Source organism: Capsicum annuum, chromosome 9, assembly GCF_002878395.1.
Source record: "Capsicum annuum cultivar UCD-10X-F1 chromosome 9, UCD10Xv1.1, whole genome shotgun sequence".
Taxonomy (NCBI): domain Eukaryota; kingdom Viridiplantae; phylum Streptophyta; class Magnoliopsida; order Solanales; family Solanaceae; genus Capsicum; species Capsicum annuum.
The window spans coordinates 152,903,501-152,975,589 of record NC_061119.1 but is presented as its reverse complement, the minus strand read 5'-3'; the positions used below and the strand labels follow the sequence as shown (position 1 = coordinate 152,975,589).

The 72,089-nt window shown below is 34.5% G+C and overlaps 1 protein-coding gene across 2 annotated transcripts; it reads right to left on the bottom strand.

The window, feature by feature from the left end:
* Nucleotides 1-36,791: 36,791 nt before the first annotated feature.
* LOC107842504 (probable glutathione peroxidase 4) lies at nucleotides 36,792-50,315 on the bottom strand. Of its 2 annotated transcripts, none has more exons than XM_016686388.2 (6): nucleotides 49,976-50,315; nucleotides 49,814-49,890; nucleotides 49,281-49,342; nucleotides 49,018-49,136; nucleotides 38,422-38,589; nucleotides 36,792-37,163 (listed from the first exon to the last, which is right to left on the bottom strand). In XM_016686388.2, exons 1-6 carry the CDS (start codon nucleotides 50,027-50,029, stop codon nucleotides 37,131-37,133), a joined length of 513 nt encoding a protein of 170 aa, XP_016541874.2. In that variant the 5' UTR covers nucleotides 50,030-50,315; the 3' UTR covers nucleotides 36,792-37,130. The 2 variants fall into 2 exon arrangements, with proteins under 2 accessions (XP_016541874.2, XP_016541875.2); XM_016686389.2 differs by having other exon boundaries at nucleotides 36,792-37,159; nucleotides 49,976-50,212.
* Nucleotides 50,316-72,089: the final 21,774 nt, after the last annotated feature.

The window sequence follows — 72,089 nt, the reverse complement described above, 5'->3', positions numbered from 1 at the left end:
GATTACAATGACTATAGTGAATCGAAAGAGACCCACACGGCTTCACTATATCAACATATAAACAATAAGATACAAGATAAATAGTTAGACCAAATGAAGGGACAATCTTAAGAACCCAAGAATTGTGAGACTCTTGGACCCTTAACACTATCCACGACACAAACCTAACTCTAACGTTGACATAAGAGGGACTTTACCTCCTCTAAACACCAACGTATCAAGCCAACGATGCAACACAAGTGATATCCACACTTGGGCAGCCCTAGTTACGGATTGATGGCTTTTCCAAGCCCTACAACTAAGGGGTGTTACACTGCTCATACTAGAGAGAGATTTTGTCTTACATCCATAAACAACTAAGTCCTAAAAACCCTATCTTGTTCTATTTATATTACATTACAAAAGAAGAAAAATGACTACACTACCCTTAATGAGAGGGGTGGTCTGGAGTGCATTTGAGGCAAAGTGAAGTAACCAAATGCCCTCAATAAAGATGGCCCAAAATCGTGAGCTATTAAGTCTCCAAAATCGTGAATCCTCGAGTCTTCAATGCTCTAAGAAATCTTCCACTCATGGCCTTGATGAATGGTAGGCTCAATGGTAGGCTCAAAATGGGTATTCCTCGTATATTCTTATGCACTCGGGGTGAACAAGTCTTGATCCTTTAAGTGATAGTCTCCAATCATGTCTTCAAAAATTAGGGTGGCCATTTGACTTGTATCATCCTCCCCTTCTTGAAAAGGATTCGACCTCGAATTCAAACCTTGCAAAAATGAAGAGAAGATCAACAAGTACCACATCCTCATAATATGAGGGTTAGATTTAGTATAATAAATAACATCAACATGCCAAGAAGGTACATACTTGAGATATAGCCACACATCCTTGCCTTTAATCATGAAGGGCTTAGCAAAAATATTACAAAGGGGTGGTGCCCTAATTAAAACTAAATTCCACATAAAACATATAGAAATATCACTCAAACAAGTGGACCGACCAATAACTATCCGTCCTTCACACCTTAAGAAGTTACCAGGATCAAATGGAACACATAACCAAGGGCTTAGATCTTATCCACTCTCACTTTCCCCTAGGGTGTCATCCTCAAAATTAAGCAAGCCCTCTTTATCACCATTGGAAATGTCATGAACAAAAAGAGGGTTGAGAAAGGTGTTCCGTAAATCAACTTCAAATAAAAGGTTCTCATGCATGCACTTACTACTAGTTTCAAAATCTCCACTAGGAATATGTACAACATAAGAAACACATAAAGAAGAAGTAGATGGTATTTCTAAGCACATATCACCTTTTCTTTCACAATAGTAGTCCTCACATACATACAAACCATCACGGGCAGCCAAAGGACCATAATCAAAATCGTCTTCACAAGGACAATTACAACTCGGGTTTTCTAAACATTCAAGTAAATCAAGATCATCTACGCCCGGTTGATCATTTTGATCATCCTTACTAGTTGTTGTCAATTCACATACCAACGTAGACTCACCTTGTTTTTCACAAAGATCAACTACTGTTTGAATACTCTCGTCACTTGGTAATAGAACCTTAGCCAAGTTGTAAGTGCTAGCACGAGATGGACACAAATCATTCTCACGAAGAGAATCAATTTCATCATCTAAAGAATCATCTAGTGCTTGCATACCTATAATAAGAGCTTGGTCCTTATGTAACCTAACAATATCAAAAGTATCACAAAATGAAGACTCAGGCACTCCTATACTAGGTAAAATCGCAACTATATTCATAGGAGTGTAGGGGATAGCATTTTTACCTTGTAGCTCACATGATTTACGGTCTTCATCTTGACGTGTGTCCGGGCAGCCCACTTGCTCCCTTGGAACTCCCATATGATCCAACCTTTTATTTATCACTTTCCATTAATGGGTAATGGCTTCAAGTTTAGTGAAAATAGCACTTGCAGCCACTGGTTCCATTGTAATTGCACCTAAAAAAAGAAAATAAAAGAACAAGCCTACAAAGCAAAACACAAGTTAGTTTGAAACAACCTTACTATACTCTCACGTACTTGATTGTCTCACACTTAGATTCACAAGTGCTGCAAGTTGGCTTATAGTTCATGATGAGTCAAGAGGTGAGTCTACTCCTTGATCATTCTTTGTTTGAAGACTCAAGGAAATGATGTTCAAACTTGAACCAAGAAGTACTATGATTAATAAAAATGACAAAAGCACAAAAGAAACGTAGACATGAATAATGGATGCAAAGGACTAATTGACAATTTAGTAGGAGTTTACTAGTTTGTTAATTAGATTCTAGGATCAACTAATGAAACCAAGAATCAAAAATTAAAAACTAGGAAAATCCAAATTTGAGCTTAATATTGATGGTGACTAGTAATTAGGGTGATGTGGCAGCATGTAATTGGTCTCGGGCCCACACAACTTTAATCACAAATTTGAAATTTCAATTTTCACACAATTTAGAATGGAAGACAATTGTATTTGAAGGGAAAGTATAAGTCATGAGTCCTTTGTAAGTTTAATCTCAAAAAGATTATCTTGACTTGTACTAGTTTCACCAAACAAGGCTCCTTGATTTAAGGATAGCAGTTGAAAAAGTTGATGGCAAGTCTAGCAAGTAATGGCTCAAGTCTTCTCACAAACACACTTTACAACTTTTATCTTCACTCCTTTTGAATCTTTTTGCACTTTTTGTTGGTTTAAGTTTGAGAAGAAATGAAGAACAATATGAACACAACAACAACCTTTCAATAACACATTAACAACACACCAAAAACGTCCTTTAATCTTCAATAACAAGGCATAACACACAGCCAACTTCAAATCACAACACATGGCCACTTCAAGTTCACAACAATAAGGTCAATATTATAAGCTCAATTTTAGATCTAGAGACCTTTTGTGTTGGTGAGAAATAAACCAACACAAAAAACACACTATACAAACAAAAATCTACTATATCTAGTACAAATCTCGGCCAAGACAACTTCACAAAAACAAGAACTTTCAGCCAAGGACAAAAAAATGGACAGATTTCACCCTTTTTCTAGAATTTTTAGTTTTTTTTTCAATTTTTTTTATTTTCAAGTTTATGAGCCTGAGATTGATCTTGTGGGAACAAGATCAAGCCATTCTTTGATACCAAATGATACGAGAATGACAACAGAAACATAAAACACCTTTAGTTATAGGGCTTGGAATAGCCAGCACACCAAAATGAGGGCAACAAGTGTGGATACCACTTGTGTTGCAATGTTGACTTAATACGTTGGTGCTTAGAGAAGGTAAATTTCCTCTTGTGTCAACGTAAGATTTAGATTAACCTTTGTGTGTAGTATTAAGGTTCCAAGAGTATCACATGTTCTTAGGTTCTTAAGATTATACCAACCAAGGTCTAAATATCTATACATTTTTTTCTTGTTGTTGTTTGTTGAATCTGAGAGGGGTCATCCAAAGGGTCCATGATTTCCTTGACTAATGGACTATTTTGGGCATTTATTTTATATTTTCATTATCATTCTCATATTAAGGGGAGTTCTGGTTCTTTCTCCACAGTTAGTGCTCATTACCCAAAATCATCGAGTAATCATCCATCTTAGAATGATGGTGGGTCCCGGGCACAAAGTGCCCAATCGCAGGATAGTGGGACACAATCGGCTCCTTCCCACCCTCTTTGTAGATTTTTTAGGCTTTTGTACAGTGGGTTTTGTGAGAAAAGAAAGAACGTGTGCTTTTATTGTGGTCACATTGGTCACATACAGCGTGACTGTCCTTTTAGGATGTCTTCTAGGACAAGTAAGGCTCAGGTTGCCTCTTCATCTGCTCCTATACCAAAGGGTGTTGCTTCTATATTTTTTCTTCTTCTGATACTAGCACTGACCGAAATTAGTTATATGCTCTTGTGTCCCGCTAGGATTTTGAGGTATCTCCCGATGTAGCGATAGGTATGTTAAAACTTTTGTCTAGTGATATGTATTGTTTACTTGATCCAGGGTCCACTCTTTCTTATGTGACACTATTTATGGTTGTACATTTTGGATTTGGTCCTAAACTAATTTCTGATCCTTTTTTCTGTATCTACTCTAGTTGGTGACTTAATGATTGCTAAAAGGGTCTATAGAGGGGTGTGGTTTTTGTTAGTGGTAGGAAAACTCTTATGGATTTGATAGAGTTAGATATGGTTGACTTTGATGTTATTTTTAGGATGGATTATTTGCATTCGTATTATGCTTCATTACATTGTCGGACCCATAAGGTCATGTTTAATTTCCCTAATGAGCCAGTCATTGTATGGGAAAGGGCTTCTTTGGTGCCTAAGGGGAGGTCCATCTCATACATTAGAGCCCGAAAAATGATTTCCAAAGGGTGTTTGTATCATTTGGTCCAAGTTAAAGGTTCTAACTTGGAAGTTCCTTTTCTAGATTTGTTACTGTGGCTAATATGTATCTCGATGTTTTCCCTGATGATTTTCCTGGTATCCTTCCTGGAAGGGAAATTGATTTTAGGATTGATCTTATTCTGGACAATCATCCTATTTCTATCCCTCTGTATAGAATGGCTTTGGATCAGTTGAAAGAGCTTAAGGAGCAATTAAAAGATCTCTTAGATAAAGGTTTTATCCATCCTAGTGTATCTCCTTAGGGTGCTCTGGTGTTTTTGGGCACAAGAAAAATGGTTCCCTTCGGATGTGCATTGATTATTGTCAATTGAATAAGGTGACTATAAAGAATAAGTATCCTCTTCTTAGGATCGATGAATTATTTTATTAGCTTCAAGGTGCAAAGTATTTCTCAAAGATTGATCTTAGGTTAATGTATCATTAGCTTAAGATTAGGGAGGTAGATATCCCTAAGACTATTTTTTGAACCTGATATGGTCACTATGAGTTCTTAGTTATGTGTTTTGGGTTGACCAATGCCCCTACGATATTCATGGATTTGATTAATAGGGTCTTACATCAGTTTTTGGATTTGTTTGTCATTTTCTTCATTGATTACATCTCGGTCTACTCTAAAAGTGAGGCAAATCATGTCGATCACCTCTGTTTTATGTTACAGACCTTGAAAAATTAGCGTTTGTATGTCAAGTTCTCCAAGTGTGAGTTTTGGTTGAAGGATACAACTTTTCTTAGTCATGTTATCTCTAGTGAAGAGATCATGGTGGATCCACAAAAGGTTGCGATGGTTAAAGGTAGCCTAGACCTGTGACTCCAATCGATATTTAAAGTTTCTTGGGTTTAGCTGGTTACTATAGGAGATTTGTGGAAATTTATTTTTACTATAGCTGCCCCATTGACTAAGTTAACCCAGAAGAAGGTCAAGTTCTTATGGTCAGATGCGTGTGAAGGTAGTTTTGAAAAGTTGAAGTATTAGTTGACTTCAGCTCTAGTTTTGACCCTGCTCGAGGGTAATGATGACTTTGTAGTGTATTATGATTCTTCTCGTGTTGGGCTAGATTGTGTGTTTATGCAACATAGTAAGGTGGTGGCTTATGCTTCTAGGCAATTAAAAGTTCATCAGAAGAACTACCCAACTCATGACTTGGAGTTGTTAGTTGTGTTATTTGTGCTGAAGATTTGGTGTCACTATCTCTGTGACGTTTATATTGATATCTTTTCTGACCATAACAGCCTGCAGTATGTGTTCACTCAGAAAAATTTAAATCTCAGGCAAAGAAGATGGTTTGAGTTACTGTAGGACTATAATATGAGTCTTCACTACCATACAGGTAAAGCTAAAGTAGTTGTTTATGCTCTTAGTAGGTTATCTATGGGGATTCTAGCTCATGTCGATGAGGATAAGGGAGTTAGTGAAGTACATTCACCGTTTGGCTAGTCTTGGAGTTTGTCTCACAGATTTCAAAGGTGCTGGTGTGTTTGTGCATCAGGTGTCATAGTCATCTCTTATTGTTGAGATAAAGGAAAATTAGATATTGGATCCTAAATTTATGAAGATTAAGAGTAATGTGGGTCAGTAAAAGATTATTGACTTTGCGATTGGCAGTGATGGTATCCTGAGGTACCAAGGTAGGTTATGTATTCACAACATTGATGGATTAAGGAAAAGGATTTTGGCCAAAGCTCATAAATTTCATTATGCTATTCATCCTATCTCTACTAAGATGTACCATGATATTAAGGAGTTCTATTGGTGGAACATTATAAGGCAAGATATGGCTAGCTTTGTGGCTAAGTGCATGATGTGTCAATAAGTGAAAGTTGAGCATATGAGACCTGGTGGTTTGTACCAAGAGATTGAGTTTCCTGAATGGAAGTGGGAAGTGATTAAAATAGATTGCATTATTAGTCTTCCTCGGTCTCAAAATAAATGTGATTCAATTTGGATAATTATGGATAGGATGACTAAGTCTATTCACTTCTTACCAGTGAGGATTAGTTATTCGATAGAGGATTATGCTAAGTTATATCTTGAAGAGATCTTGAAGTTACATGGTTCTCTAGTTTCTATCATTATGGATCATGGTACTCCATTTTTATCATATTTTTAGAAGTTATTTTAGAAAGGTTTGGGGACTAAAATATGCCTTAGTATCATTTTCCACCCGCAATCGGATGGACAAGTAAAGAGGACCATTCAGACATTAGAAGATATGCTTCGTACTTGCGTGATTGACTATGGTGGTAATTTGTTCTGCCATTTTCCTTTGATTGAGTATGCTTATAATAATAGTTATCACTCTAGGAATGGTATGACTCCTTTTGGGGCACTGTATGATAAGAGACATCATTCTCCTATTGGGTGGTATGAAGTTGGTAAGGGTAAGTTATTTGGCCCTGATTTTGTTCACCAGGACTTGGAGAAGGTGAAAGTGATTTGGGATAGATTTAAAGCCACTCAAAGTCACCAAAAGTCATATGTGGATGTAAGGCGTAGAGATTTTGAGTTCAACATTAGTGATTGGGTAATCTTAAAGGTATCTCCCATAAAGAGAATGATGTAGTTTAGTAAAAAGGGTAAGTTAATTCCTCCGTATGTTGGTCCTTACTTGGTTTTGAAGAGGATTGGCAATGTTGCCTATGAATTGGAGGGGCCTCTTAGTTTGAGCTCCATTCGTTCGGTTTTCCATGTCTCTATGTTGAGAAAGTGTGTGGGTGAACATTCTTTGGTTGTTCTTTTAGAAAGGTTAGGTATTTTGAATTTCTTATCTTATGAGGTAGTCCTGGTGGAGATCTTGGATCGTCAAGTTCATCGGTTGCGGACAAAGGATGTCGCTTTAGTGAAGGTTCTTTAGAAGAATCATAAGGTTGAAAAAGATACTTGGGAAGCAGAAGAGGACATGAAGTCCAAGTATCCATTCCTGTTTTCTGCTCCTAGAATTCGTGCGGAAGGTATGTATTCTTCATCATACTTTTGTTTTCAAACTTTGTTAAAGAAATGGTTGATTTCCTTACATCTTTGTTTTTTAACTTAGTTAAAGGTTAGAATTAAGGTATTGATGTGTTAACTTGTGCTTGTGCTTGCCTTACCCGTCATTCAAGGATGAATGATCCAAGTGGATAAGAATTGAAACACCTTGGCTTTGAATCTTAGAAAAAATTCTAGAAATTTGAGTTCTGGACAACATCGACTTAGGGTACAAGTCATAAGATAGGATATGGGTTGGGGGTCTTTAAGTCGTATGTAAATCAGTGTGTTCTATGTCACTTTCTTTCCAAAATACGAATGGAATCCTTACTCAAAGTATGTTAAGGTACGAGTCGTATGTGGTTAAGTCGTATGATGCCCCTAAGTTAGTCTAGAGGATTCTGCTTGGGGTACGGGTAATGGGTACTTCTTGTATGCTAGGATACGATTTAAACCTTGGTGGTCGTATTTTGGTCAGTATAGGGGTCCAAGGTAAGGTCTAGGGTACAAGAAAAGGGTACCACTTATACCCTAGGGTACGATTTAAGGGGGTATGCTCATACCCTCCTGTGAGTTAGTTTTATGATTTTAAGCTGAGGGTATTCTAGATATATCCCACCCTAAAAACCCTTAAGTCCCCATATTTTTAAACGTGTTGTGGCCTCTCATAACACACTATTGGAAGATTAAACTCTCCAAAAACACTATCCAAACTCTCTCTTAAAGATTGGGTCTAGGGTTCTTCAAATGTGGTCATCTTGAGGCTTAAGAGTCAAATATCTTCTGTGAATCTTCTTGAACAAGGCATGAGACTCTTACCTCATTGTTTGTTCACAAATATCATGTGTTTTAAAGTGTGATTATGATTCTTAAATTGTGGTTATGAAAACCAAATTGAGGGTTTTGTTGCATATGGTTGAGTATTATTTACTCTTGGTTTAACTTGTGTTATACATGTTTTGATCATGGATTGCACATGTGGGTGCTTGTTAATTGTGGTTTAACAAATGGGTCATGGGTAACGCTAAAATTGATGGTTTTTACTTTGATCTTGATCTTGCTAATAACATCCCCTCAAAATATTTGTGAAAATGTATAAGAAAATGAAATAGTCACATGAGAATAGTGTATTGAACTAAGGTATTGTCTTCGTGAATATGAATGGTTGATAAATGATTTTGTGAAAGCCTTGTTGGCCATGTAATGGTCAAAATGGTAACCTTGGTGGTTTAAATTGTTAAATGGGTTTGAATACCTAAATATTAACTTTATTTATGTCTTTGTTAGACAATGGGTTCGAGTCCCGAAACTTTAAATTGAACAAGTGCCTTTGTTAGATGATGGGTTCGAGTCTCAATCAAATGAATGGTTGGTTGATTGATAATGGTAATGGCATGTGGTATACTTTCAAGTAGTATTGGTATGACGATACCAAGAAAATGCCCTTGGTAAGTAATTGGCTTAATGGAGGTGTATATGGAATGACAGTTTTAAATTAGGTTTAATAGCGGGATGTGTAGTCAGGCCGTGAAAGTGGAGTCTGAAGGTCTAATGCTAGAAACCACACTAACCGGTGTGGGTGTCTTATGACTGGGTGGTTTGAGTCCCCCGAATAAATATATGAATGGGAGTTTCAAGTCTCCCATAACATATGTAATGGTGCTTAAGTCACCATTATTATGTTGGGAGGTTAGAGACACCCATACAGGTATATACAATTATGGATATTCTTTGGTTCATGTGGCTACACGCACTAGGCCCTTCCAGCTAGGGGAGAGCTAGGCCCATATAGCCCGTAGGTGCCTTGTTCAATAATGGCCATGCTACACACCCTAGGTTTATGATTTCAAAGTTCATGCTAATCTTGATCCCTATTCCGGAATCGTATGTATATATATATGTGTGTGTGTATTCAATTGGTTATGTGCATTGATTGATTAGTTTTGAACTATTTTCACTATTTTATCCTTATCATTGAGTTACATGATAGCGCTCCAACCGCTAACCATCTTTGATGTTGTATCCCCATGCGATACAGGTGTTGGTTATACTACACCTCCTACTCAGTGATTGGACTCAGGATTAGCTTGTGTTGACTTGAAGTGGTGAGCTTTCATACTTCGAAAGGCTCCATTTCTTGTTTTAGATTCTTATATTTTCATTTTGTTTAGTCTTGGACACCTATTTTGGCTATGGCCCGGGGCATGTCCCGACCGGACATTGTTTACTTTTGGATAGAGGCTTTGTGGAACTACTATGGGTTATTATTGGAGGTGTCGACATTGTGTTAGCCTTGGCATTGGTATTGGTATTATGGTCGATACCATTTAACTGTATTTATGATTGTTTCAACTTATTATGTTATGGACATGGACTTGGTTACTAATTTGGGTTGGTTGTGGTTGTTTATTTAGCATTGGATGGCTAGACTTGTTTGAGTTGGTCACGGTCATGAACTTATCCCAAAGTATTTAATTTTCAAATACTCTATCTTGTTATATTTTTGAAATTCATCCGACGCAAGTTATGTGCATGGTTGATCGATTTGGGAAATGGGGTGGTCTCCGGTCCTTGTTGGGCCTGAGATGCCCATTACAATAAGGCCCAAGTTTGGTTCGTGTCAGTTTTACTCAAAAAAAAAGGTATTAATTATTATGAAACCTTCTCTCCTATGTCAAAGAAGGATTCATTAAGAATAGTCATAGAACTAGTAGCTCATTTTGATTTATAGTTATATCAAATGGATGTGAAAGTGGTCTTTTTGAATGGAGATCTTAAAGTGGTGGTATACATTTGTCAGCATGAAGGATTTAGTGATAAGGATGAAAGTTACCTTGTTTGCATGCTGAATAAATATATTTAAGGACTAAAACAGGCTTTCCGTAAATGGTATATAAAATTTCATAGTATTATTTATTCATTCAAATTTATGGAGAACATCATTGATCAATGTATATAACTTAAGATAAGTGGGAGTAAATATATTTTCCTAGTCCTATATGTGGATGACATTTTACTTGCTAGTAATGATTTGGGATAACTCATATGCCATTAGCATAGAGATTCACACAAATAAATCTCAACGATTGCTTGGACTATCTCAAAGAGCCTACATTAAAAGAATATTGGAAATGATACCGAATGAAAAACTGTTCACCTATACCAGCACCTATTATTAAAGGTGAAAATTCTCATTGAATCAATGCCCGCAAAATGCATTAGAATAAGAGCAGATGAAAAACATTCCATATGTTTCACTTGTTGGGAGCCTTATGTGTGCACAGGTCTGCACTAGACCTGATATTATCTTTATAGTAGGAATGTCTGACAGATATCAAAATAACCCAAATCTTGATCATTGAAAACCTGGTAAAAGGGTTTTGAGATATTTACAAGGAACCAAGGATCTTAAGTCAACATATAGATATTCTGACTCATTGGAAGTCATTGGGTATTCAGAATCCAATTTAGATGGATGCAAAGACAGTGGTAAATCTACTTCTGGATACATTTTCCTTCTTGTTGGAGGTGTTGTGTCTTGGAGATGTTCTAAGCAAATCATTGTTGCAACAACCACAACAGAAGCTGGATTTATAGCATGCTATGAAGCTATATCACAGGCATTATGGTTGAAAAACTTTACGTCAGGGCTTAAAGTTGTCGATTCTATTGCAAGACCATTGAGATTGTTTTGTGATAATTTAGTTGCAATATTCTTTTTGAAGAATAAAAAGAGTGGCAGTCAAAGTAAGCACATTGACATAAAGTATTTGATAGTTAGAGATCATGTCAAGAAGCAAGATGTGAGTTTTGAACATGTTAGTAATACTATGATGATTATTGATCCTCTGACTAAAGGTTCACCAACTAATGTTTTCAAGGATCATGTGACCCATACGGAACTTAGTAACTCATTGTAATCTTGTTATATTCTCTAACAATTTATCTAGACATTATCATTTTGTTATACATGAACGTGTACATTTTGATTTTCATGTATTATAAAGTGATCATTTGATTCAATAAATTTAGACTGTGAAGGACTTATATTAAGCTCATTTATAAAGTTTTTGGACACTTTATTTAAAAAATATTGTACATTGTAATACATGATAAGAAGTGTTTGATTAAGAGCACGACGGCCATGATTTTTGTATTAATATATTCTTTATAAAAGTGCTTTTTTGAAACACCCTAGGTTTTGGCCATTGGAAATTTGCTGAGCTTTAAGCTCACTGTCCTTGTAACGACTCATCATATAAGTCATCTGATATGGGTATGGGTCAGGTGACCTAACTCGTAAGGTGTCCAGTGATGGTGGTTGGGTTTCTGTTGTGGTTATGATTTGATGGTACAGGTCATTAGGTTTGGTGATAGGTTGTTAAGATGAACCTTCATTAAATCATAAACTTAGTAACTTGACTTGTCTCTAACTACGAGTGGCTCACTAATATCTGTGAGGATATGTTACGAGTCATTGTGAAAAGTCGAATATTATATACAAGTTGAATAGTCTAGACATGAGTAGGGATCAGGGAGTCGTATGATGGATAGTGCATGGATGTCCAACTCACTATATTGGTGATGACTCAATGGTATGAGTCATATGTTGTGGTCACGAGTCACGGGGTCGACTCATAATCACCTGTGATATTTTTATAGTTTTAAGTTGGGGGCATTCTAGACATTTTTCCTTTTTAACTCCCTTTGATACCACAACATAAAACACCTTTGGGGATTTCATTAACCTATGATTCCCAATCAAACACTCTTAAAAATCTCTCAATACTCTCTATCAAGCAAAAGGCTGGGGTTTCTTCAAGACAATCAATTAAGGGATTTCAAGAGTGATTCCTTCCATCTTCCTTGGTGTCTAAGGCATGTTACTCCTCCCTCATTATTATTTTACAAAGAGCATATGTTTAATATTTGGTTTTCATACTATTGTTATGGTTTTGACATAATGGTTGGGGCTTTGAATGTTCATGGTTGAATAATGTTTCTCACAGATTAATTATGGATTTTCTTTATTTTAATATGATTTTGAACATTGTGGGATGCATGGTGATGGTAATTAAATTTTAGGGTATTATGAATTCCCCCAATTACTTGGTTATGGTTTTGAAACTTATGTGCCCCCAACCTGTTTGTTAAAATGCCAATGAGAATGATTTTGTGACATAGTTTGACTACTCTTGAAATTTTTACATTGGATAAATGGTAATGAAAACCTGAATTGGTCTGGTTGATTTTAAGTGGTATGGAAAGGCCTTGGTGGCCATGGTTTTGGTTTAATTAGAAACTTTGGAGTTAACTTGGTTTAATGGTTTTGGTATGGCATGAAAGGATAGACTTGAAGGCTCTAGTTTTGGTATGACGATACCAATGGTTAATGCCTAGCAAAATACCTCTTGGTAAATAGTTGTAATGTGTAAATGGCATTAATATGGGCTTAATGAGCGGTGTAGCAAATCCGTGGAAGGTGGAGGTCCCAGGAGGACCAATACTGGAAACTTATATTTTCCGATATGAGGTTTGATCATGATGACCATGTGCATGATATCACACTTTATATTTTGGGAGATATACTATTCATCTCACACTCTTTCTTCTATCGTGCGGCTAACACGCACTGGGCCCTTTCAACAGAGAGAGCTGAACCCATATAGCCCGTGGGTGATTTTAGGACGACAAAGCTACACAATCCAGGTAAAGGTTTTAAATGCATGCTAAACCCGGTTCTCTATTCCGGCATGATATATATATGTGTGTGTGTGATTGTATATGGTTAATTAATTTGGTATTTAATTATTGGCATTATTTTATATTGTCCCTGAGTACATGCTAACGTTCACTCTGCTAACCATCTTCAGGTGTTGTATCCTCAAGCGATGTAGGAATTAGACATACTACCATTCCTTCTACTCAGTAACTTGGATTTGAGGACAGCTTTGAGTCAGAGTAAAGTGGTTAAATTTCATACTTTGGAAGACTCTATTTCATACATGGACTTCTTTATATTCTTATTATCTCTTAGATTTTGGTTTTGTCTATGATCAAGGGCATGTCCCAACCGGATCTTATTTGATTCTGGTTAGAGACTTTCTATGGCTACTACGTCCATGGGAGGTGTTTGTATTAGTGTCAGCCTTGGTATTACTATTGGCATTGGGGTTATAACCGGTTGATATTTGGTTGAGGTTGTTGGATCACGATTATAGTGTTTATTTAATGTCATTTAATTATTATTATTCTATCTTGTTATATGTTCAAAATCAATCCAACATGGGGTGTAGAGTGGTCAACGATAAGGTATTGGAGGTAGTCTTTGGTCCTGATTAGACTTAAGATACCTAACCCGACTAGGCCCTAGTTTGGGTCATGTTAGATTGGTATTAGAGACCTAGGTTCATGGTCAATTAGGTGTCCGACAAAGCCGTGTCAAGTAGAGCCTCTTTTAAGGATGTGTAGCATGCCATACTCATAAGGGAGAGGCTACGAGGACTTTAGAAATGTTTCTCTTTCCTGTGTTCTATTTTCAAGATGTAGAGTCTAAGGTCCTGAAATTTTCTCTAATACCTATTTATTTGCTTTTCAGATCATGTCTCCTAGACGATCTGAAGTTCACAAAAAATCTTTTTTCCCACCCAAGGACAATATTGATAGGACCCATCCTACTTACGAGGTCCAGACCCAATCTAGGGGTCCAATTCCTTATTTCCCTCCTGGAGTTCCACCAGTCCCCTCAAGTCTTTCTCGAGCCCCTCTGGTTAATGTGATGAATGATGAGTTTCGTCAGTCTATCTATATATTGGCACAGTTGGCAGCTTCTCAGGCTAAAAAAGGTGCTTCAGTACTCTATCTTCTGAGGCCACAAGGGTTGGCTAGTTTGTGAGGTTGAATTCTTCAACCTTTATTGGTGTTAAGGTAAAGAAGGATATCAAGGCTTTATGGATGGGATGGAAAAGATCTTTCGTGTTATGCATTCCACAAATGTGAAGGCCGTGGAGTTTTTCGCCTAGCAGCTGAAAGATGTGGCATACTAGTGGTACGAGGAATAGGATCAGTCAAGGGGTGACGATGTTGAATCTCCCTATGGGAGGATTTTTCTAATGCTTTCTTGGACCGCTTCTTTTCTCAAGAGTTAAGAAAAACAAAGATAGAAGAGTATGTTAATCTAAAGCAAGGTAATATGTCAATCAAGGAGTATGACTTGAAGTTTCACCAGTTATCTCGGTATGCTCCAGAGTTGGTTTCTAACATAACGGATAGAATGAGAAATTTTGCTTCTGAGTTATCTCAAGTCTTGATCTTAGAAAGTAAGGTTGCCTTGTTGAATAAGGACATGGATATCTCCAGGTTGGTTATGTACATACAGCAGGTAGAGGAAGAGAAGAAAAAGTAGGTTGAGATAGTAAAGAATAAAAGCAAAAATTTTAGATTTTTTTAGCAGGGTTGTGGCCAACAGCAGAGTGGTAGGGATGACAAGAAGTGTCCCAAGAAAAATTAGGGCAATTCTGGGTATTAATCGATGGCTAGTGCTCCCTACCCAAAGCTGTTAGGTGATAGATGTTTCCAAGAAGGCAACAAATTTAGTGCACAGAGTGACCAATCTCAGGCTAGTGGGTCATAGTCGGCTCTATCAAATCCTTCCTATAGATTTTATGGATGATTGCATTGGGGTTACTATGATGAAAGAAAGGACAAGTGCTTCAACTGTGGTCATCCAGGGCACATGGTTAGATGTTGTCCAGTGTCAAAGGTTGCTTTGGAGGCAAATAAGGTTCCTATTTTCTCTTTTTCAGGTTTTATACCAAAAGGTACACCATCTGGCTCCGACACTGGTAGGAATTAACTCTATGCTCTCACTACCCACCAAGAGTCTTAGGCATTGCTTAATATCGTGACTGGTATGTTGAAACTCTTTTCCCATTATATGTACTATTTACTTGATCCGGGGTCCACTCTCTCGTATGTTCCCCCATTTGTGTCTATGTATTTTGGTTTCAAACTCGAGTGTGTTTTGGACCTTTTTTTATTTCTACCCTGGAGGTAACTCTGTGGTGTCTAGAAGAGTCTATAGGGGTTATGTGGTATCTTTGGGTGGTCGGGAGACTCTGGTGGATCTGTTTGAATTAGACGTAGCTGATTTCGATGTCATATTGAGGATGGATTGGTTACACTCGTGCTATGCTTCTCTAGACAATCAAACCCATAATATTGTCCTTAAATTCCCTAATGAGCCAGTTACTGAGTGAGAGAGTGGTTTCCTAGCTCCTAAGGGGAATTTCATATCATATCTTAGAGCTCGGAGATTAATCTCCAAGGGGTGTCTCTATCAACTGGTTTGGGTTAAAGATTCTAACTCGGAGGGTCCTTCTTTCCATTTCGTCCGGTGGTGAAAAAATTTCCTGATGTCTTCCCTAATGACCTTCCTCATGTCCCTCCTGATAGAAAGATTGATTTTGGGATTGATCTTGTTTCGGACACTAATCCAATTTCTATTCCTCTATATAGAATGGCTTTGCTAAGTTAAAGGAGCTTAAGAAGCAATTAAAGGATCTTTTAGACAAGGGTTTCATCTATCCTAGTGTGTCCCCATGGGCTGCACCTGTTTTGTTTGTGTGAAACAAGAATGTTTCCTTTTGGATGTGTATTGATTATCGGTAGTTGAATAAGGTGACGGTGAATAATAAGTACCCTCTTCCAAGGATAGATAATTTGTTTGATTAGTTGAAAGGTGCTAATTTTTTCTCCAAGATTGATCTTCGGTCCAAGTATCATCAGTTAAATATTATGGAGGTGGATATCCCTAAGACTGCCTTCTATAGTTGGTATGGGTATTTTGAGTTTCTGATTATGTCTTTTGGGTTGACTAATGCCCCAGCGGCATTCATGGATTTGATGAATAGAGTCTTCCAGAAGTTTTAGGATTTGTTCGTCATTGTGTTTATAGACGATATTTTGGTGTACGTAAAGAGAGGTGGATTATGTTGATCACCTCCATATTGTATTTCAGACCCTGAAGGAGCAGTAGTTGTATGCCAAATTTTCGACATGTGAATTTTGGTTGAACGTTGTCATCCTTTGGATCATGTTATTTCTAGTGAAGGGATCATGGTGGATATACAGAAAGTTGTAGTGATTAAGAGGTGTCCTAGACCTATAACTGCAACCGATATTCAGAGCTTCTTGGGTTTAGCTAGTTAATATGAAAGGTTTATAGAAAAAGAGGAGCGGGATTTGGTGAAGGTTATTCATCGTTTTGTTAACCTTGGAGCTATCCTTTTGGACTCTGAGAATGGTGGTGTATTTGTACAGGAGGTGGCGCAGTCATCTCTTGGTGCTAAAATCAAAGAGAAGAATGTTAGATCCTATCTTGATGAGGATCAAGGGTGATGTGGGTGGGCAGAAGGTGATGGCCTTCAAGATTAGTAGTGATGGTACCTTGTGGTACCAATAGAGGTTATGTTTACCCGATATAGATGGTTTACAAGAGAGGATCTTATTTGAGGCACCTGAATCACGCTTTGCTATTCATCCTGGTTTGACAAAAATGTATCATGACTGTAAGAAAGAGTATTGGTGGAACAATATAAAGGGGAATGTGGCTAGTTTTATGGATAAGTGCATGGTGTGCCAACAAGTGAAAGTTGAACACATAAGGCTCGGATAATTGTATTAAGAAATCTAGCTGCCTGGAGGGAAATGGGAAGTGATAAACATGTATTTTATTATCGATCTTTCTCAGTCTCGGAATCATCTTGATTCGGTTTTGGTCATCATGGATAGAATGACAAAGTTTTCTCACTTTTTGCCAGTGAGGGATAATTCTTTGGTAGAGGATTATGCACGGTTGTACCTCTAAGAGATTGTGAAGTTTCATGGGGTGCCTGTTTCTATCATTTTGGATTATGGTACGCAATTTTCATCTCACTTTTAGTGGATGTTTTAGAAAGGTTTGGGGAGCAAGGTGAGTCTTAGTACTTCTTTTCACCCGTGGTCGGATGGGAAATCAGAAAAAACTATTCAGATATTGGAGGATATATTTTGATCTTGCATGATTGACTATGGTGGTAGTTGGGTTGAGCATTTGCCTCTTATAAAGTTTTCCTATAATAACAACTACTACTCTAGCATTTGAATGGCTCTGCTTGAGGTGTTGTATGGTAGGAGGTGTAGATCTTCTATTGGGTAGTTTGAGGTTCGTAAGGTGGAGATGTTTGCTCGGATTTGGTTTACCAAGCCATTCAGAAGGTGAAAGTGGTTAGGGATAGACTTAAGGTTGCTCAAAGTCGCCAAAAGTCCTATGGGGATGTGAGGCGAAGGAAGTTGGAGCTTGAGGTTAGGGATAGGATATTCTTGAAGGTGTCTCCCATGAAGGGAGTGATGCAGTTTGGGAAGAAGGGAAAGCTTAATCCCCGATATATTAGTCCATACTTGATTTTGAGAAGGGTTGGTATATTTGTGTATGAGTTGGAGTTGTTTTCTATTTTGAGCTTCATTCACCTGGTATTCCATGTTTCTATGTTTAGGAAGTGTATGGGTGATCCGTTGTAAATTCTGCCTATCAAAGATATTGTATTTTGGATTCCCTATCTTATGAGGAGATCCCAGTTGAGATCTTAGATCGGCAAGTTCGTCGGTTGCAGACCAAGGACGTGGCCTCGGTAAAGGTTCTGTAGAGAAACCACAAGGTCGAAGAGGCTACTTGGGAAGCTAAAGAGGACATGAAGTCAAAATATCCATTCCTATTTTCCGCTCTGGAAATTTGTGCATAAGGTATGTGTTGTTCTTAACATCTTTTTATCTTAGTTAAAGGAAAGATTGATTTTCTCGGCATCTTTGTTTTCTAACTTAGTTAAAGATAAGAGTAGAGGCATGTGGAGTCTAAATCATGCTTATACTGCCTTGTCCCATCATTCGAGGATGAATGATCCAAGTGGAGGAGAATTAAAACACCCTGGGTTTTAACCCTTGGAAATTTCCTGAGATTTGAGATCATTGTACTTGTAACAACTTATCATACGAGTCGCATGATGTGGGTATAGGTCAGGTGACCTAACTCCTAAGGTGTCCAGTGATGGTGGTCAGGTTTTTGTTATGGTTACGGTTTGGTGGTACGGGTAGTTATGTATGGTGACGGGTTGTTAAGATGATCCTTCATTTAATCAGAAACTTAGTAACTTGACTTGGCTCTGAGTATGAGTGGGCCACTAAGATCCATGAGGATAGATCATGAGTCATTGTAGGAAGTCGTATGTTATCCAGTTTTAAACCCTTTGGATTCTGTCTTGGGTACGGCTGGACCATATGAGTCGTATGGTCTGGTAACGAGTTGCGGTAAAGAGGTCATATAGTAGACAGTGCATATATGTCCAACTCACTGTATTGGTGATGACTCAATGGTATGAGACGTATGTTGTGGTCATGAGTCATGGGGTCGACTCATAACCACTTGTGGTATTTTTCAGTTTTAAGTTGGGGGCATTCTGGATATTTCCCCTTTTTAACTCCCTTTGATACCACGACATAAAATACTTTTGGGGTCTTCATTAACCTATTATTCCCAATCAAACACTCTTAAATATCTCTCAAAACTCTCTATTCAAGCAATAGGCTAGGGTTTCTTCAAGACAATCAATTAGGGGCTTTCAAGAGTGATTCTCTCCTTCTTTCTAGGTGTCTAAGGCATGGTACTCCTCCCCCATTGTTATTTTACAAAGTGCATGTGTTTAATGTTTGATTTTCATACTATTGTTATGGTTTTGACATAATGGTTGGAGGTTTTGGATGTTCATGGTTGAATAATGTTTCTCACGGATTAATTATGATTTTTCTTTGTTTTAATATGATTTTGAACATTGTGGGATACATGGTCATGGTAATTGGATTTCAGGGTATTATGGTGTCACACCCCAATACTAGATGAGGCGGACAACAACTATAGAAACATATACTATAAAAATAATTTAAATGAGAAAATGAATCACTATACAAATGGAATTACTGATAAGAAGTTGTATATACAATACCAACCAGCTAACCAAACAGATACCGATGACGTGTGAATCTATGAATACATATGACGGCTTTACAATGTCTACGAAGTCTCTAATAGAATCCATGACTACAAAACCATCAAAATATATATACTAAAGACTCGGCAAGGCCCCGAATCAACTAAGAGCTCACAAACTGCCACTAATTATCCTGTGCTTCTATTGGGGAGATCTACTAGCTAAGAACCTGTGCCTGCAACATGGAACATTGGTCCCCCATGAGGAACAATAGTACAAAGTAATGTAATAAATATGTAAGGCACGATATAACCATAAATGAAATAAGAAATCAATGAAATCAAGGATCAATAGATAAATACATAGATAAGGAAGAACGGCCACCATTACTTACAACTATGGAAGCCTGTATGTTACATGTTTTTCTTTACTTTAATTTTCTTTGCTTTATAAGTTTGTAAGCCATGTGATATATGTAACCAGCTGATCAGTGTCAAAAGAGGATGACCCATGCTAGGCATTATACCCCTAGGATACGTTCCTCTTCAATACATAAATCGGGATAGACCCTTGCTAGGCTTTCCTTTCACCATTGGGATACCACCCGATAATAGGATCAACCCATGCTAGGTATTTCTTCCACCCCTGGGATACCACCCATAAGTCGGTATTGGCCCATTTTAGGCTTTTTCCCCTGATCTACCACCCAAATATAAGTATATTTACTTTACAAAACTTCTTTAATCTTTGAGATTGTTATTTTAGTGGTTATAGTGTTAGCTTTGGGACAACCAACCATAGTAGGAGACAATTTATTATGGACTTGAGGTAGTAAAAATGACATGGAAATCAACTTTAACACCAATGTAACACCAATGTCAACATATCTTCCCAGATTAGACACATAACCATTAGGAAATCTCAACTCTTGCAACCATTTATAGAGAAATTCTTTAGCCTTATCATCTAGCATATAACAAGCCTTTGGATACTTTTTGGTACTTTCATTTTGATGTAACTATGGATGATGGCAAAAGAGTTTTAAGTCTTCTCTAGATTTTGCATTGTCCTTTGTTTTTCCCTTGACATTCATCACAGTGTTGAAGCTATTATCAAAAAAAAAAATTCAATATGCATCAGAGCAAGTTTATGCCTAATAGGATTTGTTGGCCAATAAGACAAGTCCCAAAAAATATTTCTTTTCTTCCAACCACATGCATTATTCTTTGAAATTTTGGCATTTATCGCATCTGAATCAAGTTCTATCACTTTCATGAGTCCCAAGTCTTCAATCTCCCTAAGTATTTGTACACCCGATTTTTCAGTAAATGCGATCTTCTATACAATTTGACCTCTCTAGAATCACTTTTTATTTCTTCGCCACGGATGATTTGGTGGTAAGAACTTTCTGTGATTATCAAACCATGAGATCTTTCTACCATTAGGTAGTGAAAAAACATCAGAATCTTTCATGCAATAAGGACAAGCTAATTTTCCTACTGTACTCCAACCCGATAACATTAAATATGTAGGAAAATCACCTATTGTCCATATCAATGCAACTTTCATTTGAAAATTATTCTTACTTGAAACATCATATGTTTGAATTCCCTCCTCGTATAATTCGTTTAACTCTTGAATGAGAGGTCGCAAAAAGACATCGATTTTCTGTTTTGGATTTTTTGGACCAGGTATAATCACAGACAAAAATATGTATTCATCATTCATGCACATCCAAGGTGGCAAATTATATGGTGTAACTATCACAGGCCATGAAGAGTATTGTTGGCCAAATTGACCAAAAGGTTGAAAACCATCAGTTGACAAACCCAATCTAACATTTCTCACTTCAGATGCAAAAGAAGGGTATGCCTGATCAAACTGTTTCCAAGAAGGAGAGTCAGAGGGATGACGCATCACACCATCCCTTTCATGCTCAGAATGTCATCTCATATGTTTTGCTGTAGCATCGGATGCATACAATCTTTGTAAACGCGGAGCTAAAGGAAAATAATACATCTTCTTATAAGAAATATTAGTTTTCTTCTTGGAGCGTTGATGTTTTGATCTCTTAAATCGAGGGTGAGAACAAAACTTGCAATGGACAAGTTCACTATCGTCCCGCCAATAAAGCATACAACCATTTTTGCAACAGTCAATCTTTTCAACCGGCAAGCCCAATGTGGCATCAATTCTGATATAAATTCACACAACTCATCATACAATCTTTCAAAAAAATGATGGTCTGCCTTTAGATCCAATAGACGAGCAACGACAGACAATTATGTGTGTCCATGTGGATTTTCTGGCCAAATTTCTTGTTTCGATGCTTTGAGAAAATTATAAATATTTTGTGTTATGGGATTTGGATCCTCTTCTATGTTACCATCAAAAGAAGGCCCATCAACATCAAAAACCATAGCTCAAAATTTATTATGAGACTGACAATTCACGGTTTCACCTGAAGCTGAAGCTTCTTCTTGATTATTATCACACACACTTGGACCTGGAATATAACTTTCTCCATGATGATGCCAATGATAATAATTTGGTACAAAGCCATTATTTTCAAGATGTGTCATAACTGTAAACTCATCCAAAATATTTCTATTTCGACACTTACGATGATTATAAGGACATCTTAATTTTTCACCGTCCATACATTTTGGATGAATTTTAGCAAATTCAACAAAGCTCTCAACCCCATCAATAAACCTAGGATTCATAAATCCATTTTTCAACAATCTATCATACATCCACTCACGGTCAGAATTATTCATATCGTGCACTCTGAAATTGAATAAATATGTTAAACTTACGTGTTGACAAGTAATCTTCATATAACAGTAGAATATATATAAACAGGAGACTATACCAAAAAAACGAGAATTTATAGAAAGTTGTAATTCTATGCAAAAGACACCCATGCTCTACTTAAATAGAAACATCACAGATGAACCAAAAAGACAATAAATAAGAGACTATTCCTCAGATATACAAAATTCAGCTCTTGTACTTCAAAAGCTCTCATAGTTCTTTCACGTGCAGTCATTAATGATTGATCAATGCATTGATAGAATTGAAGATGGTAGAAAGGCATTAGAAAGCTATTAACATAAAGACAAATAGCGAGCACATTTGTTGCCAAAACATGCATTATTGTAGTCCGTTTGTATTTACCTTGGTGTCAACTAATTAATGACAAACGCAACCAACTTAAATTTAGGTATAGTCAATCATGTAAAACACCACTAGCTAGCAGTATCTAGACATTTTACTCTTAAGTTAATCTTGTTTTAGGTTTGAGAGATATATTCGTTCTCAAAAACAAACAAAATGTTTTAATCGGATCAAGTTGAAAGAGAATCATTTAGTTGAATTCTAATTTTAGACAGTCCAAGCCGTTTCTCTTGCTCTATTCCAAATGCCATCACTAAAACTAAGTACATGTGTTTGAGCTATATAAGCTGATCAACTTAAACACATATCCAAGTATTGTTTTCAACATACGGATTTCTGAACCACACAACCATAAGCTTCAATTCATAAACACTCGACAGCAAGTCCTAATGCTTTTAGAACACGCGATAAGAAACTACACAATTATGAGTCAAATTGCAATCTTACTAGAACACAAAAAGACGCATATAGAAAATATGCATTCAACAAAATTACAGTCATATATTATCAAAATTTTCAACGAATCAATGACAAACGCGAAAAAACTTAAACTCTTGTAATAGTCATTCATGTGAAATAGTACTAACAGTAACTACACTCGACTCTTCAAGTTAATCTATTTCGGTATTTTGAGTTATATTGATTTTCGTCAAAAACAAACGATTACGTGTTAATAGGAAACAAACATTTTGATTGAAGAATTTTGAAACGTGTACGAACCAGAAGGGATCATCAGTCCCATTACACCTTCAAAAGAGGCCCATAGAAATATGCATTCGATGATATTACAGACAGGTACCTTCAAAAGAAGCGCATAGAAAATACGCATTCGACAATATTACAGGCAAATGTTATCAAAATTTTCCATGAATCAATGACAAACGTGCTTCTCAAAAATTCTGACCTTTATAACCTCAAAACTGACCTTAAATACCATATGAAATACGTGACAAAAATTCTGACCTTAAACTGACCTTAAATATCATGTTAAATATCATGTGAAATACATGTCAAAACTGACCTTAAACTGACCTTAATCTCAAAATGTGACAGAAATTCTGACCTTTATCATCTCAAAACTTAAACTTTTCTTTCAATAAATTTCTTTCAACAAATTATCATGTGAAATACTACTAACAGTAACTTCAAAGACCTAAGTTCTAACAAATTTCTTTCAAATTATCAAAAGGAACTTTTCTGCAATTTGTTATCTAGTGACTTAATTAATAGACTAAAGAGATACCAGACCCCAAGGAAAGACAAAAATTCAGATTCAAACAAAATAAAAATGAGGCAGAACGCTCACCTGTTCGATGAAGACAACAAAATCTGACCTAGCTTTAGCAAGTTTTCTGTTCGATGAAGCCAAATCTTGAACACCCACCTTCTAACAATTTTCTATTCGAAGAAGCCAAAATCTTGAACACCCAAAGGTTCTATGAAGTTTTCTGTTCGATGAAGCCAAATGTTGTGCACAAGGAGAGTAAAGTGAAGGGTATTCTTTATATTTTGAGGGAAAACAAAAAAATGCCAAATTTTTTTAGGGAAAATGAAAAGATGTAAAAAAGTTTAGAGGGAAAATGAAAGGGTATGCAAATTTCTACCTTTGTTACGGAACAAAATCAGTCACAAATATTTTAAAATTAATTAAATTTTTAGAAATTTTATTGTGACGGAATAAATTTGTCACAATTTTTTATTATATTAGTTATTTCTAAAAAAAATGTGATGGACTACTCAATCTGTCAAAAATTTAATAACGGATTTGTGACAGAACTTTTTTTTTATCAATTTTAACTTGTGACAAAAATATGTCCGTCACAAAATTTATATTAAAAATCTGTCACAAATTTATCACAAATCTTTTACTCTTTGAATTTTTATGTGAAAATAAAATATTTTAAAATTATTATATTTATGCAATAATGATCCATCACAAATTCATCAAAAATCTGTCACAATTTGTAACTGAAGTGTTCCATCACAAATTTTTCCGTCACAATTTAACCATTTTCTTGTAGTGAATTTTAGTATGACGATACCAATGATTAATGCCTAATAAAAGACTTCTTGATAAATGGTTGAAATGTGTAAATGATTTTAATATGGGCTTAAAGGGGGGTGTAGCAGAGCCGTGAAAGGTGGAGATCCCAGGGGGACCAATACTGAAAACTCATGTTTGTTGATGTAAGGTTTGGTCATGGTGATCGTGTGCATGATGTCACACTTTACATTTTGGGAGATATACTAGTCATCTCATATTTTTTTCTCCGGTCATGTGGCTAACATGCATAGGGGCCCTTTCAGCAAGGGGCAGAACCAATATAGCCTGCGGGTGGTTTTAGGACGGCAAAGCTACACTGCTCAGGTAAAGATTTTAAATACATGCTAAACCCCGATTTTCCATCCATGCATGATATGTGTGTGTGTGTGATTGCATATGGTTAATTGATTTGGTTTTGAATTACTGGTATTACTTTATCTTATTTCTGAGTACATGCTAGTGTTCACTCCGCTAACCATCTTTGGGTATTGTATCCCCACGCAATACAGAAACTGTCCATACTATCATTCCTCCTGCTCAGTGACTTGAATTCGAGGACAACTTTAAGTCAAACTGAAGTGGTGAGCTTCTATACTCTAGAAGACTCCATTTCATGCTCTGGACTTCTTTTCGTTATTATTATCTCTTAAACTTTGGTATTGGCTATGGCCGGGGGCATGTCCAGATTAGATATTATTTGATTCTAGTTGGAGGATTTGTCAGACTACTATGGGCATGGGCGGTGCTGATATTGGTGTCATCCTTGGTATTGATATTGGCATTGGGGTTGACACGGGCAGGATATTTGGTTGAGGTTGTTGGATTATATTATAGACTTTATTTATTGTCCTTGGATTACTGTTTTTTTATCTTATTATATATTCGAAATTCATCTGACATAGGGTGTAGAGTGGTCAACAATGGGGTATTGGAGATGGTCTCCAGTCCTGGTTGGACTTGAGACACCCGACACGACTAGGCCCTGGTTCTAGTCGTGTCATTTTTACATAACTATTAAGTTGAGTAAATATGTGTTTATGGTCATATTGGTTATTTTCACTCATAAAGGATTGTCTGATTTTGATATGTGGGTCAAGTGGAGAATGTAAGAATATTGCATATTAATGACCCACATATTTTTTGTAAGAAATTTACCTTGTCTCCCAAGTAAAGTAATAAATGGGTCAATTAATTTTCCTCCAAGTTATGCATATATGATATTTCTTTTATGGCAAGAAATAACTATGAAAGTCCCTAAGGTTAAAGTTATTTGTCAAAGAGTCCCTAGCCTACCTATAAATAGGTCTGTGACTCCATAAGCCTGGCATACTTTTGATAGACATAGGCTAGAAGATTGTTACGTATCTTATTTCCCTCTTTTCTTGTTAAAATATTTGAAAAGGATGATTTTTCACAACACTTGAACAATAATGATTGAAGGTAAGTTTGTATTTATTTTTTCGTTGCGTATTGATTCTGTGTATGTATTGAAATTCAACACCTCTTTCTCATTATGTACTGCTCCATTAACATCCTTACAAGATGAATAGCTTCTGTAGTTGATCACTCCGACATGAATGTAAAACTTTTAGATAATAGACATACTCCTCGTTATTCTCATTTTCCTCACTTTTTCAAGCTTTCATAGTGTGGTTTGCAGCTTTAAAAAAAAATCCTAGAACTGTAGTTGGTAGGCAATTTAATCAGTCTAAGTTTGGCGATGGAATTTATTTTGGGGAACATAGGAAATGGTCAAAAACTTTTTGTTATTAAACATAACTTTTTTTTGGTAACAAATTAAGAATGTTAATATTACTCTCCGTCCTTCTTCACTTGTCTATTATACTAAAAATAAATGTTCAATAATACTTGTCTAATTTGAAAAATCAATGAATAATTTACACGTTTCTACCTACTTTATCCTTAGAATTAAATACGGTTTATTGTTCATCGCATTTTTTAAAGCATTAAATTTACTATATTTAACGAATAATATGATAAAATAATCCCATCATTTACTATTTATTAATTTGTATGTCAAATCAATAATGTACAACTATTGATGATATGGAGGGAGTATTAAAGAAGTTTGTTCAAAGAAACAAACTACTGACCAAGAGTTCAATATTAATAACTGGACCGGCGAGTTATCACTTTTTTGTTTCCCATCATTTTGGGGTACAATAGAAAATAAAATCTTAAAATCTTTGGTAAATTACGTGGTTTAAACTTTAAATTTGTTAGGAGAAAGAAGAATTTATATTCTTGATCGCATCTTCTCATATCAGCAGATCTTCATAATACTTTGTGCCCATCATTCGTAGAAAGTCTGTACATTAGTTCATCTCTTTCCAAATAATGTTTAATGATGAAATTGTTCCTTTCGATAGGTATTTTCAATTTTAAATAATAGCCTTTAGTGGGTGAAACTATATGACCCCTTTATTGATAAGTTGGACGGTTAGTAGGCAATCTGTTTCCACTTCAGTTTGCATCGTGATACAATCATTCAGCTTGTATTTTGTATCACAGCTTGAGTTATCGATCTAATAGAAATTATCACAAGATAGATGAATTTGTTGTTTCCGCAACCTAAATATCCATTAGAAGATGTAAAGCGTAATTTCATTGCAATTTCCAGCATATTATTTATGCTATGGTGAAATCGTGTTTTTTCCAATATCCATAATAATGTCTTTGTATGTACGTTTAGAGTTTAGAAGAAAAAACAAGTCGTTACTAACTAGTATCCTTTATTAATAGACCCGTCCCAATAATATTTTCCAACATTTTCCCATCATGCATGTAAATTATGAGCACTGCATTTATTACAGCACGTAATTAATTTCAAGATATATACGACGAATGTTAATAAATATTTCCTACGCTTGTAGTTCTGGATTTTTTTTAGTATCACAAGGAAGTGCTTGAATTAAAATTTTCATATTTTAAAAAGAGAAATCAAGATTATTTTAATTAAAAAATTATCTCATATCTTATTATGCAGTAGTTTGACTTTCATTTTAAAAATAATTTTTATTTGAAATAATTAGACATTGACAATTACAATTTATTGTCCAAAAAAAAAAAGACAATTACAATTTTCTTTGAGTTATAATTGTTGGGTTATTGGGTCTTTTTCTCTTCCTATGTGGATAAATAAAGTCTAATTTGGACTAATCCACTTTTATCCATTATATATTGATATTTTTAGGTCTTATTCACTATCACAAAAAGAGAGTTTTCAGCAGCCAAAGAGAGACAAACAAAGCAGATTTTCGCACCTAAATTCCAGCCACAGCTGTCAACTTCAAATTGCGATTCCCGCTTCGTTTCTTGTCCGATTGAGCTAATTTTTGGACTGCTTGTTCCTCTCATCTCAATATTTGATTAGGAACTGACGTAGCTTGATTTGGTGGCCTGCAGCTCCTGTTATTCATTCCCAAATAGTAACTACATTTTTGGTGCTTTCACTCCTTTATTTCTCTAGTGTTTGGTGTTGTGGTTTATGTATTGTTTCTTGATGTTTGACACTTGTTTTGTGGACATTTTGGAGAACAATATTATAACTATTTGGTGATTATAGTGGAGGTTTGGTCCCATGGTTTTTACTCTTCACACCGAAGGGTTTTCCACGTAAATTTAGTATCTTGTGTGATTGTCTTTATTCTTGCTCTATCGCATTTGTGTAGTAATTCATTTTCTGCCATATTACTTTATTTTGCTTGGTTTGCTTGTCTCCTCTTAGTTCAAATTGAAAGGAAAAGTTTAAACTTGGGTATTCTTCCGCTGCTACCTTGTCGGGCTCTTTCATAGTGCCCCCGTCTTTCCCAATAAAGTGGTATCAGAGCATTGGTTGTTATTGATTATTGATTTGATTTATAAAGACAAATATGAGCAAGATGGTGTGTTTGAATGGTAGTAACTATCATACTTGAAAAGGCAAGATGAAAGATCTTCTATTTGTCAAGAAAATGCATCTACCTGTGTTTGCATCTACTAAACCTCAATCCATGACAAATGAGGATTGGGAATTTGAGAACTTATAGGTTTGTGGTTATATCAGACAATGGGTTAAAGATAATGCTAGAAATCATATTATGAATGAGACACATACCAAAAGTTTGTAAGACAAGCTCGAGACACTTTATGCTTTGAAGACTGTCAATAACAAGTTGTTTCTGCTTAAGCAATTGTTGAATATCAGGTTTAAAGAGGGTAGTCCTATTTCTGATCATATAAATAATTTTCAGGGTGTCCTTAACCAACTGTCCGGAATGGGTGTAAAATTCGATGAAGAAATTCAGGGACTTTGGCTTCTTAATACTCTGCCAGACTCTTAGGAGACTCTTTGAGTTTCTTTGACTAATTCTGCTTTCGGCGGTGTTGTAACTATAGAATATGTTAAGAGTGGCTTCTTGAATGAAGAGATGAGAAGAAGATCTCAGGCATCGTCTTCTTCATCGTCACACTTTGATATTTTGGTTACTGAAGAGAAGGAGAGAAATAAGTCCAAAGGTCCGAATGATAGAGATAAAATTAGAAGCAAGTCGAGGTCCAAATTGAAGAATGTTACATGTGACTATTACAACAAAAAAAGGCATATCATGAAATATTGTTATAAGCATAAGAGAGATATGAGACTGCAAAAGAACAAAGGTGATAATGAAAATCATGTTGCAGTTGTTGCTAATGATGATCTTCTTGTTGCTTGTGGTGAGAATACCATCAATCTTGTTCGTAATGAGTCTAGCTGGTTTATGGATTCTAGTGTTATTTCTCATGTTACGCCAAAGAAGGAATTATTTTCTTCTTATACTCCAGGTAATTTTGGAATGTTGAAAATGGGCAATAATGATGAAGTTAAAGTACTTGTCATTGGCACTGTTTGTTTGGAAAGGAACAATGGTTCCAAACTAGTTCTCAATAATGTCAAGCATGCTCCAGATGTTCTCTTGAATTTGATTTCTGTAGGAAACCTTGATGATGAGGGTTATGTTAACACCCTTGGTGCTGGCCAGTGAAAGCTTACTAAAGGTTCGATGATTGTAGCTCGAGGTGACAAGTTGTCTAACTTGTACGTATTTCAGGGCTCTACTTCTAGAGGCTTGATAAAATGGTGGAGAATGATACTTTATCAGAGTTGTGGCATAGAAGGTTGATTCATATAAGTGAGAAGGGGATTGATAGTTTAGCTAAGAAAAATTTACTTTATGGAGTGAAACAATCAAAGTTGAAGAAGTGTGTTCATTGCTTAGCCGGTCAATAAAAAAAAGTTTCTTTTTAGAGTCATCCGTCTTCAAGAAAGCTTGATTTGCTGGAGTTGGTGCATTCTAATTTGTGTGGTCCTTTTAAAGTAAGGTCTCATGGTGGTGCACTTTACTTTGTGACTTTTATTGATGATCATTCTCGCAAACTCTGGGTATTTTCTTTAAAATCCAAGGATCAAGTACTTGATGTGTTCAAAGATTTTCAGGCCTTGGTTGAGAAACAGACAAGGAAGAAATTGAAATGCATCCGTTCAGATAATATTGGTGAGTATATTGGTCCTTTTGATAGATATTGCAGAGAGTAGGGTATTCGGCATCAGAAAACTCCTCCAAAAACTCCTCAGTTGAATGGTTTAGCAGAGAGAATGAACAAAACTTTAGTTGAGAGGGCTAGATGTATGCTTTCAGATGCTAAGCTGCCAGATTCCTTTTGGGCAGAAGCACTTAATACTGCTGCTTATGTTATTAATTTATCTCCTATTGTTGCTTTGGATGGTGATGTCCCTGACAGAGTTTGGTCTAATAAGAATGTTTCTTATGATCATCTTAGAGTCTTTGGGTGTAAAGCTTTTGTGCCTGTTTTTAAGGATGAAAGGTTAAAGTTGGATGTTCATTGGTTATGGTTAAGATGAATTTGGCTATCGTTTCTATGATCCAGTTGAGAAGAATCTTGTTAGAAGCCGTGATGTTGTGTACTTTAAAGACCAAACAATTAAAGATTTTGACAAAGCTGAGAAGGTTGATTCTCAGAGTAGTGAGAGTCTAGTTGATGTTGATCCAGTTTCTTTAACTACTATTTCCAAAAAAAATCTTCATGATGATGAAAATTAAGTTGATAATAAAGATGATGATTATGTTCAGAATTACCAGCATGATGTTGTTGATGCTCCAGCGCAAGTTGATATGGTTGATCAGCAACCAGTTGTTGATATTCCAAAGAGTTCTCTCAGATGATCTACTAGAGAGAGAATACCTTCATCTCATTATTCTCTCAATGAGTATGTACTCTTGACTGACAGGGGAGAACCTGAGAGTCTTGATAAGGCCATGGAAAGTAAAGAAAAGAAAAAGTGGTTTAATGCTATGAAAGATAAAATTAAATCTTTGCATGATAATCATACCTTTGATTTGCTTAAGATACCTAAAGACAAAAAAACTTTGAAAAGCAGGTCAGTTTTTTGGGTGAAGCATGAAGATGGTAACCCAGTTCTATGGTACAAGGCTAAATTGGTTGTGAAGGAATTTAACCAGAAAAAGAAAGTTGATTTTGATGAGATATTCTCTCCAGTTGTGAAGATGTCATCCATTCGTATGGTTCTAAGCTTAGCTGCAAGTCTAGATTTAGAGGTTGAGCAAATAGATGTTAAAATTGCTTTTCTCCATGGTGACTTAGATGAAGAAATTTATATGGAGCAACTCGAAGGTTTTGAAGTCAAGGAAAAAGAGAATTATGTTTGCAAATTGAAGAAGATCTTGTATAGTTTGAAACAAACTCCTAGGCAGTGGTACAGGAAGTTTGGTTCCTTTATGAGTCAGCAGGGCTTCAAGAAGACTACTTCAGACCATTGTGTTTTTGTGCAAAAATTCTCTGATGATGACTTTATTATTGTGTTGCTTTATGTTGATGACATACTTGTTGTTGGTCATAATGCTTGCAGGATTCAAAAGTTGAAGCAAGAGTTGAGTAAGTCTTTTTCTATGAAAGACTTAGGACCAGCAAAGCAGATTCTTGGCATACAGATTGTCCGTGACAGAAAGGCCAAGAAGTTGTGGTTATCACAAGAGAAGTACATTCAGAAAGTACTTCGAAGGTTTAACATGGACAAGGCTAAGATTGTCAGTACACCTTTAGCTATACACTTCAAGTTGAGCATGAAGCAGTGTCCTTCCAGTGATGATGAGAAAGAAGATATGAAGAAAGTTCCTTATGCTTCAGCTGTTGGTAGTTTGATATATGTAATGGTTTGCACAAGACCGGATATTGCTCATGATGTTGGTGTTGTTAGTCGTTTTCTTTCTAATCCAGGAAGAGAACATTGGAATGTTGTGAAGTGGATTATGAGATATCTTTGTGGCACTTCTTGTCTGAGTTTGTGTTTTGGTGCAGGGAAGCCTATTCCTTGTGGTTATACTGATTCAGATATGGCCAGTGATGTTGATACTTGCAAGTCTACTTCAGAGTATTTGGTTACTTTTGCAGAGAGAGCTGTGTATTGGCAATCTAGGTTGCATAAATGTGTTGTTCTATCTACTACAGAAGCTGAGCTTATTGCTACCGTTGAAACTTGTAAAGAATTTCTTTAGATGAAGAGATTCTTAGGGGAACTTGGTTGTGCTCAAAAGAGGTATGTGCTTAATTGCGATAGTCAAAGTGTCATACACCTTGGCAAGAATTCTACATTTCATGGTCGGTCTAAACATATTGATGTGAGATACCATTGGATTCGGGATGTGTTGGATTCTAAGTTGCTTAAACTTGAGAATATTCATACGGATGATAATGGTTGCGACATGATGACTAAAGCTTTGCCAAGAGAGAATTTTGAAGATTGTTGCATGATCGTCGGGATAGCGGTCTCTTCCACATAGTTGGGAGGGGGAGAATTGTTGGGTTATTGGGTATTTTTCCCTTCCTATGTGGATAAATGAAGCCCAATTTGAACTAACCCACTTTTGCCCATAGACCCATTACTATGGGGCATATATATTGATCTTTTTAGGTCTTATTCACTATCACAAAAAGAGAGTTTTCAGCAGCCAAAGAGAGACAAACAAAGCTAATTTTCACACGTAAATTCCAACCACAGCTGTTAACTTCAAATTGCAATTCCCACTTCGTTTCTTGTCCGATTGAGCTGATTTTTGAATTTCTTATTCTTATTAGCTCAATATTTGATTAGGAACTGAAAGAGCTTAATTTGGTGGCTTGTAGCTCCTGTTCTTTATTCCCAAATAGTAGCTACATTTTTTGTGCTTTCACTCTTTTATTTCTCTAGTGTTTGGTGTTGTGGTCTGTGTATTGTTTCTTGTTGTTTGACACTTTTTTGTGGCCATTTTGGAGAACAATATTGTAAATATTTAGTTATTATAGTGGAGTTTTGATCCCGTGATTTTTACTCTTCACACCGAAGGTTTTTCACGTAAATTTGGTGTCTTGTGTGATTGTCTTTATTCTTGCTCTATAGCATTTGTGTGGTAATTCATTTGCTGTCATATTACTTTGTTTTGCTTGGTTTGCTTGTCTCCTCTTAGTTCAAATTGGAAGGAAAAATTTAGACTTGGGTATTCTTTCATTGTTACCCTGTCAGACTCTTTCATTGTGCCTCTGTCTTTCCCAACAATAATTGCATCATGCCAAGTGATCTCTTCCCCTAATTATCAACCAAGTAGCTTCTATTGTGTTTTTTTTGTACTTCGACTAGAGAACATTAACCGGAAGATAACTTTGTTCACCCAACTAACAAGCAGGCCAGGTAGCATACTTATCTTGTGTGATAACACTACAAAGAGACTTGGTCTGACTTGCTCTTCTAAAAAGGCAACTGTATTACAACACTAGAAAGAAAATGGTGATTTCATCTAGCATGCTCTGGTCTCATATGAGGTAGTGATGAGTTTAAAATGAACTAAGCCTAACCCACACACGGTTAGAAAGATTAGACCACCCTACCATACCAGTCTACTACCTACAGGCGGCCATCTTACAGCCGCCTAGCAAATTGGATAAAGCTAATATCATAGACCAAAGTTTATTAGAAACAAATTATCCGATTAAGAAAAGCATGTTTTAAAGTATGTGTATGTATTTTATATCCGTATTTAATTTGAAGTACCAAACGTGAAATAAGAAATTAAATAATCTAATAATTATTGCTCTCATATTATAATTCTGCATTTCGATCCATATAGAAAACTTGTTTGCCTCTAATAGTTAACTAGTTGCATAAGGCCCGTACTAGGTTCGGGCCTAAACTCATAGTAAAGATTATAGAATTTAATTTTAGAAAAAATATAATTTAAGACACATTTTTCTATTACATAACTAATTTAGTTTGGTAATACGTTGATTATGTCTTGTCTGGTAAGTCATTATGGTTATTAAAGCTTTTCTTGTTATATTTGGATAACTTTTAAAGGACTTTATGTATGAAAAAGCAAGTATGAAGTGATAATTAGCAAATACGAATATACATAGAATTCAATTAAATAAATAAATGGTGTGTTACATGCTTTAACAAAATTTTCATATTTAATAGATTTTTGGTAAAAACCATTTTATCTAGGAAAATAAGTTTTTTTAGACTTTTAAAAATGACTTCATGGAAGAAGGAAAATTATATTTTATAATTCGGATTTATTGAGTCCTTCGCTCTTCAATACACCTTAGCTTGTCTTCGCCCCACCAGTAGCTCCCATTGTTGCCACCCCATACCTCACCTCTCATAGTACTTATCTAAATTATATATAAATGATTTTTAAGTAATATTTACTTACATATTGAATATAAGAAAATAAGTAAGAAACACACAATTTTTTAAAAAAAAATAAAAATTTAAATAATATTTTTTTCACTAAAAATACATGTTTGTACCAAACACACCCAAAAAAAGAATAAGTATTGTTAAAAAATAATAAATGCTCTTATTGAAAATGAGACCGTAGCTCAAAATTGCACAATTTTACTAAAATATAAAAAAAAAAAATGCACTCTATCTATTTCATTTTATTTTGCATTTGTTGATTTGATACTCCTATTATAAGAAGCTATTTAATAGGAATTTATTTATTTATCTCGATAATTATGATTTGAAAGTATATGATTGACAACTATTATGTTGTATAGTTACTTAATGATAAAAGTAATATTGGAAGAAATTAAAATAATAAATCTCTCTTTATTTGCTAAAATAATAAGTAAAAAGAAAATTTTATTTTTAGTACAAGGATCAAGAAAAATTTTAAAGAGAAAAGGGTACTCTCTTAATTCCTTCTTACTTATTTTGTTTACTTGACAAATAACTTAAAATTTTAATATATTAAGAGTAAAACATATGAAATATCCTTATTAATTATGTTTTGAAAATTTAAGTTTGGCTATGAATACTTTACGTAATTACTTCTTAATAATAATAATATAAAAATAATTATAGATCTTTCATGATTTACTAAAATAAATAAGAAAAATAATTAACTTTTAATATAAGAAATAAGTAAAAAAGAACAAGTTATTTAATGGGGAACAAGAAGAGATCTATAAAAAAAAAATACTATATATAGTTCAATTATAAAGATTCAAATACAAATATCATAAAATAAAATAATAAATGAAGACAAATGTAACAAAATGTATGGAAAAAACAAATATGTGGCTATTTACTTGTCATGTTTTTTTTATATGCCCAGTAAAAGAATACCCTATTCACCCCATTTTAATTATTCTTTTGTCTTTTTTCATATTCATTTTAATTATTCTTTTGTCTTCATATTCATTTTAATTTTCATATTACTTATTAAGTCATCCTATTTATTATGTATTTTTAGAGCATTAAATATAATATTAGAAAAATCTATAAGGTAGTAGTTGAATCATTATATATTTAGTTTTGTATTAAGTTATTTTGATTTTCTTTTTTGAATTAAAGTGATTGTTGTTTAAAATGAAGGAATTTTAATTAAAAGATAATCTAATGAGTGGCAAGAAGAAACCAATTACTTAAATCCAAGTGCAATGATCTTAACAAGAAGAATGAGGACAATAATGAAATATATAAGAAAAACCACCATCACTTGCTACATGTAATAATTTTATTTGACCAAAAAAATTGAAATATCAAAAAGGACCGTGTGAGGACTATCAAAAATACAACATCCTCTCTTATATATATTACTAGTCATGGGTGGCCCGTGCTAAGCCCAGACTCAACCTCAAGATATAAACATAGTATGTAATTTATCAAATAGTTATAATTTATTTCATATTTTCAATAATATTATTCAAATTAATCATATATAGACAGTAAAATTTCAGAACTATTAAAGTTTTATATTTGACCGATGCTTATAAGCCTGGATTCAAACTAATATAAAAGATTAAATTGTAATTACTTTTTTATATTTTCGCTTTTTGTGACATTAAGTTATTGAAAGAGTAGTTCGAAATTTTCTGTAAACTCTTAAAACTTAGATCATTGTATAAATGCATTTACAAGTTAAAGAAAAATTTATTTGAACTTTCAAATCGATATGTAATATAAAAGTTATTTTCATGGAAAGTTTTGAGAATATAGCACCAATAATTCAAATTGAACTTAATCATATGTTAGACTAATTTCATGAATAGGTGCACTCCTATGTGAATCAATATATATTTTGAGATTAATTTTTTCTATAAAATTTATAAAAAAAATAAATACTTGCAACACATATCTATTTACCACGTAATAACAAAGGGGGAGCGGGGAAGCTAGAGATTGAATTTAAGTCTTGCAAAACATCTTTAAAATTTTCTTATTTATTAAATTATATGACGACATTTGAAACTAAAGTACTAATTTCCCTACTTTCGACTTTTCTTTTTTTAAAAGATAATTAAGTAATTAAAACAGAATGAAAAATTCAATAGTAATTTTCATATTATAACACCATCAAGTGCAAAGATTCATGTGGCAAGGAAATACTTCATCTTTATCAATCACATGCAATTGTTTTAGAGATTAATAAATTCCCTAAAAAAGTAAAAAATAATTAAATTTCAATATAAGAAATATGTACAAAAAAGAACAAGTACTCTAATAGAAAACAAGAAGTGATTTACAGAAAATTACTATATATAATTCAATTATACAGTCCAACTGAAAATAATCATTAAATAATGAATGAGGACAAAAATAATAATGTGTTGGAAAAAATAATAGACACATGTAGTAATTCCATTATATAAATATTTTTGTGATGACTACCAAATCTTATCTTATTCTCTCTTATAAGTATAAAGTTATAATAATTATAATATCAGTTTACATACAAAAAGATGCTGAGGAAAGTGCAAGTGCAGTAGACAGTGGAATAACTAAAAACTTCAAGCTAATATACATAATGTACAATATTAGGGGTTGCAGCACATAAATCCTTCAAACGAAGGCTAAAAACCATCACCAAAAAGGAATGAAACTTGAGAGCACACCAACTATTAGCAAATAGAGTTTGTCAGAAAGCTTATCCTACTGTCCTCTTTACTAGACACAACCTTCTCAATTCTCCCCTAATGCTTTCTGGATATCTGCCTGCAAGAAAATCCAAGCAAAGATTAGTTAAGTTGTCAAACCCATTTAAGAATGTACAAGGACAAGCAGGGGGAGCTAGGGGCACGCAAGGGTTCATCTAAATCCCCTTTTTTGGAAAATTACACTCTATATATATATATACGAGGTCAACGTTTTTTATGTATATATCCGATTGGCTTCTTTATTTTTACTTTTTCATATTTTGGATCACCTTAGTGAAAATCTTGGTGCACCACTAGGGACAAGGAACTAGTTCTTCTATTAGAATCATCATACCTGAATTCTTGTTAACATGAAAACTTTAAGTATTAGACTAAATCTAAAGATACAATTAACTGATTATTCCACAATACATGAGTTAATTGAAATGTAAACTATAAGGTTTCCTCTAAACTAATTGGCTAATGCATGCATATTCTTTTTTCCCTTCATTATACCAAGTTGACAGATTCTCAAAGAGAATCAGAGTTTCAAATGTAGAGGCTAACATGGTGGCATTAAGAATTCTTAATAGTATATATGATACATATTCTTGCATGAAATCAATGAATGCAAACAAGAGATATAACAAATGCTTTACATTTCTAGTTGCTCCTTCCATTCTTTGTCCTAAAAAATGTGTCCAGTTGTGTTATCAACTCTTGCATATCTCAAGTTTAGTGGAATTCTTCTGAACAAACATTACTATCATTTCACCGACAGTTCTCTTCTTTTTTCGCCATTCTTACAACTTTTCTCCATCTAAAAGTATAAAACTCTAATTTACCAGGCACGAGGACATCCAAAATATTATGCCACGGAGAGAAGGGCAACAGAGGTTTTGTTACAGAAAGACAAAATAATACTAGAATGAGACGGGGAGTGATAAAGGCTAAAGAATTTAAAAAGATGCTTCTGCATAATTTTGTCAAATCCTACTGTGCTACGCTATCAACCATGACCTTTTTATCCAAAAAATATCAAAGATGGTCATTGGATATAAGGGATGGTGGCTGAGGGAACAATCAACATTTGGCTTCACCAGAGAGCAACTATATAGGATAATCAAAGTGTGATTTTATCAGCGTTATTTATCAAAGTTCTTGAGGAGAATTGATAAGGTGTATTTACTCAAAACAACCGCGACAGTGGTACCTTGGAGAACCTATGATTTTAAGGGCGAGGGAAGGATAACCACACGAACTTCAGTGTTAGTGTGTACATTGGTTTGTACTGTGCTGAGTATGTGTGTGTGTATGAGAGAGAGAGAGAGAGAGACCTTGATTGATAATGGTGGAGTGGTTGAGCCATAGCGTCGGACAACTTGCCCCTCCTTATCAACCAAAAACTTGGTGAAATTCCATTTAATGCTGGAACTGAGAAAACCACCTTTGCTTGCTTTAAGGAATTTGTAGACTGGTGCCGCATTTGAACCATTCACTCGCACCTGAGATTCAAATCTTTGTGATTAAAGTTTGTTACTAAGCCCTGTATGTTGCAATCAACGACAATATAAGCTTTATTCATATATTTTGGTTCAAAATCTTAGTTAACACTGAATAACACATTCTGTGCAGAATATTACACTCAAGACAGACGGTTGCTTCCAGATTTGGGTAGAAAGGTAAGAATATGTACATGACAATGACAAATCCACACTGGGAACCTTGAAATCTCCAATATTTCTTGATCAAGTTGAAATCTTTGATTTTGGATAATATGATTCTCCAATTCTAAGTACTAGGCAAAATATGAGCTTAACAGAGATATGACAGTTTTCAAGTTATCTGGTGTAGGATCTGAAAAGGAATATACATTTGGACTGTAAGACCATAACAATGATAGCTTAATTATTTTGCAGAAGAATAAGCACGTGTGGTTTATCATTAAGCCAAAAACTGTAACTTCGTTAAGAAAATGAATCTTGAGGCTAACTCAGCCTCAAAAGCTAGCTCATGAGATGATCATCCAAAACCATGTAAGGAGACAACCACTCATTTTTTAAACCAACTAGACACCTCTCTGCACGCCCATGACCGAACATTCTAACATAACATGAGGGCCCAACATTGATTGAGTAAAACAAGAACTGCACTTAGTCCACTCCGATACCATGCTAAAAGATGGATTTTGGGTCTACCTCAACTCCAAATGTAAGCTCATGGGTGAGAATCACCCAAGACAATAGAGAAAGACAATAACCTACTTCTCAACCAATGAGGGCACTTAACAACTATAATCCACCATTATAACCTCAAGGGAGAATTTCAAACCAAATTATCCAAGACCATCTTTCCACAGGAAAATTACACGTAATTCATAATTACTCAAATATTTTAAGCATCTCAATTGGGAAGTACACGGGGGCGGGGGGGGGGAGGAGACGAACTCAAGGATAAATGGCATCAAAAGTAAGGTATCCAATATCCAGAGAGAGCAAAGAAATTATTACCACATCCTCTCCCATTATTATATCATCGATTTAAGTAGAGCCAGACTGTCTTTGGTAGTTCATATCAAGCGGTAGCAAAGAGCATGGTGATAATTCTTAGAGGTATTCAAGCAATTGCAACTGCAGCTTCCATTTTCGAATATATATTTACCAGCTCAATGGTTGTTAACAATATAGCCAACCTTTCCATTAAGTTTTTCATAGAGACATTTTAGATGGACTATTTTTTGCTCTGTTATAAAAACGACGCAATAGTATAGCACCAAGATCTAATTATTATGTACATATTATTGCAGAACAGAAAATTAAATAAAATATGAAAAATAACTCAAAAATAAATGTTAAGGTGAACAAACAGGAGCCAGTTCAAAGAGAGAATATGGGATGGTATAGCCAATCTGTAAGTGGGCAGGGTAAAAAAGAAATGATTAGCGACAATATCAGTTCAGTCATAAAACCAGAGAGAAGTTCTGATTTTTCATGGCAATGTTACTTGAAGGTAATGATTAGCTATCTACAAAAACGGATGTACTGGCAATCTTGCAGAATACTCTAAAGGAACATAAAAATGGGAGAAGAGGATACATACAGATGCTTGAAATTCTACAATTACTCTTAGCCACAGATCAGTCGATTCTTGAACTTCTATAATTACTCCAATTCCTCTTAAGATATACAACAACAACAACAGTCCCAGTGTATTCCCACAAAGTGAGGTCTAGGGAGGGTAAAATGTACGCAGTCCATACCGCTACCTCCGAAGAAGTAGAGAGGTTGTTTCCGATAGACCCCCGGCTCAAAATAGAGAATAGTACACCAAGGTCGTAATGAAACATGAAACAGGATGGATGACATAAACAAAATACGAAATAAGAAATAATAAAATAAAAATAAAAAATAAATATCAGAGAAATACGAAATAAGAGAAAATACTAGTATGTTAAGATATGATAATACATAAAGTGTAACCTTAACTCTATCAACCCCCACAAAAAAAGGATAGTATGTTAAGTGCATGAGTAGGCCACATTTGGCAATTATAACAGCATTTCAAAGTTTTCACGTTACAGTTGCTCCTAGTTCAAACTTTATTTTACATTTTAGTCTTCCTTGCAACTTGTCACTGGTTAGGTCAACATGAAGTTGGGGTCTTTTTAATTGCCGAAACCTATATGTTAATGCTTCCGTATCATAATTGGCAGGAGGTTGGAATGAATTAAGCATCTCTCCCATCTGAACTTTAACCGTTCTTCAGTTTTTTTTTCCGTCATTTTTCACTCCTTTTCTTTGCAAGTTCTGAAATACTTTTGGTTCCTTTGATTTGAATTGTCGCACATGCCCAACTTGCAAATCAGTGTATGAAAAGTCTGTTTCTTGAGGCCTTTGGAAAACAAATCAGCTAATTGCTATTTGGATATAAATGCTATCACCCTCCTCCTAGGAAATTCTTTGCAAGCATGAATGTTACCTTTTGAGAATTTGAGCACAAATTCAGCATTACATTTACACCATCACCTCTTCAGGGGAGAACTAGGGGAGAACTGGAAGGAAGAAGAGATAAGGAAAGACTGTTGAGCATTTGGATAAGCCTAATTTGATAACTTGCTCAAGGAGAAATAGAGCATAAGAAGCCATCATGCTTCTGGAATCCGAATCTTCTTCTACTGGTGAATTATCTATATTTAATGAGTTAGGTTTGCCTATGACTAACAGGAAAGGAGCCAGGAACTCGCACCAAACACCCGTTATCTAACGTTGTTTCCTATAATTCTGTGTCTTCCTCATACAGAGCATTTCCCTTGTCTATTTCCCAGAAATGGAGGGCTTTTGCAGATTCTAAATGGAAGCAAGCTATGATTGGTGAAATGAAGGCCATATCAAAGAATGAGACATGGGAACTTGTCGCAACACCACAACACAAGAAGTTGGTTGGTTGCAAATAGGTTTTCACAGTAAAACACAAAGTTGATGGTTTCATTGAAAGGTTCAAAGCAAGATTGGTGGCTAAGGAATTCACTCGGACTTATGGAGTGGATTGTCAAGAGACATTTGCCCCTATTGCAAAAAAGAACACTATTAGAATTCTTTTGTCTTATGCAACTAATCTTTATTGAAACTTACAATAGTTTGATGTGAAGAATGCATTTCATCACGGATAATTAGAAGAGGTGTACATTGAGATAACTTTTGGATTTAGTACTGAAAAAACGAGGAAAGGTATGCAGACTGAAGAAAGCCTTGTACAAACTGAAGAAATCTCCTAGAGCTTGATTTGACAGATTCAGTAAAGCAGTGATATCCTTCGGTTACCAACAAAGCAATGTTGATCACACCTCTTCATTGCACATCAAAAGTTTAAACTCACTCTTCTCATAGTTTATATTGATGACATAGTAATGACAGGATAGACCATGATTAAAGAAGTCGTTGGCATAGGAATTCGAGATTAAGGATCTTGGAAAACTGAAATACTTCTTAGGATTTGAGGTTGCTAGATCAAAAAGAAGAATCTTTATTTCTCAAAAGAAGTATATTTTTGACCTCTTGAAAGAAACTGATACGACGGGTTACAAAACAGTAGAATCGCTCATTGAACGCAACCACAAATGACATAGCGGAGTTGGAGAGTCACTTGGCAAGGAGAGATATCAGAGGTTGGTTGGATGACTCATTTATCTCTCACACTAGAACAGACATAGCATAGTCAGTTAGCCTGGTGCGTAAGTTCATGCACGATCCTCGAGATCCTCCTATTCGGTATCTGAAGTCGCCTCGAGGGGAAGGTCTACTTTTCTCCAGACATGGTGACCTCCAAATAGAAGCCTTTACGGACACGGATTGGACTGGATCTATAGATGGCGGAAGTCTACATCCGGAGTCGCCTCAAGGAAAGGGTCTACTTTTCTCCAGATATGGTCACTTCCAAATAGAAGCCTTTACAGACGCAGATTGGGCTGGATCTTTAGATGGCAGAAGATCCACGTCCGGATATTGTACAATTGTAACAAGGAGCATGGAGCAACGTGTAGTTGCTAGATCAAATGAGAAGCCAAAATGTAGAGCCAAGTCCTAGGGTGTTTGTGGACTATTGTGGTTACAAAAGCTGCTAGAGGAATTGAGATTGTCTAAAAAAGGAAACCGTTTCTTGTATTGTGACAACAAGAATGCAATCAATATAGCTGAAAATCCAGCCAAACATAACTGAACAAAGAACGTCGAAATTGATGGGCACTTCATCAAAGAAAAAGTTACAAGTGGTATCATGAGTTTGGTGTGCGTGTCATTGGAAAAGCAACTAGTTGATGAGCCTACCAAAGGCCTCAACAAATGGACTTCTCATACACTAGTTTGCAAGTTGGACATGTGCGACATCTTTGCACCAACTTGAGGGGGAGTGTTGATTGATTCTGATAGCTTAATTATAGTAATAGAATGATATTGTATTGAATGTAATTGATTAGGAATATATTATGTGATATTGTCTTTCCTTATTTGGTCTTAGGACTCATTGTATAAGTACTCATTCTCATAGATTTTATATTCATCAAGAAATACAAAGAAGTTTTTTCTTCTTCTTGAAATCTTCAATTCCATTACATCTTCCAAACACATCCTCCTACAACTCCTCTAGTAGTAACTATTTATAAGGTATAGAATAACAATTTACAAAGAGCACAAAGCAGGATAAAATGCAGGCTGATAATAAGATGCTGAAGGGTTTTTGCAATTAGCGATTAGGTTTCAGCAAAGTTACAAACCACTAGGCCAACCTCACTGTCCATCAGGAAGAACTTCAAGTTGCCTCTGAAAATTTTGGGTGATACCAAACCATACAAAGATTGGAAGCAGAAGCAATGACCTATGATTTGCAACTGCTAGTATATTTAAAGATTCACTAAATATTTCATGTCTAACAGCTGAAAAAGAGGATTGTAGAGAATGTAACTCCTTCAACTGACTTAACAGTTTGCACCTCCAATGGACCACCCTTGATCAAAGCAATTGCAATACTTGAAAATAGAGTGACAAGAAATGGGAACGCAACTAAACAAGTTTTGGTTCAGTAGGTGAATCTATTGCCAAAAAGGCCACATGAAAATCATCACTTTCTTTGCTCTCAATTCCAGATTTAAAACCTCAAGGCCAATGTTTTTCTAAAGGAGACGGAAACAAAATACTTTAAGCTTGAAAAAGTAACCGCACATTTGGCAGTAACAACTGTATTTCCTAAGTTCACAACAACAACAGTCCCAGTGTATTCCCACAAAGTGAGGTCTGGGAAGGGTAAGATATACGTAGTCCATACCACTACCTCCGCAAAAGTAGAGAGGCTGTTTCCAATAGAACCCCGGCTCAAGTTAGAGAATAGTACACCAAGGCCGTAATGAAACATGAAACGGGATGAATGGCATAGACGAAATAAGAAATAATAAACATAAAATACAAAATAAATAACAAAGAAATACGAAAATAAGCGAAATATTAGCAATTCGAAATAAGACATAAGAAAGAGGACACCCACCTAGTAGTAACAATACACTCCCAGACCAAAGACACCCACCACACCCAAACTCTCCAGGCTAGAGGCTCCTACTCAAGGACACAGACCTAGGATTACTAACCTGGCTACACAACCGCTCTCCTACCACCTAGCTACAACCCACACACTCACACTAACCTTCTACCCTAATCCACGACCTCCACACCTTCCTGTCTAGAGTCATGTCCTCAGTAAGCTGTAGCTGCTCCATGTCATGTCTTATCACCTCCCTCCAGTATTTCTTCGGCCTACCTCTACTCCTCCTGAAGCCATCCGAAGCTAGCCTCTCGCACCTCCGAACTGGGGCATCCGTGCCTCTCCTCGTCACATGCCCAAACCATCTCAAACTTCCTTCTCGCATCTTGTCCTCCACCGAAGCCACTCCCACCTTCTCCCGGATAGTCTTATTCCTAACTCTATCCCTTCTAGTAAGTCCACACATCCAACGCAACATTCTCATTTCCGCCACCTTCAATCTTTGAATGTGAGAGTTCTTGACTGGCCAATACTCAACTCCATACAGCATGGCCGGACAGACTGTCACTCTGTAGAAATTGTCTTTAAGCTTAAGAGGCAACTTCTTATCACACAACACTCCCGAGGCGAGCCTCCACTTCATCCAACCTGCTCCAATACGTTTAGAGACATCCTCGTCAATCTCGTCATTCCCCTGAATCATAGACCCCAGATACTTAAAATTATCTCTCTTGCAAACATCCTGGGAATCCAACCTCACCACCACTTCGTCCTCCTGACTCGAGTCACTAAACTTGCACTCTAAATACTCTATCTTGGACCTACTCAACCTGAACCCCTTAGATTCAAGGGTTTGCCTCCAAACCTCCAATTTCTCATTGACACCTCCCCGCGTCTCATCAATAAACACTACATCATCCGCAAATAACATACACCAAGGCACCTCCCCTTGAATACTCCGCGTCAACACATCCATCACCAACGCAAAAAGGAACGGGCTAAGAGTCGATCCCTGATATAAACTTGTCTCGACCGAAAAATGCCCTCCTCCCGCCGTCCTCACCCGAGTCTTCCCTCCATCGTGCATACCCTTAATAGCTCTGACGTACGCCACCGGAACTCCACTCACCTCCAAGCATCTCCAAAGAACCTCCCTAGGGACTTTGTCGTACGCCTTCTCCAGGTCGATGAACACCATGTGCAAGTCCCTCTTCCTTTCCCTATACTGCTCCACCAATCTTCTAACCAGGTGGATAGCTTCTGTCGTCGAGCGACCAGGCATAAAACCAAACTGATTCTCTAAAAGGACACGACCCTCCTCAATCTCCGCTCAACCACCCTCTCTCAAATCTTCATAGTGTGACTCAACAGTTTAATATCCCTATAGTTGTTGCAACTCTGAATGTTACCCTTGTTTTTATATAACGGAACCATCATACTCTATCTCCAAGCCTCAGGCATTCTCGCCGTTTTGAAAATGACGTTAAGCAAATAAGTCAACCACCCTAAACCTGCCCCACCAGCATACTTCCAAAAATCCACCGAAATCTCATTAGGCCCCGTCGCCCTACCCCTCCGCATCCTACAAATAGCCTCTCTGACCTCCTCAACCTTAAAACGTCTACAGTAACTGAAATCACGGCTCTCCTCCGAGCGCTCCAGCTCCCCTAACACAATGCCGCTGTCCCCCTCCTCGTTTAGAAGTCTATGAAAATACTCCTGCCATCTCTTCTTAATATGAACATCCTCTCCCAAAACTCTACCATCCTCCCCCTTAATGCACTTCACTTGATCGAGGTCACGACCCTTCCTCTCCCTAGCCTTAGCCAGCCTATACAACCTTTTTTCCCGCCTTTCTCCTCTAACCCCACATACAAGCTCTCAAAAGCTGCTATTTCAGCAGCAATAACTGCTAACTTAGCCTCTCTGCCCCACAAAGGTAGGGGTAAGTCTACCTACATCCTAACCCACCCACCCCTAAAGTCAAATCATACTGGGTATGTTGTTGCAAAATTCTTACTACTGATATTAGTGGCAGGGATGCATTTATATGCAAAATATGGGACACAAGAACCCTTGGTCTCTCCGTAAAACTAGGTATTTCATCTATATATTTTCTAAAATTGGTATCGTTAGAAATACAAGAGAAAAATATTATTGAATTGTTGTGTCTACATTATTATATTGAGACTCTATTTATAGACACTATATTCCAATCCTTTTTCAAATAGATCACTACATTAAAATCCTTTTCCAAGTAGGATTTTATAATATGCTATTCATATTCCTACTCATATGAGGGACTTGGTGAAGATATCTGCAAGAAAACTCATAAGGACTACTTTGAGCGTTGAAAAGGAACAAACTAAAAAAGTGATTCGAAAAGTGGTAAACATCGCCAAAAAGTCAATTTATCGCTAGAAAATTGTCGAAAACTGGTACAAAATATGGTTGACTAGATCTTGAACAAGATTGTCACCGAAGAACTGGTCGGAACATGCTCACGTGGATTATTAGATTTGACGGATGAAAAGTGGTCACCATCTGAGAAAATATTATATGGGTAGGGTCGGAATGATGACGCGACCCTACTGAGAAAGAGAATTCTATGGATAGGGTCTGAATGATGGCACGACCCAACCGAAAAAGAGAAGTTATATGACTAGGATCGGAATAATGGCACGACATTGCCGGAAAAGAGAAATTATATGGGAAGGGTCGGAATGATGGCACGACCCTACTGAAAAATAGAAATTATATGGACAGTGTAAAATGATTGCACGGCCCTACGCAAATCAGATTTAAGAGCCACCGGAAAGACGCACAGAACTATGCAAATCAGATTTGAGGAGTCACCGAAAAGACAGAAGGCGCTATGCAACTCAAATATGACAAAGTAGTTTGGAAAAATGCACGGTACTACATAAATTAAATGAGTAGTCCGTAGAGATGCACGGTGCTACACAAATCAAATATGAGAAAGTAGTCACCGAAAAGATGCACGATGCTACGAAAATAGATATGAAAAAGTAGTCACCGAGAAAATGCACGGTGCTATGCAAATTAGATATGAGAAAGTAGTCACTGAAAGAAGCATAGTGACCAACTTTTGCTAACATAATCATAGGCCAGACGGGCGGCATATATGGGTTATAGCCGCCCGCCAGCACCGGAAGCTCTTTGATTCTCTACCAAGATCGTAGAGGCTCTGATACCATATGAGAAATATAGGAGAAAAGTATTATTGAATTGTTATGTCTACATTATTACATTGAGACTCTATTTATAGACACGACAATCCAATCCTTTTCCAAATAGGTCACTACATTACAATCCTTTTCCAAGTAGGATTCTATATGCTATTCCTATTCCTATTCATATTCTAACAGGTATAATATTATATTCTAGCATCCACGCTACAAGAAGGGTAAAAGGTGCACTTGGTTGAATGTTGAGTTGTTTACCTTAAGGACTAGGGATCAATTCTCACTTAATATATTTTTCCCTTCTTTTGGTGCACCCATGTTCTAGAAATCCTACATTCACAATTGAGTGGGATTGAGTCTGAGATTGTTGCAACTGCTTGAACCTAAGCAGCATCTTTCTTCTTGAACCTTTTTCTCTATTTCAAATTTCATTCAATATTTTTCCTTGTACTTTGCAAATTTTGCAGCTTTATTTGTTCTTTTGGTTTGAATTAGAGCTCTCATTACAAAGTCAAATGCCTTTACATTCATTACTTTCTAGTTCATTTGTCCTTCTATCATGTACAAACTGTTTGCATTTGACGAAACTAGTGAGGGTGTTAACCAGAAGTTTGCACTGTGGAGAAGCACCCTAAAAAGCAAGTGTTTTAACATTTGGTACAACACAGAATATGTACATTGTAAAAATATAGCCATCATAAGAAAAGTGAACTTGAGGTGAGTGCATAAATGTGGACAATCCAGATATCTAGACTCAATATTCTACGAGAGGTGAGATAGATGATGATGTAAAACATACTAGAGTAGCATGCGATAGAAGGACACCTTTTAAAGTGAAAGACAAGTCCATTGAATGGTTGCAAAACAACAATGTAACACGGAGTGAATGTTGGGCCTTTAAGGTCTAGCATATTCACAAGATGAGTGTCGTAGATGTATGACAATAAAAGATAAAGTTAAATCTAGAAAAGACACATGTTTCAAAGTCATAAATTTACAAATGTAAAGGATAAAATAAGAAAAGGTTGCTTGAGAGTATTGGAGCTAGTTTAATCACTTGTAGATTTTGCATAACAAAAAGGTTGTTTGAGATAGTTCCGACATGTCCTTAAACTTCCAGATAAACTGGTCCTTACATGTGAAACAAAGATAATTGGAAATTTTAAGAGAGACGAGATAGGCCTAAATCACATGGAAAGAAGTTATCTCGAAAAATCTGTGATATTTTGAGATCTGTGCAGACTTGGCCAAAAAACAAAAAATAGAATACAGTGTAAAAAAAGATCTATGTAGACAATAGCACCTAGTTGTGATTAAGAAATAGCCCAGTTGTTTGTTTACATAATGTCCAACATTCTCAACAAGTCCTTTTAATCTTGTTGAAGATTTGCACATAGGTAGATGTTCATGTCTAGTTTTAGAAAATCTAAATTATTAAATATTGGAATTAAACATATCAAGATTTAAGTGAAATAGATGGTGAGGATTCATATTGCCAACGTTACTAGATTAGGATTGAAGTGTAGTAAAATAGATAGCGAGGATTATTTCAAAGATGCTAAACATATGCTTATGAATTGTGTAAGCAAAGGCACCTATAGGAGGATTACTGAAGTGTAACTAGAATCAATGCAATTCATTGCAATAGAATGAAAGGACCATAGGTTTTCAAATGCTGCTTCCATCATTCTATTAGCATACCTTTTGGAAAATGGTATATTCTGCACTAAATCTTATGCAAGCAAATTCTTGAGCTTCCTGACTCGTACCAGGCTCTTGCTTCAAAAATTGGTTGCAGGGGAAGGCCAAGATTTCAAAACCTGAAAACTCAATTCAAATATATACATATAACAGTCTCTCTAGAGGGCAACAATAAATTTCTCATAAGAGTGAACAAACCTTCAGCGAAATAAAACGACGAAAGAGTACTTACAATAAACCAAAAAAATTAACAGACCACCCACCTTGATCCTTGAATTGGTTGTAGAGTTGAGACAATTGGGTATAATTGGTGCTTGTGAATCCACTGTTTCAGCCAACATAAAAACACTATCAACAAATGCACAAGGAGGTATCATAAAATTGAAATTACAAAGAAGAGAGAACCAGTAGAAATATAGCATAAAGTTGGATTGTTGAATTGAAAAAAGAGAAAAGAACACTAGGTGATTTTTTTTCATCTGTCCTAATCTTGATGGACAGAGATACCCGGTATGTGTTGATGGTGGGAGGTGGCAGGCAATGGCAGAGCCACATTGAATTCAGGGGTTCATCTGAACCCCTTCGTCGGAAAATTATATTATTTTTACATGGTCAAAAATATTTTTATATATATATATAGTAGATGTTGAACCCTCCAACTAGTCCGTATATCTCCGCCACTGGTTGTCACAAATATTTTTAAAAAAATGAACAAGAATTGAGCAGAGAGACAGTAGAAATATTGCTTAAAGTTGGATTCTTGAATTGAAAACAGAAAAAAGAAGAAGAATTGAACCATTTGGAGGCAACATTAACGACAAGAAGCACTTTGCCCTTGTAGATACTTAGGTCTACATTTTTCCCTTTTATATCCTGTAAAACGAATTAGATAAAAATAAATAAACACCCATCAACAAAAAGTTAATAGCAGTGCATATAAGAGATTTAAAAGAATAACCTTGACAGTGAATTCATGGATTGATTTCTGTGGAACTGATTTAGAAGCCCCCATTTTTTCCTGTCAACGCAAATTATAAGTCTACCCCCAGAATTGGTTGGGTTTAACAAGATATACCATTGACTACTTGTTCCAAAGATAAATACAGCTTTTGCCTTCTGCGGTAAATGGATGGTATGAATGTGAATGTGGTTGGCATCTTTATTACCTTCTTTGCTCGTCACTTTCTCTAAATCATTACTGTGAGGACCAATTTATGTTTCACCAAATTTTTATGTTTATTACAAAAATGACCATTAAGATTGGTCCTTTTCAATTTTGACCCCCGCTTATTTTATGAGATCAAATTGTACTTTTGACTTTGACTGTATTTAACAAAAAAAAAAAAACTGTTGACTGCGACTTTAGAGATTTACTTATAAAACTAGTGGTGCTTAAAAGTTGAACACCACGTATTTTTAAAATTATTGTGTAACTTTCTACACATGCATTATGAAAAAAAAATTATCTCTTGAGTTGATGGATTCATTTCTTATATTTTTGAATTCACAAATCTTAGAGTGATGTAACTTATGAGATATCTAAAACATATTGTTGTGTGAGAAAAAAAAATTATTTTATTTCATATTATAGTTTTGTTTATTGTGACAATTTTTTAAAAGCTAAATTTAGTCAAGTTAATTACTTTCTTAACTAAAAAATTACTACCACCCCTGAATTTTAAACACTCAATGAGAAAAGAAGAAAAACATGTTGTTTCATGTGAGAGATAAATGTAAAATTCTTTTATATTACGTATAGTTAGAATATTAATCAATCTCAAAATTATTTATATAACCATCTATACTACAGTAAAAGGAATAAGTTAATCCATATATATATATATCTCGACAGCTGCTAAATAGCTACAAAAATTTAATCCAAATTTGACCATAAATGTGAAAAGACAAGCATAACCTTTCTCTTTTAAAATAAAGCTTTTTGGTAGCAACAGGATATTATATATATATATATATATTAAGGAGGAGTTTTTAATTTACATGGAATGACAGTAGTACTATTGCTAGCAGTTGTAGCAAAAGCAATGTTTGAGCTAGAAAGAAGGCTTTGCCCAGAAGCCAACAAAACAGAAGGGCTAGTAGAAGAGAAAATAACAGACTGGTTCCCAAAACATAGTAACTTATTACAATTGGATTACAAGTGGACCAGGAAACTATTTTACTAGTTAGCGACCCTTCACGATCTTGTTCCAGCTGGAGGCGAACAACATCGGGGGGAGATAACAAAACGCAGCGGGGAGAAGTTCTAGGTAGATTAGATCCTAATTTTGCTAAGCCATCCGCAACACCATTTGCTTGTTGAAAGTTATGTCGTACCGCTGGATTAACCAAGTTCTTCAATATTGACCTGCAAGATTGTACAATGTTAGAATATAAATCACTAGGTTGTTGTAGTAGGGAAATGGTTTCCACAAAATCCATTTCTATTTCTATAGGACCAATTTTGTGTTGTTGCGCTAATAATAAACCACAGTAAAGAGCCTCCAGTTCAGTCATAACAGGGCTAAGGGAATTGCAGCGATTATAATATCCAAGAACCCAGTTGCCATTAGCATCGCGTATTACGCCACCAATACCATGCCTTTCAGTGGTAGAGGAGAAAGCCCCATCCACATTCAGTTTAAAACAATCAGCCGCAGGGGGAAATCATTTAATATTAACTTGGATATTCTTAAGGTGATTACCAGGAAGAATGGTATGGGAGATGTACTCGACAGTATTTCGAAGCACTTGACTGTATCTGGGGAAGTCCTGCTTATTTTTGAAGACATTATGATTTCTCTTTAACCAGAGATGCCATATTGCGAAAGGAAAAAAATCAACCCAAGTAGGGTGGTCGACATGGATAGACGGGTTCAGCAATTTCAAATTTGCCAACCAATGGGTATGGGGTGGATTAACGAGGGAAATGTTAATGTCCATGTCAAGCCAAAACTTCTTGGCGACGTAACAATTCATAAAGATATGGTCAGCCGTTTCTGGGGAAAGTTTACAAACGGTGCACAAAGGAGATTGAGATAAACCTATGTAGTACAGGTAAGAGTGAGAAGGGAATTTTCCTGTAGAGCAGAACCAAAGAAAAAGCTTAATTTTATTTAAAGTACGAATTTGCCAAATCCAAGGGAATTTGCAATTGGCAATAGGGGGAGGAGTAATGGAGTCATATACTAATTTTGTGGTAAAGCGACCATTAGAGGTATAAGCCCAATAAGGAATGTCCCGATTGCCAATGGAGCTATTAGGACGGACACGGTCCACTTTAAGGATAAAGTCGGGAGTAAGAGAAAAGGAGAGTATACTCCAGTTCCAAAATTGACCGTCCCAGAGGTCGGATAGACAAAGTTTATCCTCGCCTTTTTGGAGGGGACATAGAGGAGTTGGCGAAGGGGTGGGGTGTGCGGGATCCAACGATAAGACCATATATTTATAGAAACACCCATAGCCGCCGCCCAAGAAGTAGCCTTATTATAATTTTTTCCTCCGAAAAGGATGTTGTCCCATATAAAGGAGCGGGAAAGGGTCTTATAACTGTGATTATATTTAGAGATAAGGGTACGAGCACAAAGGGAAGAGGGATTAGTGAAGAACCTCCAAGAGAGACTGGTAAGGATAGTTGTATTCTTTTTTTCACAACTGAGAAAGCCAAGGCCTCCATGCTCTTTTGGAGAAGTGATTTTATCCGAGGCTACATAATGGATTTTCTTTTTTTGAGGTGTGGTACCCCAAATAAAATCGCATTAGATTTGATTGATGGAGTTACATATTTTTATAAGGAGTTTAAAGTATTGTATGGTATATGTTGGGATGGCGTTTAGAGTGGATTTTGCAAGGACCAGTCTACCAGCCTGCGAAATGAAATTCGTTTTCCAAGTACAAAGTTTTTTACGCATGTTGTCAAGTAAGAATTGAAAGTCCTTACATTTAGGTTTTTGGTTCAGGATGGGAAATCTCAAGTATTTTCCAAAGGTTAATGAAGGGTTAATGTTGAAAAGATTCTTAACGAGGGTTTGAGTTGCGGTAGGATAAACAGTAGAGAAGATGGCCTTGGATTTGATTGTATTGATGCTCTGGCCTGATAGGGAGCAGAAGTAGGTCATACAGTTGTAGGCTGCATGGATGGTTTTAGAAGTAGCTCTAGTAATAAGAGTTAAATAAAGTTAAATTTAAAAAAAAGGTTAGATATCTTTTTTTTAATTAACTAGTATATTGGCCTGCGTTTTACGCGACTACAAAAAGTTCACATTAGTAAGTTATGAAATCACTTTTAAATTCTTGACATTCAAAAAATCAAAAACCAAATTATTGCAACCATAAAAGAAACTTCAAATTAACTTAAAATAAATATTTAATAATAAAAATTATAATTCTTAGTCCTAATGTTTCGTAAAACTTAATTTTTAAAACAAAAGGCAACAAATTTAAACCATAACAAAATTTTATAAAAATATAAAATGCCACAACGACACTGCACTATTCAAATATATATATATATATATATATATATATATATATATATATATATATTTATATGTATATAAATATATATATATGTATGTATATATATATTCTCTTATTTATAAGAGGGAGAGGAGCAGCTGAGGCAGGCAGGAGGTCGACATGCTTACTTCACCTGCTTCAACTATAATTTTATTATATCACTTCTAATTAATTATTATAAATTATTTATATATTAGAAAATTAACAATATTTAATTAAAAATTTTAAATAGACATTTATGACATATCTGCTTCAGCTGCTTAAACTTTAATTTTACCATATCACCCCTAATTAATTATTGTATCCCTAATTGAATATCGTAAGTCATTTACGTATTGCAAAATTAATAATATTTAATTAGGAAAAAGGTAAAATAGATATTTATGACTGTTTCGGCTGCTTCAACCGTAATTTTATCGTATCAGCAAAGCAAGCACGAGGTTGACATGCTTGCTTCAGCTGCTTCAACTGTAATTTTACTATATCACCCCTAGTTAATTATTATAAGTCATTTATGCATTAAAAATTAATAATATTTAATAAAAAAATTAAAATAGACATTTATGACATGTCTGCTTCAGCTGCTTCAATTGTAATTTTACTATATCATTTTTAATTCATTATTATATCACTAATTAAATATTATAAGTCATTTACATATTAAAAAATCAATAATATTTAATTTAAAAAATGAAAATAGACATTTATGATTGTTTCAATTGTACTTTTACTATACCATCGTTAATTAATTATTATACAAGTATTTTTTTAAAGTATTTTTGCTATGTCGATTCGAATTAGTTATTACAACTCATTTAAGACATGTATGCTTCATTGCATTCATTGTGATTTTACTATATCACCCCTAATTAATTATTATGATCGTCTAAGTATTTAAAAATTGATAATATTTCATAAAAAAAGGTAAAAGAGACATAAAATGATATGTCAACATAAAAATTTTGATTAACTATTGAAATTATATTAGTGCACATAAATTGAGATGGGACGGATCAAGACATAAAATAACTTATATTATTTGAAAATAAAATAAAAAGTATTGTAAATCACAATAATTAAGAACTTAATATAGAAGTATATATGTAAAAAAACATTTGATTGATGTCGAAATTTTATTTGTGCCACATAAATTGAGACACGGAGAATATTCATATATTATTGAAAAATAATATGAAAGACATTATAAATCGCATAATTAACAACTTAAGAAATTTAAAAAATATAAATATTTGACTGACTCTCGAAATTATACCAGCATCATTTAAATTAAAACAGAAGAAAAAAATATTATAAATCACAATAATTAAAAACATAAATTATTTTAATAATTTAAATTGAAATAAAAAATAATATATATTTGGCTCATGCTGGCACGGGTCTTCGATATCTAATCTATTATTTATAAGAGGGAGCTAAGTAGTTCAAGTAGGCACGAGATTGACATTTCTGTTTGTGCTGCCTGCTTCAGCCGTAATTTTTCTGTATCATCTCTAATTAATTATTATAAGTCATTTACGTATTATAAAATTAATAATATTTAACAAAAAAATAAAATAGACATTTATGACATGTCTGTTTTAGCTACTTCAATCGTAATTTTTTTATATCACTTTTAATTAATTATTATGGTGATCTACGTATTAAAATATTAATAATACTTCATAAAAAAGATAATAAGAGGGAGTTAAGCAGCTCAAGCAGGCACGAGGTCGATATGCCTGTTGTATCACCCTAATTAATTATTATAAGTCATTTACATATTAAAAAATTAATATTATTTAATAAAAAAAGTAAATCGACATTTATGACATGTCTATTTCAACTGCTTCAATCAGAATCTTACTATATCACTTCTAATTAATTATTATGGTCATCTAAGCATTAAAAAATTAATAATATTTCATAAAGAAAAATAAAATAGATACAAAATGATATGTCAACATAAAAAATTTGATTGACTATCGAAATTATATTAATGCACATAAATTTAGATAAGACAGCTAAAAAGTAACATATATTATTTAAAAATGAGATAAAAAATATTGTAAATCACAATAATTAAGAACTTAATTAAAAAATATAAAAAAAGGTTAATTGAATGTTAAAATTTTATCCGTGCCACATAAATTGAGACGGAGAGAGTATTCATATTTTATTGAAAAATTACAAATCACACAATTAACAACTTAAAAAATTTAAAAGATATAAAATATTTGGTTGACTCTCGAAATTACATCAGCGTCACTTAATTTGGAATAGAAGAAAAACTATTATAAATCACAGTAATTAGAAACTTAAATTATTTTAATGATTGATTACTTAAATTCTACTTGTGTCACTTAAATTGAGATTAAAAAATAACATATATTGGGCCCGTATTAGTACGGGCTGTCAATATCTAGTATATATTTAAATTGGCTAGAATTCAAAATGGACCAAAGATGATGGAATCAGAATTAGAAATTCTCTAAAATTTATTTTCTTTCCTTTCTTATTTTTCTCTCTTCTCTCATCCTGTTTTCCTTTTTTCATTTTTAATATTATTCATTTCGTTTATTCTCCTCAAAATCAATCATTACCTTCTTAATAACCTCTTTAGAGTGACACCTACTATTTTTATTTCATCTTCTATTTATATTTTCTTAATTTCTTTTATAGATAAGGATTAAAGAATTAATAAGAGATATTTATCTATAATCTATATCTATATCTATAATCTATAATATATTAAAAGTGTGAAAACCCTTAGAAAAGTGATTTGAACTTTTTACCCTTTATTAAAAGATCCTTCTTTAGATAAAACTGTTTTTTCACTATTTGTTTAATTTATTATTTAATCATTTTTTATTATATTAACTAGACTTCCTAAAATATATAGGACTCATAAAATATATGGTATGACAATTAATTAATATTTTTCTTTCTACTAGACTTCCTAAAATGCATGGACTCCTAAAATATATGGTAGGAAAATTAATTAATATTTTTCTTTCTACTTTTCAGTTAGAAAAATACTCCTAAAATAGATAGAACTCTATTAAGGAAATACTTCTATAAATATTGAGATGTACGTTAAGCTAGAAAACAAACCGATTTGCATATTGAGAGAATATGATTAATGCTCATCTAACTTGATCCGATTGCATGTCCAGATGGTGGATGTTTGATTTTCTAACCCACAACTTCTTCAATATTTTTGTCAGCATAATAGAATTCAACATGTGTGTGTGTGTGTATATATATATATCTTTTTTGTTTTCATTCAAAATCCTTCTTTAGGGTCAAAATTTTTGCTCAGACAAAAATTAGTTGGATCAAAATTGAAGCTTTGTGATCACTATTATATATTTTTCTTATAGTTTACAGGTTATAGATGAATGTCGGTTGGCTTTGAAGAATTTCTTAAGTAAAAGTTAGGTTTAATTGTATTGTTTTTATATCTTTATTACCCTATTATTTTATTTTAGTTTACAGATGCTAGATAAATGTGGGTCGACTTTGAAATTTTTTTAGGTAAAAGTTAGGTTTAATTGAATTACCATAATATCTCTATTAGTTTGTTATTTTGTGGTAGTTTATAGTGCGTAGATGAATCTCGATTGGCTTTGAGAAATTTTTATGTGTAAAATTTAAGTTTAATTGTATTATTTTGATATCACTTTTATCGTATTATTTTGTTGCAGTTTATAGGTGATAGATAAATGTTGGTCGGCTTTAAAGAATTTTCTTATGTAAAGGTTACGTTTAGTTGTATTATTTTGATATCTCTATTATCGTATTATCTTGTTTTTGTTTACAGGTGGTAGATGAGTGTCAAACGACTTTAAAAAAAATTTTGTGTGTAAAGATTAGATTTAATTGTATTATTTTGATGTTGATGAATGTCGATCGACTTTTAAAAATATTTTTGATGAATATTAGGTTTAATAAATAAATTCTCCATTTTTACATACTCAAAAGATATTAAATTTAATTATTATATTCATCTTTATTATTTAAACAAATATCCTATTTAATGTAATGTTTGAATCATTAAAATGAGGTACACGCTCAAGGCGCGTACATCTAAACTAGTACTATATTAAAAGTGTAAAGACCTTAAAAATGTTGTTTGAACTTTTTCCCTCATTAAAAATCTTTGCTTTAGATAAAATCATTTTTTAACTATTTTCCTAATATTTAAGAGTTGAAAATTAATTAAATATTCATATTAAAACCTTTTTTATTAGAAGTCATCAGAATTAATGACAACTAATACCTTTTAATTAGTTTTAAAATTCTAAATCAAATAACATTGATTTTATGAAGATTTGAAAAATCAAGAAATAAATATAAAAGCGTTAGATTAAGAAAAATATAAGAAGTACCAGTTTTTTAAAAGTTCTAAGTAAGTAATCAATGATTTTCTAAAGATTTAACTTTAAAATAAGAAAAAATTTTAAATATTGAAAAAATAAAAAAATAATCGTAAACTACAAATATGGTTCAAATCGATGGGTCTCTCTTAGACTCTAGCGGCAACAAAGAGAGGTACTACATAACCAATGCAAAAGTGACGATGCATTAACCACTTGAAACTACTAGTGGTAAAATACATACGTGCTTACAATAAAATATATGTTATATTTTTTATTATTATATTTAAGTGTGAAGAATTTTTGAGAAGTCATTCAAACTTTTTGCACTTTATTAAAAATCTTCATAGACAAAATCATCTAATTTTAAATAATTAAAAATTTCACGTGCGAGGCACGTGCAGTTAAACTAGCATTAATCAAATCACACTTCTAATTAATTATCCATTAAAATTTATAAAATCTATACATGTAAACTATTTTGAAATGGAAGAAGTATATAATAAGAGAACATAGATATTTTAATTTAAGCATTTGCACTTAGGGAAAAGGACAGAAACAACACTTCAAATTAAACTATTTCCACGAAAATGGCCATGGAATTTATCTAGCCATTTCAATTTGCTGGCATGTTCTATATCGTTTCTACACACCTTCTATACAGTTTCTATACATATCTTATACATATAAATATTCCATACAAAAATTCTACAGTTTTGATACATAATTTATACAATAATTGTATTTTTTTACACATTTTATACGATAATTATATAATTTTTATACACTTTTTAAATATTTTTTATATATATTTTATACATATACATATTTGATACATATATTTTATATATATACATATTCTATATAATAATTATATTGTTTTTATATAATTATATTTAATTATTATTTCTAAACAATAAAAAACAGATTATTTTTTCAGTTAAAAAATTTATAGCAAAAAAAATAAAATATTTTTAAAAGGGCCGAATGACTCAAGTTGAAAACTGTATTAGTATTGTATATGGATTGTATCAGTATTGTATATAGACTGTATCCGAACTACGTGGGTCAAAATGACCCAAATTAGAAAATGACTATAAAGTGGAAATATTATACTCGACTGACAACTTTTTGAAAAGATATCAAACTTGGGCTATTTGTTTTAAAAAGTGCTATAGAGTTTACTTTCCTCTTGCACTTATAAAATGTCTTTTATCATGTAAGTATGTAACTAATATGCATAATAGATGATATGATAAATATCATTAAATGTCATGATTTTTTTTACATTTTAATATTTATTTGCAATGAAATTTACCTTTTAAATACCAATAATTATTACTATTGATACTTACCTTTTTAATAGTAGTAGGTACTACATTGATCACTATCATTTTCTAAGAAAAAAAATAAGATAGTACATGAAAGTAAAGAATTTTTAGGAGAAGATATTTTCTATGCAATAATTTTAATTCTAATATAAGTAATGATTTCAAAAATATGAAAATGAAATAATTGAGATAATTGATTTTCCTAATTTAAGAATACAAGAATTAAAAAAAAAATTGAAAAGCAACAAAATAAAAAAAATCATGAACAATACTTAAATCTTGGCCACATGAACGTAAATGATGAATATAAGGTAAAACTCATCCATATTCGTTTCTTTTTTTCCTTGTTTTTGCCCATTTTCATTATTTCATTTGTCCTAATTTTTTGCCAAAAAATTGTAAAATTCCCATTTTACTCCAAATTTTATGCAAAATTTTCTCCTCTTCCACTACAACTTATAATTTTACCATAGAAAATATTATATAAAGTAGCCCGAGAAAATTGAAGGAAAGGTGTCTTTTAAGTGCTGAATGAAGGATTGGTGACATTAACCAACTTAAAGGATCAAACATAATTAAGAAACTTGATTAAGTTAATTGTGGACTTAATTAATATTTTTAAAACTTTCTTATCTTTTCAAAAATAAAAAACAACCTACACCCCTCTCCTCTCTAAATCGACTATCCCTCTCTCTCTGATAGTTTCTCTCAAACATCTCAACCAACAGTTCTGTAAATTTTTTCCTTCAATCCCCATTAACTTCAACCTCCGGCATCAAATAGTTTCAAGTTTCTTTTTTTATTTTCAGCCATCAATCGATGTGATAATATTCTCCGGCGACAACAACTTCGAGTTCTTCATCGTCCCTTTTCGACTTTCACAGGTAAAAAATTAGGGCTTTTTAGTTATGAAAAAAGAGGAACTTGAGTCAACTTCTCTCCTAGTATTGGTCAACAATTTAATATTTGTTGCTTAAATTTGAAATGGGAACTCAAGAAAATTCTATTTTGTGGTATTTTTTCTCTTCTCTTTTCGGAGTGAAATATGATTTTTTGTTGTTACTGTAATTTTTCTTCTAGAACTGTTGATTCGATTAGTTGGTGTTTGTTGTGTTTTTTGAAGTTAGTTTTTTTGTTGTTTGTGTTTGTACAAACAAAACAACAATGTTGGTGTTATTGGCCAATGTTGATGTTTTTGTTGTATTGCTGGGTTGATTCAGTGTTGTTTGTGGGTTGTTGTTGTTCTTGGTAAAAATAGTGTATTGATATTAAATGGCGATATTGTTGTTATTCTATTGAATAAAATCTTGCTACTGGTTTGTTTTTTTACAATATATGAACCATTTATTGCATCAGATGAACCATCGATTCCATCAGATAAACCATCAGTTGCATCAGATGAACCATATGTTACAACAGATATGCCATCTATTGCATCAGATAAACTATTTGTTGCAACAGATGAACCATCTTATGGATGAAATCCTAATAGCTATTCCAACACATGTCCAAAACTAATTTCTTCCAATAGATCATTGATATGTTGTAATAGATAACTTATCTATTGAAAGAAATCTAAATAATTTGATAATAGTTCCAACAGATCACTCATCTGTTGCAACAAATGAATGATCTATTGCACAGATCAGTCACCTGTTTCAACAGATGAGTGATATGTTGGAAGAAATCACAACAATATGAAAACTATTTTTATTGTTTCCAACAGATTACTCATCTGTTGCAACAAGTTTGTTATCTATTGCAATAAATAACTTAATTATTGCAACAAATAAGTAATCTATTTTCTTATTATTGTTTTACAGTGTTGTACTTGTTAGATTTATTATTATTTTTTTTAACAATGCATTAATCAATTATAATTTTTTATTTTTCTCTCATTTTTAGATAATATAGCTTCCAAAAGAAAAGAAAGCGAATCAAGTCCAAGTAAACGAATAAGTGAAGCAGCTAGGCTACATCCACAACTCTATGAGCTTGTTGTACAAACGATATCTCAAATAAAAGCAGAAGAAAATGAACATGAGAAAGAGGGAAGTTTCAAAAGAAATAATTCAAATTGTAATAGCCCTTCCACTGAAGAGTTGGTTAAAACCTTCAGCGTTGATAGTTATCCTATGAGAATGCAATGCGATGGTGCCATAGATTTAACTGGTGATTTTGTGGTAAAGTCAGCCATGGGAAAATCTTTTGATACCTTTAGAAAAATACTTTAAGACAAAAAATTAGATGCTTATTTCAAGGACAGCTGCTTTGAGCAATATCTTGATTTGCTGGAGGACAACAATGCTCGTTTCCAAATGAACATGTTGTATAATCTTCTCAAGCGTAGATTTATGTATGAAAATAAAGATAAGATGGGTGAGGTATGGATAAATTATTGTGGCATGCCTATTTGTTTTGGTTGGAAGGAGTTTGCCATAGCTACTAGACTAAATTGTTATCCTCCTTCTCATCTTATACCTATTCTAACCCCCCCCCCAAAAGCACCCCGCACACCAAAAGTCAAAGGCAAGTCAAGTTTTAACTTGTCCCAACAGATGACCTATTTGTTGTAATAGATGGGTTATCTGTTGGGACAAATTAAATCAAGACTTTCTACTATTTTAGTTTATTCCAACAGCTGAGTCATATGTTGCAATAGATGGGTCATCTATTGGAAATTATCATATAAGTATTCTTTCTATTTTAGTTTGTCCTAACAGATGACCCATCTGTTGCAATAAATAGGTTATCTATTGGGGCAATTTAAAAAGGTAGAAAGACCTATTGATTTTCTCCAACAGATGAGTTATCTTTTTCTATTTTTCTTGTATCTCTGTGATTATCATTGACAATTCTGGCTTTCAAGGTGGATGCCTCAGTAGAAGCTACTGCTGAACAATATAATATCACAGTTGATAATCCATCAACTGCTTCCAAAGAGGAAGAAAAAGTGAAGTCTGTTAGTCCGAAAGAATGAAAAAATTAGCTGCTTGAAGGGTTCAACATCTCAGACGAGGCTCTAAAAAAACAAAAAAAGTTGATCAACGACTATTCAAAATAAATTGGCGATGAGATGTTAAAGCTTCATGCCAGCAGGTAGATAAATTATTTTTAAAAATATTGATTTATACAATTCTTCTTGTAAAAACATGACATTAACACATATAAATCATGCAAAAAACAAAATGACGAGCACTACAAAGTGAATCAATCGATTTTTGTTGTTGATATGTTCAACTTAGTGTTGCACATCCCAAAATGAAGAATTGATTCTATTTAATGTCACATCCCTAAACTTGCTGGAATGGTGAGGTTTATTTTGGGTTATTTAATTGTATCTGTTTATTAATTTTTATTATTACGTAATCTGAATGTTTGATAATATGTGCAACATGTCGATGCCATTTTTTAATACCTTTGAAAGAAGGCCAAGTTGCAAACACAACAACAATACAGATACAAGACAGGCAATCATTTGTTCAGAGTTTACATCAATAAGGTCTACGATCTTTATCAACAACAGTTGGAAGTTCCCCAAAATGAGGAATGTTTAATCAACATCATTAAAGGTTTTAGCATTCCAGCTGGCTTACCTTGGTATTTGGTGGACAAAGTGTACATCCTAACAATTGCGGTGGTGAATTCCATTGGATGTTGGTTGTCTTTGTTTTAAAAGAGAGGTACATCCGAGTTTATGACTCGGTGTCAGCAAGGAGATGTTCTGGACCGTCATCTGAGATACAAAAGCTGGCCAAATATTACCTACTTACCTTGAATTAAGTGGCTTTTTGGACCAAAAGATTCGTATTAATTGGTCGATGATTGAAGCATACCAGGATAAAATGGATAATTCATTTGATGTAGAATATAATGAAGGAATCGCTCAACAATCTAGTGGTAGCATATAATTATATCATGATTTAGTTTTATAGATTTCACAACTCTTACATTAATTATAAGATATGTGTTATCTAATATTTACAATCGCAGGGATCACAGTCTTTTTATTGCCGCTTACGTCGAGTATTTAAGCAATGGATTACAAGTACCAAATGATGGACTTGATGTCCAATTTCTCCATAAAATATATGCCACTCTTTTATGGTATTATAGAGATGTGAAGGTTGATAATCAGTGCGTAAGCGACATTAAAGATCAACGACGACCAAAACCGAATTCCACACCACCGAATAAAGAACAACTGGTCAATATTGAGTAGATTTTTATAACTTGAGTCTTGTCAAAGTAATAACCTCTCCTCTCTGTAGGAATTGTTCGCTTCAAAACTTAAATTGTAAATATTTATCATATGTACCCATAATAAATTTTTACATTTCATTTATTTGTTGATTTGTTTAATGTAATTTGTGAAGGCTTAGATTTATTTTATTTTGTCTGTGAATTTTATTTTTTTTCCTTAGATTTGAACCTATTAATTGAAATGAAATAGTAGACTCAAAAATTACAACAGATAATGGATCTGTTGCAACAGATAGTACATATGTTGTAAATTATCAAACAGGTCTTCGTACTGGTTTGAATTGTTCCAACAGATGGACTATCTGTTTCAACAGATGGTTCATTTGTTGGTACAAGTTAAAACAATAGTAATTATTTTTTGTATTAATTCATAAGTTTGCAAATTTAATAAAATGATACAATTGTCATCAAACATAAAAAATTTAAAAATTGTCATTACTTAACAATATACAATTAAGTTAAAAACTTAGAATAAAAGTTGCTATCATTTTTTTACATTTTTTTTAAACATAGGCTTCAAAGTTTGATATATGATCTATGCAGCCCAGACCTCTTGCATCCTTGCCACAGTGTTGTCATTCAGTAAAGTCCTTGGTAATGATATTTCGATCTCGATTAGCAAACATTTGATATATGCAAGCGAGTATGACCCGCATGCGATACCAGTGTTATTTTTGTCGAGATCCTTTTTTCGACCTTCAAAAGTCCTTTTTTAACACTTTCTTTAGCAAGTCATGTATTAAGTCACTTTGCTCAAACAATTTGGGGAGCAAGTCCAATAGTGGTTGCACCTTGTGAAAAAAATCTCAGTCCTTGATGCATGGTAAGTTGAAGTCATAAGCATCAATGTGTCCCTTATGGAGGAGGATCTCAAGTGTCACAAAAAGTTTTTTTTCAGGTTCATGACTGCAAGAATTCTCTCTGCCCTGATCCAATTCTTATCGTATGGAAATGGTCTCTTTTCTCTAACATAGTTAATCATATCTTGATCCTATTGGAACTATGAAATTAACGTCTCAAGATCTAGGTCACCGAGAGTTTTTGCTTCGGTACTGATTACTTTGTACCTACTCATGAAATTATTGTAGAAGTTGAGGTCCATTATCCTATCGCCTCGATCATATGCTTCGCTGTACGTGAGGTGTCTTGCTCTCATGAGGCAGAGAATTTCATCAACATGTTGTGATATAAAAAGATAATTTTTAAATAGGTTAGTGATTAAATAAAAAAACCAACTGGAAAGATGCAACAGATTGACCATCTGTTGTAACAGATGGTCCATATATTGCAATAAATGATAATATGTTACAGTAATCTATTGCATAGGTTCTCTAAATCTGTTAACAGATTACCTATCTTCTGCAACTTATGCAATAGATGGACCACCTGTTGCAATAGATTACCTATCTGTTGTAACTGATTACCTATTTGTTGTGTAGCTTCTCTGAACTTGTGTCAACAGATTACCCAATCTACTACAACTTATGCAGCAGATGGGTAATCTGTTAAAAAAGATGACTTAGAAGGTTAGGTTGTAATAATTAAAGACTTACCTTGTCCTTGTACCACACATGCATATCTGTCATCATCTTAAAGTCTTCGGAGGAAAGTGGATTCATCATGAAAAACCTTGGGGGATTCTTGGAATTCTTGTAATTTCTCAGAGTCATCAACCTATTGGTGCCAACTAACGCGTATATGTCCACCTTCTTTAACAGTACCTGAACTTCATTAATATTTGATGGAGGAGGACTTGCAATTTTTCTTGATTTCCTATTTGAGATACATGCAATTGATTTTTCTTCTTCCTAACCTCCACTGTTGGAGTGTATAGCTCTCTCACCTTCTTAGATAGTATGACACCTTTCTTAGATGTTAATACATTAACAACATGAGTGAGATCAACTATTCTTTTGAAGAGCGCATCCTATCTGTCCATGCACTTTTTGCATTTGTAAAGAGAACATGAGCTTGAAGAGGGATGAGTTGGACCACCAAAAGGGGTGATTTAGAAATCATTATCTTCTAGAATGTTAAATTTGATGGAAGACATATTTATTTTTCTTGAGCATCCTCAACATGCTCATCAGCTGGCACCAATATCAATAACTCCACTAGCACCACCCCCATAAGAAGCACCTAAATCTACTACAGTAGGTTGAAGAGCCTCAACATGAGGCTGACCTTACTTGATTGCTTTTCTTATGGTTGTTGCTCCAGCCAATTTCTTTCTTATTGATTCCACCGTTGGGTGTACTATTGTATGAACAAGACTAACACCAATACTACCAATACCACTACTACCACCACCAACACCACCAACACCAATACCAACACTACCAATACCACCACCACCAACACCACTACCGCCACCACCACCACCAAGACTAACACCACCAATACCACTACAAATACCAACACCATCAGCACCAACACCAACACCACCAATACCAATACCAATACCAACACCACCAATAATACGAACACCACCAACACCACCACCAATAACAATACCAATACCAATACCACCACCATCAGCAATACCAACACCACCTAAACCACCAACATCAACACTAACACCAATGATCTGATGTGGATTTATGCACTTCAGTGTTGTTATCCGCACTTATTTAACTTTGTTTTGAGGATTTCTTGTCTGACTAATATGTTTAAAATGATATAATTGAGAATATAAGTGTTCAAGTACTTGATTACAATGTTTAAGGTGTAGTTCAACAAGTTTGTACTTAATTTGGTCACTTAAAGTTCAAATGAGGAAACTAGTATTACTAGTTTGAACTAGGTGTTGTTCTAGTTGATATTGATGGATTCTAATGTGTGTAATAAGTTCCTAATGGTTTGGTTGTGTAATTATGTGTATAAAAACGTATTTATAATTTTTAAGGTTCAATTGAAACAATTCAAGAGTCAAACCAAGTTAAAGATCAAAAGGACAAAAACTAGCATTCTTAGCTTGAATTTCTAGTTCGTCATCTTGGATGATTGTGTTTCTTTGAGCTCTAGTTTGTGGTGCTTGATGTTATAGTATGCTTGGTGAGTTGATTATGATAATATATGAATGATATAAAAGCTGGAAATCAAGTGAAAACAACGCCACAAGATTGGGAATAGATCAACAGAAGCACAAGACATGACTTGACGTAAAACAAACACGTTTGTTGTCACTAGCACATGTAGGACCTTAGAAAGGGTAGTGGGATGCGTGCCATGTATAGGAAGCTTCCTAAGAGGCCCAAAACATTTTTATCTCTAGATGAGCCCATGGAACTACCCCTATCCCAGTGAAATGACCCTCGCGATGCGACCCTTATTCCATCGATAATAAAAATCCTTGTCCTATAAATAGGACTCCTGTTCTTGTTGTTATACACCTTGGAAGTCTTGGTGATTTGGAGAGGGGATTATAAATACTTTATTTAGGTTTTTAACTCTTTAATTTAGATTTTTAAGGGATTATATCATGGATTCAATTACTTTGATTACGGTTATGTCTATTAGTGGCAAAACGCCCCTTTCCGGTGTTAAGGCGAATAACATGTTTACTTCCACTTTGAATTGAGTTTGTTTGATTGATTATCATATTTGGTTGTTTGTTTATCCTTTTTATTACTATTTTAAGGATTTACAACCCTTAGAAAACATATATTGTCGACCTTGTGAGCTCGGGAGGGGGAATAGGAAGATAGAATGTGGGGATAGATAGAGTAAGGTTCTCATTCTTTTATGAAATAAGGAATTTGAATTAGCGACTAGGATAGGGATATACCTAGAAGTCTTTCTTGGTTCACATGTTGGATGACCTCTTAATGCATCTAAATGGATTATTACATCCCCGCTCAATGATGTAGTTGTAATGTCTAGTTAGATAAAAGGTTAGAGGTAGGGAGACCATGACCATAAGATAAACCCTACGAATCAACAACCAAGATAAGTAATCTAACGAATGAAGTTCAATAGCGTAGTATGATTGTTCATAGTGCTTTAACCCTGGGTTTTCATCCATTGATTATCCAAAGTCTTTACTTTACCACATTATTTACTTTACTTTTAGTTTATAAACTTTCAAAACTCTTTTGGTTACGTTTGCACTGATTAATCTCAATAGTTAAACTGGAATTAGATAGTTGCTTAACACAAGTCTCTGAGAGATCGATATTCGCCTTTATTTAAGGCCACAATATTACTTGGTGAGACCACATACACTTGCGTGTACACTTGAGCGCAACAACCAATGCCACCAGTACCAACACCAACACCAACACCACCACCACCACCACCACCACCAATACTACCACCAATACCAACACCACCAACACCAACACCAACACCAACACCAACACCAACACAACACCAACACCAACTCCAACACCAAATCCAACACCAACTCCAACACCACCAACACCACCAACACCCATACTAATATGGCCACCACCTATAACAACATCACTAACACTACCACGAATACCAACACCAATACTACCAATACCACTACCACCACCACCAATAATACCAATACTACCAACTCCAATACCAATACCACTAATACCAAGACCACTAACACCAACACCAACACCAACACCAATACCAACACCAATAATACAAATAACATCAACTTGGTATTGGTGTTGGTGTTAGTATTAGTGGTGTTGGTGGTGTTGGTATTGGTGGTGTAGGTATTGCAACAGGTGGAACATATGATGGAAGATATATTAAAATAAGTCTTCCAACAAATTCTCCATCTGTTGCAACTGATGAATTAGCTATTGGAATAAATCAAAATAACTCTTCCAATAGATGACCCATCTGTTGTAATAGATGGATGACCTATTGGAAGAAATCAAACCAGTAGCAAGACTATCTTGGTTTTTTCAAACAGATGACCTATCTGTTGCAACATGTTGGTCATCTGTTGCAATATATGGGTCATCTGTTGCAACAGATAATTCATCTATTAAAATTCTTATCGTAATTATTATATTTATTGATTTTGTGTTACCCTTATTTAAAATTATACAAACATCAATTATAATATTTTTTTTATGTTTTTATCTTATTTATAGATAAAAGATGTCTCCCCAAAGAAAAAGAAGTGAACGCTGATCAACTTTTGCCTGATCAACATAAAAGGTTGGAGTAAAGATGGGTTCGGAGAAATAAACTACTTGTAGATGAAACCACTTCATATATGGAAGGTATGTATTACTGATCATGTTATCATAAAAACACACATAAAGTACAATAATTTTGTGAATTTTTGTTTTTACTGATTAGGCATTGATCATTCAAATAAGATTTTGCATTTTACTGTTAAGCTGATAGGTCTAAACTGATAAGTCCGAGGGACGTAGAAGGTGGTTTCGATACCCTGTTACAGTTTAATGATGGTTTTGCTAATGTTTATGTGTCAAGATTAGAGAAGGGATCAAGTTTTGGTGGCAGTGTTGAGATTTAATAGTGATTTGACTGATTTTAAGGGTTCAATGGACTTTGAAAGGCCTCTGAAGCCTCTCACCACTACAAACAAGAATGAAAATCCCATAGAAATTGCCATAGTTTAAATTTATATGGATGGGTTGCTCGAGGTGATGATTATACAGCAAAAAGTGCTTGGGAGAATATCTGCGAAAGAAAGGGGAGGTGCTGAAGACTATCTCAACTCAGACCTTATTAAAGAAAAGAAACACGGGGTAGCAGGGAACTTGTATCAAATCTGGCGGATGAAAATAACATGAAAAATGAAAAAACTGAATGAGATACAAAAGTTAAATTGTATTCAAAAATGAAAATCCATCACTTTTTGTTGAAAAAAAATGGTAAAGTAGACTGGAGCTGTGCACTTTTCCAGGAACTGCGACTGGTTAGCGTGGTTTGAATGATCAACTCCAAATAAAAAAACACAAGTCCAAGGAAACATCTTTGCAAAAGCCGATGGATGGGAAGATGTACAGTTAAGAATGAAACTTGCAACAAGAACTGCTGAAGTTAAAATGAGGGATCAAGCCAAGATGACAATTTGTGAAGTTAAATCTGCATCCTATGCCTTCTATTGTGGCTCTGGTCATATCAATTACAGTGGAAACAAAAGGGCATGGAATTTCTGCTCAACTTTAGACCTTTTTATTTCCCCTGCTATTGACCTTATCCGAATCATAAACAAAAGGAATAGGATGCAAGTTTAACTTCAGAAATTACCGCCTTGGCTTGATCCCTTATTTTAACATCAGTAGTTCTTAGTGCAAATTTTATTCTTGACCGTATATCTCGCAAAGCGGCTTTCTTGGACTTGTGTTACTTTCTTTGGAGGTGATCATTCCGACCATGCTAACTAGTAGCAATTACGTACCAATAACTCCAGTCCACTTTACCATTTTTTTTCAACAACAACTGATGGATTTTCATTTTTAGATACACGTTCATATTTAGAGCTCATTTAGATTTTTAATTTTTCAAGTCAATTTCATTGGACATATTCGCTAGAAGTTCCATGCTTGCTACCCTATGTTTCTTCTTTAATAATATCTGAGATGATATAGTATTCAACAACTCCCTCTTTTCTCGCAAATATTCTCCTACAACACGTTCTGTTGTTGAGTAACCCATCTATTTAAATTTGGACCCGGGGAATTTCTATTGGTTTTCCATTCTTATTTACTGCACTCGAAGGCTTCGAAGGCCTTGTCAAACTCCATTGCACCATTAAAAGTAGTCCAATCACTATTGGATCTTTACATTGCCATCAAATATTTATCCCTTCTAAAAACCTGATGCATAAACATGAGCCAAATCATTATTAAATTATAACAGGGTATCAGCGGTCCCTCAGTGACACGACTTAAACCGGGGCCTAGTCGTGTCGGGTATCTCAAGTCTAACTAGGATCGAAGACCCCCATAATACCCCACCATTAACCACCCCAAACCCTATGTCAGATGAATTTCAAATGTATAACAAGATAAAACAATAATGATCTAAAGAAAATAAAGTAAGTCCATAACTATAACCAAACAACCATAATCAAATATCCAACCAATACCCATCCCAATTCCAATACTAATACCAATGCTAACATTGATACCGACATCGCCCATACCCATAGTAGTCCGATAAAACCTTTAACCAAAATCAAAGAACATCTGGTCGAGACATGTCCCTAACCATAGCCAAAACAAAGATCAAAGAAATATCAATAATGGAAAGAAGTCCAAAGAATGAAATGGAGTCTTCCGGTGTATGGAAGCTCACTACTTCAATCTGAATTAAAGTTGTCCCCAAATCCAAGTCACTGAGTAGGAGGAATGTTATTATGGACGGTTCCTGCATCGCGTGGGGATACAACACCTGAAGATGGTTGACAGATTGAATGCTAGCATGTAACTCAGGGATAAAAGTAAAATAATGCTACCATTCAAAACCAAATCAAATAACCATATGCAATCACCCCCATATATATATATATATATATTATGCCGGGATAAGGAACAAGGTTTAGCATGCATTTAAATCTTAACCTGGGTTTTGTAGCTTAACCATCATAAAATCCACCCACGGGCTATATGGGTTCACCTTTCCCTGCTGAAAGGGCCCCGATGCGTGTTAGCCGCATGAACTAAGGGTATCAAGGAAGACCAGGGAATGCCCTAACCCTACGTCAAACTAAGATACAATTATATAAATAGTATGAACTACGCACACAGTTCATCAAGACCAAACCTCATGACGGAAATCATGAGTTTCCAAAGTTCGTCCTTCGGACTCACACCTTCACCGCTATCACAAACCCCATTATCGCCTAATTAAAACTTTTAGCACATAACCAAAACACCAATTCCCAGAGTCAATTATTAAGGCATTAAAAGTGGTATCGTCATACCGACTATAGCTTGCAAGTAATGTCATTAGACAAAACTTGTGGGAGTTCTTCGTACCATGCAGACTCCATTATTAAAATAACTTGGGGGTTTTCTTCGTACCCCACAAGGTTTTCAAAACCAGCCTTAACTATTTAACCATTTTGTTCCATGCATTAGATTCAAGAAATAGTCAAAGCGAAACACTTTGGGAATTCCATTATACCCCTAATTCAAATTCCCACCTTTCTCATAGCTACAAATCAATTTTACAAAATAAGGTTGGGGTTATAAATACTTAAAGAGTCACAAGTCTAAAGCAATTTACCATTATCAAGTTCAACCACCATACCTATGCAACCATATGTTCAAAACCATAATCAAAATAAGGAAAACCATTATTAAACCATGATAAACAATATTCATCCATGAACAACCAAAACCCCCAACCTTTATTTTAAAACCATAACAATACCATGAAAACCATACATTAAAACATATGCCATTAGTAAAATAACAAAGAGGGAGGAGTGACATCTATTAGACACCAAGAAGTACGAAGAGAAATTGCCTTTGAGAGCCTTAATTAATTAGCTTGATAAAACCCAACTTTTGCTTGAACATGGAGTTTGAGAAAGAATTTGAGAGTGTTTTAATGGGAATAATTTGTTAATGAAGTCCCAAAAGATATTTTAAGCCGTGGTATGAAAGGGACTTAA

Excerpts from the sequence above, each read along its gene's own strand:
- LOC107842504 (XM_016686388.2), bottom strand. The coding sequence starts at position 50,029 with ATGGGGGCTTCTAAATCAGTTCCACAGAAATCAATCCATGAATTCACT. Across the intron at positions 49,343-49,813 it reads GTTAATGTTGCCTCCAAATG|TGGATTCACAAGCACCAATT; the intron begins GTTCAATTCTTC and ends TGGCTGAAACAG. Across the intron at positions 37,164-38,421 it reads CTCCACCATTATCAATCAAG|GCAGATATCCAGAAAGCATT; the intron begins GTCTCTCTCTCT and ends ATTTTCTTGCAG.